Here is a 72,089-nt window from a genome sequence, read left to right on the forward strand (position 1 = left end):
ATGTTTAGAAATAACGTGATATGGTAAAAGTGAAAGTAATGTTAAAAAATTTGTTATTCGTGTGACTGTAAAGATTAAATCATGGTGAATATGTGTTAAAGGTTGAATGATGTAGTTAGGCTCTCTGACGCTACACTTTAGAGTTAGCCACTTTCAGAATAGTACCTCAGGGTCTAGAGTTGAAATTAGGGTGTGTTAAGAGGTCTCGTATGTTGAATTTTAACACGTTAGTGTTTTGATTGTAGGAGGAAGTGTTGAACACATAGACAGAAACACATTCGTGTTTGGTGTTTTTACAACACATGTCAGAGAGCACGGGGAGAGATAATTAAAATAGTCATGAATGAAATAAGAATGTTAAGAAAAGTATATTCTATATGTTATTTGCAATGTCATTCTGTAACATTTCATTAAACTAGTTTTCCTTCCAGATCTCTGGAAGGAACCAGAATTGAATAAAGCTCCTGTTTTGATGCAGTACAGATGAAAAAGAAAAAAGATTGTTGTATATTCCGGGAGCTGCTATTGTAACAAATTTCTTTCTTTTAAAATTTTCTAGTTTCTAGCTAAGTTATGATTGTAAAAGTTTGGCCTCGCGTTAGTTTCTAGAGCTAAAAGTTTTCAACAAGGTCGTTTTAGACCTCAGTTTCAAACTAATTAACTCTGGCGGGAAGTATGTAAGGATCTTAAGTTTTACTAACGTTTATTTTATTTTAAATCTTTACTATCACTTCTTATTTTCTACTTCCGGCCAGAATTATAAGCGTGAAGGAGTTTATGCAAAGTGTCTGGCGAACGCCAAGTATTTAAGTGTGGCCTTTTTGCCAAGCAGAAGAGAGGAAGCCGTGAGTTCGAAGCAGGCCGCTTACCTTAGAAGTTACGCAGTTGCTACTTTGCCTTCCAGGCCAGAGGTTTTAATCCTCTTGATAAATTAAACGTATTGTAGTGTTCACAGTCTCTGTGCTACATACGCTTTCTGTTATTATAAGGCCAATCTTATTCTAAAGTTAAATTAGAGTTTAGTTTTATTTTGATATCTTTTAAGTTAGACCCCGAGTGGAGGGTCATTGTATTCCGAAGTACGGAAGTCATTGTATATAAAGAAAAAAATAAAGGGTTTTGTATACCCTTCGTCTGTATCCTGTCTACTTACTACAATTAGTGAACATAGCTTTAGTAAGCTCTCTGTTCTAGTCAGGTCATTGTATGTTTCCGAAGAAGATTAGAAGAAACATTGAACCTGATAATATATATATATATATATATGCGTATAATATTTTTGTAATGGCTTTAAGAAAGTATATATTCGTGTATCCTAAAATATCTAGAAGAAATTAATGAAAATATTAAAGTACATAAATCGAGATGAAAAATTTAAATTTTTGGCCAAACCTTTTTGCCCAAATTTTGGTATTAAAATTTTAAAAAAAAAATATATCTTTCTCATGGCAGTTTTGGGAAATTTGGGATTTCTTATCCGAAACTTGGAGAGAACATTACTAGATTTCTATGGCATAAGATTCAAACTTATGGCATAAGATTCAAATCCTCAACCAATTCCTTTAAAACATCATTCCATTCGGTGGGTGTTAGCAATTTCGCTCGAAATTTCATTTCATTCAAGTTCGAAATTTGGTTTTTCAGTCAAAATAATATTAGGATAAAAATATTTACTTGATTCTAAAGTTCCTTTATGTTAATTAACCAATTATTTTGCATATTTACTGTCACTTCTCGCTTGCATTTTCCCGCGAGAATGCAAATTTAATTCGCGTGTATTTAAGGTGAGTATTTTATACATTGTAAGCGTATTCTGTCTCTCAAACCCACATTACTAGGTTGCTAGGTAAGACAGTATTTGTCATCTTCGCCCTTGGATTATAATTGTCCATACTGAATATGATAAGTAGGCCGAATTCGCGTTAAAGTGATCTTTGTAGTTTTTGTTTATTAGCTTATTTAAATTAAATTTCACATTTGACTTACTCTTAAGTTACCTCGCTAAAAGTGGTTGGCTGATTTGTAAGCACCGGGTGAGCCTTTTGTTTTTCTTAGTTTTAAATAAAATGGTCTTTTACACCATTCTCAAGTTTCAGTTATTATCTTGGACTCAGTGATAAATCGTTGCTAGTCTGTCTAAAGTTTATTTACAGTTTATGATTACCAAGAAGGTTTCTAAACTTAATAGTGGCGCCCGAACAAAAGAAAGTAATATACCTGAAGAAAATTCATCGCTTAATCTGGCCCTCTCGATATCGCAGGCTCCATCGACACCAGAAATTTCATGGAGGGATTTGGAAACATTGTGGACACTATGCGAGCGTCTATGAAACCTGCAGGGATTTTTGATCTCAGAAATTTCGTAACGCCATTTCTGTAGCAACTGGACTCGGATTTCCTGCTTTATCCGACTGAGGAAATGCAAAATTCCACCATAGCAACCTTCACACTTCAAGACAGGTACTGACCTGGTACGAAAGTATCACTAAATTTTTATCAAGAGTACCAAACAGTGGAGAATTATTAAAAATTCGAAGTATTTAAAACAGCGCTCATAAATGAGATGAAGTTTTCTCGTGATGAAGTACTATACGGCAAAACTGGAAGCAGAACTATTTGGTTGATACCAGATTAAGATCGAAGAATTGGCACATTTATATTACGAACAATACAGTGGGTAAATTAATTGTATGGAAAAAAAGACCGATGCGGATGTCATCAAGATTATACTGCCTAGGCTGCTGACACAAATCCAGGAATTTTTTAATTGAAAAAAACCGAGCTCGCTGGAGAATTTGTTTGAGTTTGCGATGAAGTTTGAAAGGAAGAGAGTCCAGGAAGTATGAGTAAAACAGGATATGGCCAGAGGTCGCTATAGCACAATAAAATCTATGGTTTGACGGTAATAAACGTTTTAAAAGTAGAAAGTTTCAACTGCGATTGGCGATTGCCAAGAGAAAACAGGGGAGAAAGACAATAGGAATTTAAACTAATAAGCGGTTCTAAAAGTCAAATGGTACAGTTACCCGGTGGCAAGAAAATCTCTCTAAAATTCAATTGAATACGGTAATTACAAAATTTTGACTCTGCCTGTAATACAAATATTGCTAAATAATGTGCCAGAGAAAGCACTATTGGATACAGGGCTCAAAGCAGTTTTTTTTTTGGGGGGGGGGGCAAGAAGTGTTTCCGAAATCATTTTCATATAGAATATTTGGGGTTGAAGGAGTTATTGCTCCTCAAGGCAAATAGTGTACATGCGTGGGAAGAGTCACATTACACGTCCAAATAAAAAATGAGCAGCAGAAAGTAGCTTTCTTCGTTATGAAAAATCTGCGAGCTCCAATAATTTTCGGTATAAATTTTTTAAGCCAGCGGAGGCTAAAATTAATTTTCAAAAAGCCACAGTACAGCTAGATATGAAGCGGCTGAGGAGAAAATACGTACCTTACCCCGGCCATTGAGCTAAATCAACTAAGGCTTGAAAATTAAAAAAGGTAGAACAGCTGTTAAGTTATTTTCTAAATTATTTCATTATATTACAGTTCTAAGTCAAATTGTAAACCACAGTCCAGACACAGTAAATGTCCCTCCCCTCTAGAGTAAAGTCCTACAGTTTAGGCAATGTTAAAAAGCAAATAATTAAAAAAATATCGTTCAGATGTTAAAGAACAAGATAATAATTCCCATACGTAGCCTTAAGCTACCCCGGTAGTTCTATGACTGAAAATGAATAATCTCTCACCAAGGAAATATAAGTCATGTTGTTTTTACCATATGAGAATTACCGAATATTAAATAGCATTATTAAATACCCCGTTTATCCACTGTCTATAACAGAAAAATTAAACCAACGAATTACACGATGACGCAAGTTCTTATTTAGGGATATTTAAATATGAATAAAACTACAGGATGTATCAAAAACTGCGTTTATCACGAAGTCAGGCGTTTGTGTCTAAGAATGCCGCTTAGCTCACGCAGAGCTCTCGCGACGTTCCAGAGAGCCATGGGTATTATATTAAGACCTGCCTACGGAAAAAAGTATTTTTATTTACGTAGATGATATAGTTGTAACTAACTAGACTACGGACGAACATATTAGAGATTTCTACGAAGTGTTTTAGCTTCTAAACGAAGCAGGATTAAAAATAAATGCAGCAAAATGTAAATTAGTGACGAAGGAACTTCATTACTTAGGTTATAAGATATCTCAGGATGGAATTAAGACAGAGTATTCCAAAATAGTTACAGTAAAATCTTACCCGCCACCAAATACGGCAAAACAGTTATCCTCATTTTTGGGATTGCGTTCTTATTATAGAACTTTTATCAAAGTCTTTTCACAGACAGCCGAACAGCTTTAAAATTAAAAAGAAAGAGAGACAGACAGAAAGAAGTACAGGGGCACCAAAACATCGCCATGGACAAAATGACGGGGCACGCTAACGCAATGCTCGGGCATTTGTTTACATTGCAGCAATCATAATACACAGTTATATATTAATGATACATACTTTGCATTGCAGACAAATTATGCAGCATTACAGGACAGGACAGGAACAAGTACAGAGGGCACTACGTCATCGCCATTGACAAAAATTGTATAGCCCCCATGCACTATCTCTCTAGCATACTGATGTAGCATTCAAAACTGTCGCATGTAATAAAGCTGTTTTAAATTTTTTGAACACTGTGTTCCTTCGGCCGACCAAGTGAATGCAGCATTACAGATTCACTTGGTCGGCCGAAGGAACACAGTGTTAAAAATGCTTACAACAACTTTATTACAAGGGCCAGTTTTGAAATTTCCTGAAGCCGAATCGAACTTAGAGATTGCTTGCGGCAGATGCTTTAGATTATACAGTTGGCACCATGCGGATGCAAAGCGGAAAGCCGGTAGCTTATTTCAGTAGGACTCTTAGTCCAAATCAGAGTAATCATACAGCTACAGAAGAAGAAACGCGATCAGTTCTTCTAGCAGTTCAGAAATTTCGAGTGTATTTTGGGAAAACGCCAGTTACAGTTTACGCGGATCATGCTGTCGTGGATCGTTTGCATTCCAGAAAAATTTATCGCCAAGCCTTATTATACGCTCCCTTGAGCTGCAAGAATATAATTAAATTATTAAGCATACTCCAGGAAAAGAGGATATTGTGGCCGATGCTCTGTCGAGAATAAAATTTGACGAAGAGTGGAATGAGCTTAAGTGTGCAATGCTAACTTAAGAAATTTTGGATTTAATGAAATTTTTTAATCAAAATTTTGGATTCTTGTTCGACAGTTATTTCTGATTTGCAAACAGGCTCAGAATTTGAGATTATATATGCTTATTCAAAAGATCCTTATCGTTTCGAGCATTAAGGCATAACAGCTATCAGAAAGAGAAATTACTGATAATTTCTTGTTTTATGAAAAGGCAACAAACTAAAATAACAAATTAACAGGGTTATCTCAGCCAGCTTAAGGTTAAGGAACTGCATGATTCAACAACTTCAGACTATCTTGACATATGAAAAACGGTACAGCTAGCTCACGAAGATGTTTATTTTCCGCAGCTACAACAGTTTGCACTGAGTAAATTAAGTCATGCTTTATTTGCCAATTAAAATAATGTTAGTTCTAGCGCGGTTGGGTATCTAAACAGCATAAAAGCCACTTTCCCAAATGAATTCATAGGAATTGATTTATTAGGTCCATATCCACGTAATGAAGTTAACAAGCATAGTTACTTATTTGTTATCGCGGATCATTTTCCTAAGTGGGTAGAAATAGTTCCAATCAAAAGAGCCTCCGCTAAAATTGTGTTAGACGTTTTCCTAAATAAGCTCTTTTTAAAATATGGAGCTCCATTAAGAGGCAATTTCGAATAATGGCGAACAATATATTAGTCAAATCTTTGAGAATTTTTGCGTAGAGCTTAGCATATGACATTTAAAAATGTTTCCTTCTCAGCCGCAGTCAAATATAGCAAAACGGGTAAATGCAAATATAGTTAAGATTAAGACACAATAACATGTCGAATAAATACTAATTCAGAAGTCAAACAACAAAAATCAGCGTTATATTTACAAAATTTTCACAGGACTAGTTTCGATGGTTTTACCGAACCACCATCCTCAGCTGCAAAACCGCAAATGAACAAGATAGGAAATAATGATTAGATAACATAAGAAAGCCTGGACAAGAATAAGAAAGTGGCGCCATCTGTTGGTGAAACCAGAACTAAAACTTAATTTCTTTCTTTTCTTTAATTCAATAGAGTTTGTAAAAAAGGTTAAAAACATTTCTCCTAGTAATTTACTCATGGTTTCTTTTAAATGTAAAATCATTATTCACCAATGTCCCAGTGGAGGGTGCATTAAGATGTCTAGAAACCAGACTTCGCGAATTTCATTTCTCTTTCTCATTTCTCTTGAAATTGATGAGCTAATTTCTGTCACTCTGTTTGAAACAAACACATTTTGTTTTCCAAAATAAATATTACAAGCAAACTGAGGGATTAGCCATGGGAAGCCCCCTCAGTCCCATCCTGGCTGATTCTACATGCATTATTATGAATCAAAATTGAAACTTTAAACTTCCCGGCATGGTTCCGCTACGTAGACGATACTTTTACCCTGTTTGAAGGTAATAAAGATGATTTAAATAACGTTCTTTCAACAATGAATTCTATTGATCCTGCTATTCAATTCACTTTTGAACTTGAGACTTGCAATTCTCTTCCGTTTCTCGACATTCTGGTTACACGTAACACATCCAACTTCAGTACTACGGTTTACCGTAAACCTTCATCGATTTGCCTTCTACCACACTTTAAATCATGTCATCCGAATAAACTAAAGTTAGCTTCATTTTATTCCTATGTTTTCCGTGCTCTTCAAGTTTGCTCCTCCAAACTAGCCCTTGATGAAGAACTAAATTATTTAAAAGCAATAGCTATTGACAGGGGCTTTTCACCAAACTTTATTAATCAAGCAGTTAAAAAATTCTCATCTCAACACACTAAAAGGCACACTCTTGTTGTAGGAGATTATAAAAATTCTGTTGTCATTCCCTTCTTTCCATCAATTAGCTATAAAGTTGCACATATTTTGCAGAAATTTAACTTTCGGGTTGTTTATTCTCCCATCAATAAAATTCCGAGTTCTATACTTAAGGACCCCATTCCGGATATGAATTCCTGGGGTATTTATAGGATTCCTTGCCAGTGTGGTTTAATTTACATTGGCCAAACTAAGAGAGCCTTAAAATTTCGCGTCAAGGAACATGAGGCATATGTTAGAAAAAAGGAAACACAGAAGTCTTCTGTTGCTCAACATTGTTGGTCCGAAAATCACACTTTCAATTTTTCTGCTGCCAAAATTATTCAAAAAACATCTTCCATTGGAGAACTGGATTTTCTAGAGGCATTTCACATTCATGAAAATCTTTCTGTTCTAGTTAACGGTACTAATTCCAATCCAATTTGCCTTCGGCCTTTAAAGAAATTATGTTTTAGTTCTGGTTTCACCAACAGATGGCGCCACTTGCTTATTCTTGTCCAGGCTTTCTTATCTTATCTAATCATTATTTCCTATCTTGTTCATTTGCGGTTTTGCAGCTGAGGATGGTGGTTCGGTAAAACCATCGAAACTAGTCGTGTGAAAATTTTGTAAATATAACGCTGATTTTTGTTGTTTGACTTCTGAATTAATAGTTAAGATTATTCAAAGCTACATAAAATTTGTCATAAGCACTAGAATAGCTGTATCAATGAACTGGCACTTGCTTTGAGGATGACTGAACATAACACTACCTAGAAAACGTCGGTTAAATTATTTCTTGACAGAAAGTTAAATACGCCTCTTGATAATTATTTTTCGTTCAAAAGAGAGCTCCTTGATTAAAAATGGCGAATATTTAGAAGTTAGTCGCCGAAGATATCCGTGATTCCGTTACGGAAAAGGAAAAGAAAATAGGCTATGATAAAAATCGGCGAGAGTGTAATTTTAAAGTGCGAGATAAATTTCTGAAAATTAAAACGTTCTGTTTCATGTGCACACGAAGATAAAGTGGAAAATTTTGGCGTACATCTTTCTTCATCGAGAGAAAAATGAATCCGTATTAGACCTTAAAACAATTACTGTGGAGAATATGATGGCTAGTATTAACCAGATAAAGATATTTTTTGAGGTCGCTGATATGCTTCTTTTAAAAGATATTTTTCAGGAATCAGATCCTAAGCGAAATGCAGTGCCCGAGTCTATAGAATTTCCAGTGACATTGAAAATACAAGATACGGAAATTGAATTGGTAGAAAGAATTGGTAGAAATGACGCAGCGAAGGGAAAAAAACCAAGGACGGTCGCATCAAAAGAAAACGAGGTAAAGAAGGACAGGATAAAGAAATAACAAAGCTTCAAGAAAGAAAGGGAAAGTTCAGCAACGCAACAGATCCAGCGAGCGACTGACAGGGAGTCGGTGACAGCTGAGGGTTCAGCAAACAATATCTCAGTTGTCTGAAAGAATGCTAGCGAAATACCTAGAACGCAACATCTATGCCAAAAACAGTCAAAGGAGGAGGAATCACCATAAAAAGAAAAGATTGTAAGGGCCAGAGGAGAGGTCCGGCTAACCAGCAGATGAGAGTCCAGGAGAAACCAGGAATGGCGACGTCTAGAGACGAGGAGACGGCCCGAAATTCAGATAGATGGCCTTCTAGCCAGGTGAAATTCGAGCGATTCCAGGAACTAACACAGGAACGCAAATTTTCAGCTCAAACAGTAGACGGATAAAAGTTTAACAGGCTAATATCGCTCCTTCTTGGAAAGAGTCTTTGTGTTTGAGTTTTGCCTCAAGCAAGGACATATCAGTTTTGTTACGTAGAGCGAAGCTTTTAATTTAATTACGTATGTATCGCAGTGATTTTTAAGTTTAGTCTAAGAGTAAGAATTATGATTTTAATCCAATAGCCTGATTTTTAAATAAGTTTATGTATTTGTTGAGTAATTGTAAGCGACTTCTTTACTTGCGATGTAGAGTTCAGACTGAATAATTTTTTTCCCAGTGTAAATGAATTTTAAATATTTTATGAAGTATGTTTAATAATTAGTTTTGTAAACGTAAAAGTTTCTGGTCAATTACGTGTTAAAGACAAAAGTAAGAGTTGAATGTATGAAATGTTAAGTGTAAGCTAGCAAGTTAAGCCAAAATAAATTAAAGTAAAAGCTATATAAAATAAAAGTATGCAAGCATAATTAAAAGTTAGGCTCTCCAGCGAACACTGAAGTTTAATAAATTATTTTGCTTAACACTTTGAAATAGTTTTGAATAACAGGTACATGTAATTATTAGCATATACATGTAATTATTAACATATACATGTAATAATGTTACCATGTAACATTATTACATGTACATGTTAATAATTTAGAAGCAGTAGACATCAAAAACATCTGAAATTCAAAACTATTCCAAAGTGCTAAGTAAAATAGTTTATTAAACTTTAGTGTTGGCTGTTACACATGTTATTGACAAGTGTAACATTAACATACTTGTACAATGGCACACGTTCGCAAATTTCAGTACATTTCCCTGGAAAGCAGAAGAGGTGGACAATTAATTGTATAATATCTTGAAAGTGTATGAATGATTCTGATAAAGTGAATTGAAAAGGAAAATTACATAAAATGTGTTAGATGTTTTGATAAAGTATTTTTCCTTCCAGATGACCGGAAGGACAGCAGGTGCTGGTAAAAATTAAAATGTACTAGAAAGGAACTTTCTTGTGGAGACACATCTCTAATATAACTAATTTGAAAGCTGTTGATTGGAAAAGGTTGGTTCATTGTTAGGTACTGATTTTGTTAGAATTTATATGATCTTACTAAAGTCATCAAAACCTTCGTTAGGATTACTTAAATCCCAGTGCGGAAAGGTTCCTTTCTGTTAATTAACCATATATTTTATGTTTTGGATCTTTACTGTCACTTCTCCTATTGGTTTCCCCGTCAGAACGCAAATTTAGTTCGCTTGTATTTACGGTGAGTTTTAGATTGTAAGACATACCATGTTCTTCCTCTCATGGCCATGTTACTAGGTTGTTAGATAAGATAAGCTTTGTAATCTCTGGCCTTGCATTATAATTCGCAATACTGGATCCATATCATTTAGATAAGTAAGCTAACTTCGCGTTAAACTGGTCTGTGCAGCCTTTGCTTACTAGCTTAATCTTACATTTGACTTACTGTTACTTTACGCTATAAGTGGTTAGATGATTTGTAAGCAAAACGTGTGCCTTCTGTTCTTAGGTTTAAATAAAAGCAAATTTTACATCCTCCTCAAGTTTCAATTATTATTTTACACTTAGCGGTAATTCGCTAACAATTTATCTATAGTTTAATTACAGTTTATGATTGCCAAGAAGGTTTCTAAACTTTATTTGATAATAAGATGAATTAAATCAAATAAAGAAAAAAGGAAATATTATGACTTAACAACTACTAATTATGTTTAAAAAACGTTATTTAGGAAACTATAATAAGAAATTTTTGCTCTTATAATTCGCATCTGTGAATTTAAAGATTAGCAGTTTTAAATTAAATCAAACATTCAACAGAAATGAAAACATTAATTAAAATTTAACATTAGTTGTGAAAAGCCTTGTCCCGTTAGGTGTAAAATTAAATTAGAATAATCCAGTACGTTTCGAAAAAAAAATTTTTATCACTCATAAAATAAAAATCCGAAACTGGCAATTTATTAAAAAGAAATTTAAAAAAGGAAAAAAGAAAATCTGATACGTTTGTAGATTCAGATTTTATCTTCGCACCAGAGGATTTGTGAAGGTTTTTATGCTCTTGCTGAGCATCACTGGTTACCAGTCTGCTGTTGGACTCACTCCTGCTAACTTCTTTTTTTCGTCTTTTTTACTTTATTATTAAAAATCGCTTTCTCCGCACTAACGCCACATGACTTTCAAGAACAAAATTACAAAATATTTAAAGAGCATTTCGGTAGTATTCCGTATTCAGTGTTAGCCATACTTTATTTTCATATAGCCATACGTACTTTTTCCCGAATATGCCTCGATTGTGCTTCTATTTAACCACGAAGGCATGCTGAAAGGAGGGAGGAAATACTTTTATACTTCCCCTTTTAAAGGAGGCTTAGGGTGAGACGACTTACTTGCCAAATCTTGGTAGTGGCGACATCCGCCACCTTTTTAGTGCGAGTGCCAATAGAGAGTCTTTATAGAATTTTTTGAAGTCATAAATTGAAGAAATTTGCAGTGCGCTAATCGAGATTCGAAATCCGAAGCTCCCAAACACGTGTCGAGTGTGCTTCTAGTTACACTACGAAGGCATTTAGAAAGGAAGCCTTACATACTCTTTTTTAAAGGGCAGCTAGAGTCGCCAAATCTTGGTGGTGACGAATTATCATCCACCACCTTTTTAGTTCGGGTGATGTCATAGTAGAATGTTTTAGAATTTTTTAAAAGTCAGGAAATTGAATAAGATCCGAGAAATCCGAGATTCTAACTTCAGACTTTCCGGATACGCGCCGAGCGTGCTTCCAGTTACACTATAAAGACATGTGGAAAGGAAGAAGAAGATATCTTATAAACTGAAAGCTTAATATCTTACATTTTATCGAATGGTGACGGTCTGGCATACTGGAGATAACATTTTTAACAATGCTGCCACTACTCGCTTTCAAATCACTGAGCTTGTTAAACAGAAATGTGTTAAATTTGAACAAAATCTAAACAAATCATTGTAAACAAATTTGAAACTGTAAATTCGGGCTTTGAGGTCCCCATACTTGTGATTGGTACATGTATTAAAAGTCAGGTAGGTCTAGGTGCCGTCGTTTTCTCACAATACAAAGATTTTTCATTATTTAATTTTATTTTAAATAATACATCGCGAAAGTTTGAACAATAATTCGGACACAAAAGTGATACGAGCCAAAGTTTTTTGGTGCTGAAAATACGTTGTTTAAATTAAAGGTTCTTAAGTTAAACATAGCTATAGTCTTACATGGAAAGTCATCAAATATTATACTTTATATTATTATTCTTAGTTCTGACTAAGCATTGTTCAATTACGAATTTTTTAAGTGTTATAATTTACGTAATGTTATATATGCAGTATTACGAATTGCTCTTAAAATAGTCTGTAACTATGCTTATTTTCTCCGAAAAATAAAATAATTTAGCAATTATTCGGGCATTTTTGTGAAAATTTTAAATTTAATAATTTATACACCATTTGCTCTACTCTAATCAGATGATAATAATTAATAGAAAAATTTTCCCTTGAATTAGTCTGATTCTAATAACTGCTAGTTTTTTATTGGGAAACTGGAGACCTTTACTTATTCTTCGGCTTATTCCTTTATCTCCACAACTTAAAGAATAAAGTATTTCTGGTACAACTCAGCGTACAGCAAATGAAAGTTATTCAGAATTTTTAGAAATAAATACTTATAAATACATACTTTAAGACACTGAAGAGAATCTACATAAAGAAACAGATTTTCCACTTTGTATGAAACAGTAGCTTTCAAACTGTATTCCGTGGAGCCCTGGAGTGCTTTACTCCCCTAAGGATTTGGCAAGTCATTCATCAGAATTTTAAATACAATGTGTACCGTAAAATTAACGTAAAAAATAATTAAACAAGTCATATTTATTATTTCCTAAAATGAGCAAAATTATGAAACAGTGATTTTTTTTTCCAACAAAATCTGCAAGCATCATTCACAAATATTCAATTCATTTAAAATATTTATTTTTCTATTTTTCTAAGGATGTAGGATTCCATGAAAAACATAATGAAAAAACATCAACTAAAACAGTGAACAATCTCGAGGCTACCACTTGTAGTTGATTACCACCTCTAAACGTAATCAGTATTTTTGATAATGTAGCTGAATATCGGTAATTAACATTATCTCTATAAGGCGACCATTTCCACAAATGATCAAATTTATTTATATGGAACATGTACTTCAAAACTAAATCGGTTGTCCAGTATATACAACAGGAAGTGGTTTTTAGATTTCTTCCAAAACTAGCTCCATAACTTAGATCACCAAAAATGACATCTGGTTTCATCAAAGCTCGCATAACATCTACGAGATAACCAGGATTTTCTATCGTTCTTTCCAACATTTATCAAACTGGCGACTCGGCGAGGGCCAGTATTGTTGAATCTTCATTCATTATTCACGCTGAGCGCTAATATACGGAACCTTTGTTTTTCAAACCTCAATTCCTGCTCCTTGTAGACAGACGTACTGCCCTGTCGTCTACAGAAATAAATACGACCTCAGAAGATAGTTGAAAATAAACATTTTTATTAGAACTTCAACGTAACAAACTGCAATTTGTACTACAATATAAGCCACGGGTTTTGACAAACTATGATTACAAATAAAGTACGCAATTCACAAGGCAAGCTTTAACTCAGGGCTTCTAATTGCGCAAACAAACACAGTTAGCCAAAGCCTATATCTGATTTATGTAATACTAAGAGGTGGGAGAAACTAGTTACGAGAATATCAGCAGTGAACTGTCAGTAGCTGTTTCTTACTTCAAGAATTCTGTTTTTATATATGCTAACTAATACGCATTTTGGTAGGAGCCGACGAATGTAGAAGGGGAGTGTAAAAATAAAACTAATGTGATAATCTATATAGTATATAAAAGAAGAAAATCTGTGTGTTTGGTTGTCCTCTAATAACGCAGTCACACCAAACTTTCGACAATTCTTTTCTGGGTCCGGAAAAGATCGACGTCCACTTTTTTCGAAAAAAGTGTCTAAAATTAGAGATATTAATTAAAAACTCTGAGGAACGATAATTTTCGCCCTCATTTTTCCGAGTGGCAACAGTTTCGCATGTATGGACGTATGGAGATAAAAATCTGCTTTATTTCGAAAGTTGTTGCCACTGCTCGCTTTCAAATCTTAGAGTTTGGTAATAAAAAAATTTTAAGTTTTCCGACGAAATAAAAATAGCATTGCCAAACATTAAATACATTACTTCCGATTCCAAAAATTCGTGGGAAGCCATTTTGTCTATTCCCATCTTCGCATGATTTTAATCAGCTGAAATATTAATTAAAAACTCTGAAAGCCCTAATTTTCGCACTCATTTTTCCGAGTGGCAACAGTCTTGCACGTTGGAGAATGATCAATCATGATCAATTTTTTGCCACATTTAATCGACTAAAATTGAACATAGGTGAAATATTGGATGGAACTTGAGCTTTTACGACTATTTGATTAGAAAGACGAAAATCATTAAAAACTGCGTGTCATTGTTGCTGATATAATGAGAGAAAATTAGCTTATTTTTCCATCGAAATTTTTTACGTGGTTCCGTATCGCATCAGATTGAAAAATGTATGACTATGAATCCTATTTTTTGCATCGTTATTAGAGAAGGATTACAGCGGTTTCATTCTCTCTGCTGTTAAATACATTACTCTCAATCTAACTTAACTGGCATCGGGTACTTCAGTTAGTTGATTAATAAACATAAAAACCTTGCTCATTTAGGATTGTAGGTAGTCGCCATAGGAAGGGACTACTGTGATATGGACTACTGTGTGAAACAAATCTGTTTTTATGTGTAAAAATTTAACAAAAAATTATTTTCATTATCTTTCCCCTTTCCCCATAATGTATCTGAAGTACTGGTATAGTCTCTGAAAAGACCACCCACGGCTCTAAATAAATTTGAGCTTCTGTGAAAGTTGCTGTCTTAGGCGAGTGGTGATACTCAAAAGCGATGTTTATTTATATTTGAGAAATACCAGTCTTTTGTAGGGTTATTGTCTTAGAGAAATGACTATCACGAGAACTTTGCGATATTTCTAATGCTTTTTTTAACATTTACTTTTCTGATGCTGTTGCACAAGAAAAATTATAGCTTTATGAGTTTCCCGAATTGCAATAAAGCAAACTTTGATATTCTTTTTAAGGTACATATGAAACTTGAAAATTAAATTAAAAGAAATGAAAATTGTATAAAATAAGGTTATATTATGTTTATAAATTTCTTTTTCACTTTTCTACTAGTTGTTTTCTTTTCTAATAATTCGCTGCAAAGCTGATGCTGAATGTTGCATTTTTGTCTGAATTTTTCAATTTAGTATTTTCTTTTCCTTTCTCATTAGTTCTGAGATAAAAACAACAAGTCCAGCAGCACAGCCCATTAACCATAGCAAAAATACTCCTAGAACGTGTTCGAAGTCAAGTTTTTCAACATGGTTTCCTTTCTGATATAGGCACTGCGTGTAGCCAGCATACTGTAATTCCATCCGTTTCAAAAGCAAACCACTTTCGAATGACCAGCGAATACTAAAAGAAAAATTACAGAATACGCATTAAAGCTACATTTGCTTTACTAAACAAACAAAATTCAACAAAATGTTCAAATATATCATTTCAAATATTTAATCTGCTATTATGGCACAAATATGTAAATCTAATATGTAAACACAGCATGTCTCTCTGTTAAAAGTAGTGAAAAAAATCTATTAATATTATAAGTAACATGTGAGCATTCGCACTTTGAGGGAACGAGTTTCTATTTAAATTTTCTCGTTAGCATTTTGAGTTAAACATTTGGCATTTTCATTATAATCATCTACTGTCGTTTTTTATAATTGGGATGCAGAATAAGAAATTTATTTTGTAAATGGTTCCTAAAATTGTTAATGATTCGAAGATTCCGTAAATGCAGTTTCCAAGGGAAAATATTTGTTTGAACAAATTGTAAAGCAGTATAAATGCAGAGCATTTCAAAAAAAGATATTTTTAGTATATTAAATTTAAAAAGGAAAAAGCGTCTAGCTGAAAAGGAAAAATTGATAATATAGCCACAAAACCCTATCTTGAGACACGTTCGAACGCGGATATCTGTCAAGAAAGTGAACTCTGATTGATTCTGAAAGAATATTCAGCGACTATGTCTTCTGGCACTGTAAGTAAAATCATTCATAAAGATTTGAAGTTAAAAAGTGTGTTCAAACCTAAAATTCATCTGCTTTTGGAAAATATTTCGGAAAGAAAAACAATGTAGAAAATTATAACAAAACCACATAACTGCTGATAAATGGAAATTTGTGTGAACACTGGAAGAGGCGTGTATATATTTAAGTGGCTGAAATTTAAAAATAAATATCAATTTTCTGTTGCTCAACTGACGCAAACAACGGTACGGTCAATATACAGAAGCTCACAGCGGGATTCATGATAATTCCAGGATTTTGTCACAATTAAAATTCTAAAAAGTCTCCAATAAGACTAAATTAATTCAGTGTACTATCAGCAAATATTTTTAAACACTTTTTGAAGAAGATATTGCAGCTCAATTTTACTGAGGACAGGACCTCAATAAAATTCAGCTTCATACTGACAACCTTTAGTCACTCGTCTAAATTCTTTAGCAAATAAAGAATCAGAAACAGGAATAAAATGCATCCATTTAATGAAATAGTACCTAAAAATAAGCTGACTCTTCTCCTATGAACTTTTGTGCTTCGGTTTGTTAAATTAAGCCTTAAGAAAACGTCATCGAAGAACACAAAACGGACTTTGGAAAACCACCAAAGAGGAACGGGATAAAATTGACATGACGATCTAAAGGAAAGTTTACTTTCGTGTAAAAAAAGGTTCGACCTATATACAAAAATCAAAGTTATTAGACAGAAGCAAATCGCAGCATGAAATGTGCCCTTTAGGCATAAATAAAATGCAAGCATGAAATCCTTTAGGCATGCATCCTTTGGGCATGAAATATGCCATTTAGGCATCAAATGCGTAGAAATTACTTTTCAAAATCCTTCCCATAAAACGCGAATTATCTTCGGTAAATATTTGGCCACGCGTAAAAGGCTTAAGCGCTGTTATTACACTTCCACTAAAAACAAACTTGATTACACCTTATGTAGAACGCTGAATGAAAATATTTATTTAGCTGCTATTCTTGAATACTGCAGCCCATATTATCTATTTCGTTTTACTTTCTGGTGGCTGTAAAAATTAAAAGAGGGGCCAGACAGCCTAAAACGCTATTTCGTAAATACCTGTATACGAGAGAAAAAAAACTCTAACCGAGTATGCCGACAAAGGAAAAAAAAGGTTACATTCCTTTCATTTGGAGTCCTTGGGAGTGCCATCTAGTGAGCGACAGAAACTATTTTAGCTGCATTTCTAACAATATATTTTTAATAGAATTTCCTTACGGGAGAACAAAGACCAAGCTGAGGGGATCATGATGAAGGCATTCTCAAAGAATTATTAGATTTATGCTTACATAAGTGACGTTAACTTTTCTTTCAACTAAAAGGTGTTAGAGAATGAGCTGTGATTCAAGAAAATGAGAGTACACCATGTGTTTTTCAGAAATTATTTAAAATATCCTTGTAAAATTTGTAACTAAATGTATTTATCTAGCATAATTGATATTTTATGAAGCACTTAGACATATATTTGAAGAACTAGTGTTGGTAGGTAATCAATGTAATTTCCATTCAAGAGCCATAAGCTACATTTCTCGATTATTATGAGGTACCGAAATGGCAGGAATAAAATATACAGTGTTACAACAAGAAAATATGTATGCATATAAACGATACAATTTAAAAAACATATACTTACATCTTATTCATTTTTCGAAAAAGTGGTTTAGGAAAAGCGTTGCTGAAAGCCATTACTTTCCACATAGTGAAGGCGGGATCCCGGGCAAAACGAAAATTACAGTGAAGACCCTTTTTGAATCTCTTTGCCATGTATGTTCGAATACTCATGCCTTCAAGTAAAACAGCGTAGGAACCTGTTGCCACCAATCCCAAACCTGTTTCACCTACTTCACTCATAGTCAGTAGCGTATGTTCTGCATCCAAACTGGCTTTGTGAAAAACGGTCTGGTATGCTGGAATTAGGGACCTCTGAAAGGAAATCGAGGAAGCACAATAAAATTCAGATTATTTTTAATATGGGTACAAAAGTAAAAGTATTGATCGCGCTTAGAATTCATACCAGGAGAATTAATAAAATAGTTTCCGTCTAAATGAAATGAAGATCTTGTAGAGAATTAGAATTGTAGAGAATCTCTTAAGTGTGCTATTGTGTGATCAGGATTAACACAGCTAAAGCAGAAGCGTCATTGATTTTTTATATTCTCCGCTGAACACATAATATTCGTACATTTCACCCGCAATATATGTAATGGACGATAACTATTCTTCATCTGGATTTGCCTCATTGATTTCTGTCCACTCCCCCCTCACCCTTTCCGCTTTTCCGTGAGGATGAAAGGAATCAGAAGCATTCATTTCATGTGTTCTTGTGGTGTGGTGGTTAGCAAATTCAACTAACAACAAGTAAAAATATAACAAGAACATACCGAAGAATAAATGTTAAAGTTCCTAATTATTAGCAATTGGAATCGGCGTAAAGTACATAATTTTGCAAAAACGTGGTTTTGAACTTAAGATAGAATCTTTTTCTTCAATTGCAGCAGTGAAAGGTCGCTGTTTTCTCTCTTGCACCAGAAGAAGGAAATTCTATTTAGCCTTCGAAATTAAAATATACGCATATTACGCCAATTCTTGTAGCTAATTCTTAATATCTGTAACATTCTAACAGCATTTAGGTTCGTGGTTAGTTTCTTGATAAAGACATAATTGGTTTTACTTGTTTCCCTTCCCCCTTCCAAATTTATCAGCCTGTAACCTTAAACGAAATTTAAATAATTTTAATTGAAGCCACCGAGAAGAAACAAAAATGGCGATACATTTTTAACCTTATTAACTCAAATTTAAACGAAAGCACAACTTAATATTTACAGATTTTCAGTATACTTGATAGTAGTAAAACGATTACAGCAAACCCCCGTTAACACGAATCTCAAGGGACCGAAAAATCAGGAGTTCATGTTGAAAGAATTCATGTTAACACCAGAGCTCAGATTTTATTTCTGGAATATTTTATACATATTAATCATCTACTGTGTATGGTTACATAGGTACTATAGTATATTATGTATGTTTTAATAGAAAACACTACAGTACTACATTAATTTCCGTACTGCAAATTGAAAAATATACTCACCATTTTCGAATGAAAAATTCCTATAATTGCGCTGTCATAGATGGGAGTGAAAATGCCTAGTAACTTCACGGCCAACTATACTCATGGCTTTCGTAAAACTAGAGGTCAACTCAGATGTTGCAGCAAAACATTCTATATAACCTTCTATTCATAAATGTAAAGTTGCGCAATACATAAAGAGCAAGAGTTAAGAATAACTAGCTACTTTCTTATGAGATTACTAATATGAATGAAAGTATGATAAAATGATGAAAATGAATATGTAACTGGTGATAGATGAAACTAACATAAGCAGCCGTAACTACATGCTGCGTAAATTTAATGAAATTCTTCACCGGAGAGTATGTTCAAAACGATTCTACTTGTGAACTTTATACATTGTAATAACCTCTCAAACAAACCATTTTAAGGGGCTTTTTTAATATTATGTTGGGTTTCTTGGCAAAATTATTTATTCTCAATTTTTCCATTCTTAAATCCCTGAGCTCACAGATTCTTACTTACAGTGTTTTTGATGTTATTCTCAAATTATTTGACCCTATGGACACTTCTTTAGATTATTAGTGCAGTTCTTTATAACATTGTATTCTCAGTAATTATTATAATTATTTCATTATGTTTATCTGTTATTTGTGTTACATTAAAACACATGTTCTCAATTTAATTTGTGAATTTCAAATTGTATTGAAATTATATTTTAATTTCTTTATGCTCTCTCATTATTTTTAATATACACACTGGATGCGGGGCGTACGGTGGGATTGCACGATGTACTAAGGCTAACTCTAGATACTTTGGAAAGCTTCAATTGCTCATCTCCTCAACCTTTCTTTGTAAACTCAAAGCTTGAAAGAAGGATTAAGGGTTATTTAGCACAGGAAGTCGTTACCAGTTGACCCACGGTACATCGCGTGTGTCCCCAATAATTTTACCTGCATCAATTGCAAATAGTATGGGTAAAACTGCAAATACTTACAGAAGATCATTTTATCGTCTGTCGCACCTGAAATTCTTTGCTATCTCTATTTGTTGATCTCTTTGGTGTCCATATGAAGGCTTCTTTCACTCGATTCAGAATTTCTCACGAGGTGTAATACCGGTTAGAATGCCCCCTTCTTTGATCACAAATGTAACTTACGTTATCAAATCTTTTATGCTCTTTTTAAATGGATTAGGTGGATTAGGATATGTAGGTGGATTAGCGTCTGTATATAAATCAGTTTTGAAGTTTGGTTTGAATGAAAGCTGCATCTTGTTTGTTTTTGAGAACTGTAACACATACCAGCTTCGTTGAGTCTATCATTATTTAAAAAAATATGCGATCAATTACAATTTAAGTATCTTTTAGCACTTAATTGAAATAGGCTCAGAAGTCAGAGCTAATGCGCTTGAGTAATACGCCTGATATCTTAACTGTCAAGATTATGAAAAGAAAAAGCCAATTATTTGCAAAGATGCATCAGATAACATTGTTTGCAGTTCAAACTAACTATGTAAACTGATAGCAATTCTTTTCTACAATGTTCTATGCTTCTTTACATCAAGGCTTAATGAAAATCGCCCCAAAAACAGGTCATTCTTATAATTAAAATCAAATGGATCATCTCTCTCGTTCTTTTGTATTGCTTCATGCGTTCAACAAATTTTGCTTCTAAAAACAGTTCAACGAGCAGTTAAGCAATAAAACACTATAAAAATAATTCTAAGAAAATAAGAAACTGATTGAACTCAAAAGGTTTAGCTTAAGTTTGCTTACTCAAAAGATTTAGCTCAAGTTTACTTACTCAAAAGGTTTAGCTTAAGTTCACTTAAACCGTATTTAAAAGTTAATGACTTTATACTGATCAAGAGAAATTCTAAATACACGTGAGAAAATAAATTAAGCTCTTGCGGATTTTCGGTGTGTCACAACGATGTGGTAACTTTTGCACCCATGAAACATGTGGAAGAAATGCCTGCATTTTGTAGACTTTCCTTCGCAATGTTTTCCCATAATAGCAAGATTACTTTTATTAGAAAAAAAAAAGCAATGACATTTTTATTTAATGTTGCAGATTAAAATATAATAAAATATAAATTTTTGAAGAAGCGTCATTTTCTTTTGCGAAAAATTCTTTGTTGCATGGGATCATTTTGTTATCCATATTTAGAAATTAATTTCAGCATTTGCGAAGTTTGTATAATCAGACTTGATGAAATGATAAGCAGCGAACAATTTCATTCTAACCGATCACTCGAGGGACTTACTTTAAATCTGCCATAAGTGGAAGAATGCGCTTCGAGAATGGGTTGTAGGGAGGACGCTGCTAGATCTTCAACTGAATTGATTTGTCGAGCTTTCCTAACAACTAGCGAAGTTAGCAAAATGCCTCCGAAAACAGAAGATATCACCATTGATGAAAACATCCATATTATCCAAATAACAGCCTTCTGAGCAGTAACCGATTTCAGAGCATAGTCTGTGAGGAAAACAAAAACATATTAAAAACCATTTACAAGCAGTAGCAGGCTAGGACTATATATCGCTTACAGAAAATCCACACTCAGCTCTTATTTTCGCAAATGTGGCCGTAGATAAATATTTCCAATAACAAAAATGTTTTAAATAACACATAAGTTCCATGTTCTGGCAGTTTCTAGTTTAAAGAAATCAGTTTTATAAAATTTAAGAAATATAACTTTTTAGCGCAAAGAAGCTTAGTCCAAAAATGCTATTAGCCTTGAAACGGAATTTTACGTTGGTTCACTATAAACGGCGCAGCACTTATTGAATTGTTACCACCAAATATTATCACATTGAAAGAAGTTAAGTAATGAAGAATCGGTATGCATATATGTACGATTCTCGTGAAGTTTTATTACTTTAAAATCAGTCTCGTAATCGTGCAAAGATTCATCAAAGTCCAGATATTTTTCGTGTTAATCAATAGAAATATTAAGAGTTCGCTCCATACCGAGACGTAAGCTCGGCTGTGTTTTTTAGAAAACGGAGACTGTATTATTCTGTTAAGAAAAAACGAAGTACCTAGAGCAATCAATTTTCGAATAACGTAATCCTCCACCCAAACATGGGCACCTGGAAGCCCGAATTTTGAATTTCGAATTGGTTTTTTGTCTGCTTCATATTTTGTAAAACTTTAAAGATTTAATAAAATTAATAATTTCAGAGCAAGTAATAGCAACACTGTGCGAAAAAAAAAATCATCTCTACGCGAGACTGCCTATCGGAAATTCTAAAGATATACTGTTTTTAAATCTTTTTATCCTAAAGGGACACAATCTGAAATCTTTCAGATTTTTTATAAATTCCTCTAGTCCCTATACTTAGGAAAGATTTATATTCGTTATAAAAATTAAAAAAATAAACGTTTGATTCCAGTGCGACAAAAACTCTCTCTCATGGATATTTTTAATGTTAAAACAGACGATCATATTTGGGGGTTTACACAAATTAAAAAGAAAAATGTTTGCATTTTTATGTTCCCAAAAATAAAATATCCGTTTATAAAAAGGCTTCTGTCGTTAAGAAATTAAGTGACAACCACTACGAGGCATCCTTATTTTTAAAAATATTGATCAATACAATATAATTTTCTTTCAAAACGCAGATTTTCTTAACAGAATCATACAGTCTCCGTGTTCTAGGAAACACTGTCAAACTTACGTCTTGGCATGAAGCGAACTCTTAATATTTGTTTTGATTAAAATGAAAAATACCTGGACTTTGATGAATCTTTAAATGATTACGAGACTGATTTTAAAGTAATAAAACTTTACGAGAATATTAATAAGCAACTTTGAAAAGTTGTAAGCTACTTGTATCAAAATGCTTTCGGTATACCATATGAAAAAAAAATGCAATTAAAGGTACTAGTAAGTCCCAAAAGAATATCATTAATTGGCTTTTAAGGGGTAGAAATAAATCTTGAATTATTCTAACTAACTGATCCTTTAGTGCAAATCAAAAATGATGTCAAAACTCGCAAATTTTGAAATTAAATATCTCGTTTTCATTTTGGCCATGCGGAAGTCAAAATTTTTTTTTTTTTTTTTTTTTTTTTTTTTTTTTTGAGCAAAATTTTTTGAACATCAGTTCATATAAAAATTACATTTCATAACATAAAACTGAATTCTATAAATTTAAAAATGGCACCACATGAATATTTGCATCATTTATACATTTTTGTAATTCAAAGTACATGTCTACGGCAAACGGTTGCAAAAGTAAAGGCCGTGTAAGGACTTTTGTGAAAATGGGGTATATTTATGATTTGATTTTCAAGCTTAATTTCATATTAAATTCAAATTTTCATTTATGTCTTTTAGATCACTTATTATTTGCATTTCAAAACTTAGTTAGTCGGGTACTTCAGTTAGTTGATTAATAAACATAAAAACCTTGCTCATTTAGGATTATAATTGGTCGCCTAAGGAAGGGACTAATGTGATATGGTGTGTATACGGTGTATTGAGAATACAGCAAAGCACACTAGGGCTATCTGCCTAAGGGCAGGGATGCCTTCGTGGAGGACGTTCTAAGGGAAACTGGCTCGTATACACGTTACACATGAAGAAAACCACGAAAACGCCCATGCAGCCAGCCCATTTGCGGAATTCAAACCTCGTACCGAACTACCAGTGTTCAGCGACTTTACCGCTCGGCCGCTGGTGAGCCGTTTTATACAGTCATAGCAGGAAATAAATGAGAGTTTAATCCATACATCAAATCAGTGACTGATATTTGATATTGTTTTTTACATCACATCTATGAACTAAATTATCAGATTTGACTAAGTGAAATTTTGATTTAATAGATAGAAACTTATTCTATTAAATTACAATGTGAAAGTACAAAAGCAAAATTAACTACATGCAAAATGTTTTACTTTATATAAATATGCTAATAATAATAATATTTAATGAGGAATTTAAAAAATCATTCTAAGTATTAAAATAAATATCTGAATGTTCTTTTGCCACAAGTAATACAAATATTACCGTCTTATTCCAGTGAAGTACTTCGTTTTTTTATGAACATATTTTTTTATATTTGGATCTGTGGTGGAAAGACCTACAAGCAAAACATGATCAAGTCTTTTCATTGATGATCTCTTTAAATTTTTGACAATTAGAAAAGGAATTTTTCTTCTATTCCAACAATAGTAAAAGAATATTTACAGCTTTTTCTCCGATGAATGGAAACACCGACTTTGTCATTACCCAGAATTTATAACGCAACATCCTCAAGAGTTCAATCAACTCAACCTCAAGATTAGATCAATTTTTAAATCTATATTTATGAATGTAGTTGTTATAAATGTTAGAACGTATCTGCAATTGTAGATTTTGTAATGAAAGTGTACTTAAGACGTGAAATTGATATTGCTTATGATTTTTTTTAACGAATATATTTGTATATTGCCGCTATATTTGTTGTAAAGATATATTTGTATATTGCCGCTATATTTTTTGTAAAGACAGCTGTATAATGCCGATATATAACTGCTATCTTATTTCAAACTGCATGTGTGTAGTAAAGGGATGAACTTCAAATTGAAAATATTAGAAACATTTAAAAATGTAAAGTATTCACATGTATTATAAAACAAATAATTCTGCATTAGTTGCGTAAGATGCAGCAACCACGTCCACCTTTCATTCAGAGCATAATGTGCATATGCAACACAAAATAAAATATCAGAGAAACCAATTTTCGTCCCATATTTCCAAAGTTGAAATGTTGTTTCCCAATTTATTAGTCAGTGCAAGTTAATGTATTCTCAATGGGTCCTAATATATTTGATCAGCAAAATAGGTCATTATTTTACAGCAAGTAATTGTCTTTAATATATAGTATTTAGTTGAATTCTTAGAATTACCCTCAAGAGGTACTTTGAAATTTTTCTTTCAATTTATGAACTCTAACCAAACCTCTATCTCACCAGCAAACGAACTTAGGATGACACAAGAAAGAACGATGTTCTAATCGAATTTTATCACATAAAGCTGGAAAATTATGTGATTGAAATCGTCTACTTCTGACCACATTTGCAATTTTATTATGTCATTAAATGTAGACTTCAACTCCAGAGGTAATTTGACACGAGAACGTTTAAATGAGTAAAGTAGTATACACGATCTTTACATATTCTTAGAATGATTTCGGGGCCATTTAATTAATGCTTCAAATGCAAAAAGTATTTTTTTAAATATTCGATCTGAAGGCCTTTTTATGGACTATAAGTCTACATAATGATTTCCATTACAGTTCTTAAGTCACACGCCTCGGGAAAAGCTGGCGAACATTATGTTTTTTAGTTTTTTATATGTTGTAAATCTTGGTTTATTTATTTATTTTTGCTACAGTTGTATTTAAAGACTTTGCAACTGATTTCTGTGTCGGCGGATTTTCTCTTGTTATAAAAGATTTTTTAGAAACGTTAGAAACAGTACGTATCTTTTTAGGGTATTCGTTTGAAATCTTCTTTCCGTGTTGAAGTTATGACTGACGGTTTTTTCTTTTCCGATTAAGTTGTTTACTTTGCACTTAGAAATTTTAATGCCATACAATTCACAACATTTTTGGGTTATGGAATAGGTAAATTTCTCTTTAGAAAGCGCAAAAACATGTCCTTTAATCGGCAGTTTGTTTACATGCAACATTTCAAAGAAGAATAAATTTAAAAGTAGCAGATGATATTTCTTATTTCAGACCATAAGCTGTTGTCGGGAATTTTGATTCCAAAAAATTTGTTTCATTTCAATCTCTATCAAAACCGATCTAAAAATGCTTAGATACCTCTGCATATCATTTGAATAAAATGAGTTTTAACAACGTATTCTGCGCGCCAAGCCTCTGGCCCTTCTTTTCATTGTAACCGCCCTATCAATACATACGTTTGTGAATGACTTGCACAAATGTGATATAAGCTGTCATAAAAAGGCATGTGACCTCTCATCTGATCTTATGGTACCAAAAACAGCATAACCAACCAAAGCTAGAAAACAGCAACCGTAGAATATGGTGATGTAATCGATGTGGTGTTAATAAGACTAGTTAAATATTTATTGAATTTTCTTATAATAAATAATACTTATTTATGTCTGTGGAGTTAACCGTTAGTTAATTTTTAGAACATAACTATATTTTGTCCCAATATATCGCTATAGATGTACCACCGAACGCGACTAGCATTTCTAAAACAAAGTACAGTAAAATCTCTCTTAATCTGCACTCAATTAACCGACAGTATCAATATAACGGCACTTTTGAAAATCTAAATTTAAATCTGAAATTTATGCTTATGGAATAAAGAAACATATAATGGGCTCGATGTAAATCTAGGAAACATTTATGTTAAATTCCAACCTTTCAGCGTAACATGGCCTATCCAATCAAATGACCAAAGAAAATTTAGAACATAAAGATGAACTATCGATTCTTTTTATGCGCCGATGAATAAACTTTGAAGGTTGAGTCTTTGATATCCTCAAGTAATTTGCATTGAAAGAAAATAAACGTACTTTACTTTGTCTCTTTCTAGGAAAAATATAAAGTGCATTACTTTACGTTCCTGTTGGCGCAAATTGTGCCCAATGATCATGTTTGTAGAAGACGACGAAGATTCTCTTTATTTGAAAGCATATCTGGCGCTCATGTCCGACATCTTGGATTAAGGTAAGTATTAGTTAAGTGGAGGTGCAGGATTAGGCTGATGTAGAAAATTCTGTTTCCGTCACATTTTCTCAAAGATAAATAATAATAATAATAACCTCAAGAATAAAAAAAGATGACTGTCAACAAAGTAATCGGTCATGTACTGGAAAAGGAGAGAAATGAGAAAAAGGATGAAGATGAAGACGACATTTAGAGCAAGAATTTACATGGAAAGAAGCTGAAGAATGAACTGCAAACTTAAAATATGTGCCGAGAAATGCTCATCGATGCTAGTAACTACAACAACAGTCTTGCAAGCAAGCGCACATTCGAAGTTATTTGCCATCTCACTAAGGAATTCGTAACTTTCATGTGATAAAAATATGAATATTTTAAAATATTCTTTAATTTGCTTTTGTGAAACGTAAAATCACGTCTGTATGAATTTTGAAAAAATGAACACTATTTTCTCCAATATTTATTTAATTGTGGAGGATAGATCCAAAACACAGACTTCGCGTACTGCAGTTATAGATGTCATTACAAAGCATGAACAAATAATTTCTAGAAATATTAATTCAGCTATCCTGAAAAGTCTCTTATACAGAATCGAAGAAATCCCGTTGCTGGCCTGTTGAAAGAGATTCTGCTGTAATTAAGAACATTGGTGATGAATATCGTCCCTCTAAGGTGACCATCTTCATAGAAGACAAGAATCGTTTGGAACCGTGGCTGATCTTCTTAGAGAAGATTCACTGCGCTTAATTCATATTTGTATCGAGAGTCGCATAACGATCTACTACATTTACGAAGTTGTTGTATGTTAGAACGTATCTGTAATTGTAGATTTTGTACTGAAACTGTACATAGGACTTAAAACTGATGTGCTGTGATATATTGTAACAAATACATTTGTATATTGCCGTTATATAAAAGCTATTGTATTTTATACTGCTAGTAAAGTGGTGAACTTCAAATTAAAATTACACAAGTCCTCACTCTTTTAGCCCACCAACGGCCGAGCGGTAAAGACGCTGAACACTGGTAGTTCTGTCCAAGGTTCGAATCCCGCGAACGGGATGGCTGCATGGACGTTTTCGTGGTTTTCCCCATGTGTAACGTGTATACGAGCCAAGTTCCCTTAAAAAGTCCTCCACGAAGGCACCCCTCTCTTTAGGCAGATAGCCCTCGTGTGCTTTGCCATAATTGAATAATCCCAATCCCTCACTCTTTCATTTATAGTATCTTTTATTCATTACTACAAAACTGCAAATATTCATAGAAATTTATCTATTGAATATATTTCAAATTAAATGCTTTTTAATTTTTCTCAGTCAAACATTTTTATCATTAGTGTATTGTTGTTCTTAAATCACTCAATTTGTTAATCAATAACAGATTGATCACTTTTGAAAGAAAAATTAAAGATTTTAGTTTTGCAAGGCAATTAATTCTTCACATTATGCGAATACAATATACATCCTTCGAGACATAAAAAGACGCTAATTTTTAAAGAAAAGGTTTACTTACTATAACGTGTCTATGTTATAAGTGTTAAATGCAGATATTAAATGTTCAACCATTCTCTGTTAAAATTGTATGAATATATCTTATCCAGTCATAAAATTGATTTGAGATATAATCCAGCCTAAGATAGCTTATTTAACTAACGTAAATGGAAAAGACGATAAATGTTAAATACTGAATATGAAAACAAAATACGTGTTTCCTCTTCTATTCATAAAATGTCTTTATATGTCTTTCTGTGTATTTTAACATATTTCGCACTCATAGTGTTCGCACAGGGGTCAACAATTTCCATCGATGCTTAGACTAGCTTTTATAAGCAATCAAGTTCAAATTTTGTGCACACGCTGTTTGTGAATGACACTGCAATGTGGTAAAGCGAGTTTTTTCGTAATTCAATTTAGAAGTTTTCAATTAAACGATTTTTCTCACATGATTTTGAAAGACGTTTTGCACATGTTTTCCGCATGCATTTTACACATAATTTTAAATGATTTTATGCACACATTTTTACTTAGGAACAAACTAAAATTCCCACAAATTTACTGCTTGCATCATCAGATAGAGCAAAAAAGAATTTTTCAGATTAAATTTGTATAAAATTGTTTCTTAAATTCTGATATTTTGGCGAATTGTCGTCTATTCGACGCCCATGATTTTAAAATTTCATCATCTAAACATGTATCTGCTATAAAGTTTTAAAATTTTCACAGAAAAGGAAACAAACTCTTCGCAATGTCAGTTCGTTTCATTGTTGTCTTTTCTTCCGCACACATTTGTCTAATACTGATTTTATTTATTTATTTAATCTCCTAACTCTTTGCTAAAACAATAACTTTTAAAGGCATTAAGCTTATTATACGAGTAAAAACCTAAAAGCTTTCTACCATTTCAAAAATGTTATTCCCTTCTTTTTTAGAAGATATATTTTAAAAAGGATTAAAAATATTAATTAATTAATTTAATTATTTACTCTCTAAATTTTTCACGATTACAATAGAGTATGGTGAAGATATTTTTTAATTATATTTAGAATGTTTTTTTTTAATTTAAAGCTGAAACGATTTTTTGGACATGTCGTCCTTTACAAAAAAATTAAAAAATCTCAGAATTTTCTTGTTATCTCATCTGATAAAGTCAAAAAATTCATTAAATGAAGTTTATGTGAAGTTTTAAAGTTCCTATGAAAATTTAACGGTTTTTTTTAGCAAAATCACTGGATTATTTTCACCCGTTTGACGTAATAGATGGTTGGAAGTAAAAGAGTGATTAATTATTCATTTTTATTCATTGATATGACACTAAAAACATGAAAAATAAATAAATTAATAAAAAATTATAAAATAAGCTATTGTTTAAACTTACAAAATAATTCATAATCTGAAATTTAAAAACATAGTTTATCATAGAGTTTAATGGGAACAAAGAATTAAATAATTCTCTTTACAAAACTCCTCCGCAACCGCAAATAATGGATACGTTGGCGCCTAAATAACGAAATTGAACGATCCAATTGCATTCTCAAAAATATAAGCCAAACAACTTTAGAAATTTATCATGGGCGTCTCCGCGCTTTTATTACTCATGATATAAAATTGTAGATGGATTTTGCAAAGAAAATTATTTAATCTCTAGTTCCCGTTAAACTATATCACAAATAGTTTTTTCTCCTGTTAGCTCATTAATTATTTTATAAGTTTTTAATTTTTTAATAAAAGGTTGTTATATATATATATATATATATGTGTGTGTGTGTGTGTGTGTGTATACATATGTATAAGTATATAAATACTGTATATATATATATATATGTGTGTGTGTAATAATTAAAATTCCATTGTCAAAAATACACTTAAAATTCTAACTGTATGTTCTTTTCATTTTTAATGGCGACGGTCTCTTATTTGAAAGTACGTGGAATTAAATCCACAGCCCGTAGTCAAGTTGTTTTTCCCGCCTTTTTCTACACGTATAGTTATAGAATGTTCTGGAGATATTTAAAGCGAAGTGGAATGGCTGACGAGGCTCACGTCATTTCTTGGAAGCTCCGTCTTTCCAGAGGCTATAAAAGGACTCGCAAAGGAATATCGGGGTCTTTTCTTTAATGTAACGATGCTGTAAACTTCATAGAAAAAATTATTAGCAATTCTTTTTTATTTACTCCGGAAATGTGATTTTGTAACTGCTATTTCTCTTAACCAATAATAAATGGATCCTGTTTTTTAAACTTATCGTCTGATAATTTAAGCTATGACTACATCTATATTTCTTCGCCAATCTATTTATTCCGGACAAAAGCTGGTACATCATATATATATATATATATATCCTTGTATACTTTTTATATATTTTATTTAAACTGCTCACACACTAACTAAGTTTCAAGTTTTGTTGATAGCTCAAACATAAAAGTATAATATTTTCTTTAGTTCGCTGTCTGATTATCTCCTCAAGATGATTCATCGTACGTTAACATGAATTTATTATGAAAGTCAATTTTAGCATTAAACATACATTTGCAACTAAGTTCAAATGTAAAACATTCTTTATTTACTCCTTAAAACAGAAATTTTGTAGACTCTAACCTTGGCGTAGAATAATCCTAATAATCACCCAAACATTGCTGAAGAATTTATTATTACTTTGTTGAAAAAGATACTTGTTTTGAATTTCTCCAATAACAGATAGAATAAAGCTGTTAACGAGAAGTGAAAGCAAGAGAGCAAGCCAGACCTAAAACAATAATAAGAAAAAGATTAACAATTTACAATGTATGTTTCATTAATAAACGTAGGAAGAAAAGCGTCATGTACATTAGCTTGAAAGACAGTAAAAACACCAGTAAAAAGCTATTTTATTTTCGTAGCTCAGCAAACGCATTGCTTGTGACTCATACGAAATAGGACTTTCTTGTTCAAGCGGCCACCGCAAGTGCTTTGGTGTAATTTGGCGATATTTAAAATTAATTTTCCAAAAACTAGGATATATTATTGCAATATCCAAAAATTGAAAAATGCATTATATGAAAAAAAATATTTATTTTTGTTTCTGGACGCTGTAATTTGGCAGCAGTTGCTATTTATAGAATCAAATATTAGTACTTTCTTTCCGCTCATATTCAACTGCACCATCTAATTCGATACTAGTTCAGTTAATTAACGATTCGAAAGTTAATTCGATACTACTAATTATCCAGTCGATCGTTAAATTTTTGCCAAGCTATGGTTTACGTTAATTATGTATATGTGTCAGTTATGGATTTAGCGTCAGTAATGAATACGCGTGATGCATCACGCTTATCCATAACACTCGTAACATCTGCGCTTTCGTTTGATATAATTCCTAATGATTTATGATAAGTATCAACGTTTTAGGAATAACGATATCAATTAAATGCAAATCCTGTATTTTTTTCATGCATTTTGAAAAACAAAAATTGAGTTGAGAGCTACAGAATCACATTTGTGACTGTACTTCGGTTCATATGCTGCTCGTCGAGGAAATTAACAGCTGTTCAGTGAGGAAAGAACAGCTGAATATGGCCGACAAAATAGTAATAGAAACATTCACCTGCGGGAAGGTTACAAGAAGTAGAAAGTACCAGAAGAAGTAGAAATCAGAAAAGTCTTTTCACAAAGAGCAAAAACGAAGCTATATCACTTGTTGGCCAGCAACAATGGCTATTTGATGGACTGTGTAGAGAGTCTGACGAATGCTTTATGGTAAGATCCGCAGACAGAACACTAAGAATTCCACAGGAATGATTGGCGCAACTTTGGAGGGATATCTGCCGGTTTGTATAGTTTGATGGTAAACAGCTTTCACTCTCGATGCGATATAAGTGCTATTAAGATTTTTAGGCCAACAGTATCTGAAGAGTAAAGCAGTAAGAAACGGAATCCTGAAATTATGCAACAAATTATCGGCACGAAGACACTGCCCCTTACAGTTTACCAGTTACATCTTGAAATACTTTTCTTCCGAAGGAATTGGTGGCAGTTTTTGCACTTTCACTCAATACGCAAAATTTCATGGGCTTCAAGAAAAGCTATTCCTTTTTTTCACGTGATGATACGTTAAATGCCGTTAGCATTTACGAAGAAAAAGAATTACCGAAGAATACAAAAGAATGAACGATTTCAAGAAGAATCTACTTCAAATTTTCACATGACGGCAAGTTAAAAATGGCCAACATTTTAGAGGAAAAAAAAGAGTAGCGAAGGAAAGGTAACAGAAGATGAAATTGAAAATCAAATATGTTTGCGAGTTATAATCAAATATGTTGCATTTTATACTGTCACCAAAAATTTATTATTCCTTTTTGAACTCATTACAAGTTTCAAAATGGTAAGCATTTTAGAGGAAAGAAAATGTGTAATCGTTGATCTTTGATATCACATGGACAACATCGTAAACAAAACAGAGTGAAATTAAACGGGTTGCACTTTTAAATTTACACCAGTTACGTTTGCCAGTGAGACGCGACAGAAGAGGAAGAATGATTTTGTTTGTTTACTTTAGCTACGCATAAGTCATGTGATCTCTGAAATCATCGGAATATGTTTCATTCTAGCGAGTGATCTTCCGAATTTGACGATTGATAGAGATAGGCACTCTAACAGGGAGGTAGTCAAGAAATTCATTATCTTTCACTGGCTACATAAATTTGACCTAAAATGAAAATTTGAGTTGTATTCAGATTTTTTGCATTAGATACAAAGATGTCTATATTTATTGCTTTAGGACAACAAATACAAGTATGTTCACATACAGTGCATGTGTGCGTAATATTATTCACCGCAACACAATACTGCCTGGAGATACATACACTGGCTTAATGTTACACTACACCAGCAGCGGCTCTGATGGCCTAATAACACGAAAAGCGATTCCTACCTCCAGAAGGGACAGCCTATGCTGTCCTGGCAGGTAGTGTCTTCGGCCATCCGACTGGATAGCGTGATGGCCAATAACAAAAGTCATTGCTGCCTTCCTCTTCTTCGTCTCTCACCCGAGATGAAAGATCGCGAGGTGATCTGGTTCCGCGTCGGGGCTTAAAAGACAGCTTTATTTTAAAGCCCGCTTTCTTTCTGAGATAGTCCTGGTAGAATGGTGCTTTGGAACATCAGGGTACCTGGGCCGAAGGCCCTACCCCTTGTAGAACGATTAAAAGGTTCAAATAAATAGCCAGGTATCCTTTTAATAGGATGTAATAATAATAATAATAATTATTATTATATATATGTATATATATATATATATATTTAATCAGAAGTTATTAGCTTGTTTTAATTGGTATTCTTCAAAATATACATATTTTTTTTCCTTTAAATTTCTTATGTGTACCTGTAAAGATCAGAAAGCTATCGAGCTGGTGACGGTAAGCTGAAAGGCAATTGGTTAAATGCAAGCAAGTGCAAAAGTATTACAAGTGCCCTTGATCAGAGGAGCAAGACAGAGAGGATGCTGGTAAAGGTAATCAATTTTCATATGGAATTAAATATGCAATACAGAAGTAAAATTAATATCAAAAATAGTGCAATACGCAATATATAACATTATACAGAACAAAAGGAATGCATTACAATGCTATGCTTACAAAAAGGATGGAGAATTACATAATCCATTCATTGAGAATGGCCAGTGGTCTGGTTTTGTTATTTAAGTCATACTGGTCATACGTAGCTATTTTGATGGCTGGGTTGTTGATCATACGCTGCTTATTGTGAAATCTCTTCGCAATTCTATAGTAAAATGATTTGAGGGGGCGAACACCCAGTTCCTCATGTATTCTGTTATTGCGTATGTACCAGGGTGCATTAGTAATTTGCCTTAGAATTTTGTGCAATTTGCAGTTTGCCTCTGTATCGATTACATGCCGCGTTCCGAGATTCAGGCCTCCGGTTTGTAACAAGCGAGTTTGTTTATCCCTCTTACAGGGGACTTTTGACTGTCTTTCAAGCCTTCCGCCTAATACAGATGATAGAAGGGTGTTTGTTTGTGTAGTGGCTTTTGTTAGCCGGAACACCTAAGCAAATTTGTTCACAATATACAGTCATCTAAACTTCAGGTTTATTTCAGGAAAAAATAAATGCTTACTTACTTTATTGTATCTTAACAAAACTTTTGATAGAAAATAATTAGCAATACATTAAGCAAAGAATTAGGGAAAACAGAAAATGTTACAAAATATTTTTTCCCTCTCGATTATGAACTTAGAAAAATGATTCAAAGGAGGAAACCGTCTAAGGCAGTGGTTCCCGAACTTTTCCGAGTTGCGACCTCTTTTTCAATTAAAATTTTTCCTTGGTGCTTTACCTTAAGTAAAGGTATAACTAATCGTAAATAAGAGATAAAAAAAAATAACGTTCATGTACCATATAATTAGCTGTGATAAGGGATCTTTAAACATGCTTTTTGTACCTTGAGAAAGATCAAGTCCATTTGATATCAAAAAATTGCTCATATTAAAACTCAATCTTTGCTTGCATCTTCGTTAATTTTTTTTTCTCTACAGTTTGAGAGTTTTAATAAAAGTTGATCTTTTTTCCTGTTTACTTCAGAAGGTATATGTCTTTTTTTCCTATAGAGTGAAATGAAAAGAATTCAGCTTTTAAATAATGTTCCATAATTATGCCAATTTTATTCAAACATCGGCATCACCAAAATTTTCTACATTTTGTATTCTTCCACCTTAAGGAAAGTAAAAATTTCTTGCCGTAATTCAAAGGTACATTATAAAACATTACCGCGAAAGAGCCATGGTCCACTGCTGTACTGCAACAAAGACGGGTATCCGACTCCCATATCCTCACACAGTTTTTAAATAAAATATGCTTTTAGTGGACGAGATTTTATATACTTTTCTATTTCAGAAGTCAAACAACAAAAATCAGCGTTAATTTTTAAAATTTTCATAGGACTAGTTTCGATAGTTTTACCGAACCACCATCCTCAGCTGCAAAACCGCAAATGAACAAGATAGGAAAATTCTATCTGTTCATTTGCGGTTTTGCAGCTGAGGATGGTGGTTCGGTAAAACCATCGAAACTAGTCCTGTGAAAATGAAAATTAACGCTGATTTTTGTTGTTTGACTTCTGAATTAGTACTTATTCGGCGTGTTATATTGTGTCTTAATACTTTTCTATATTCATCACACATTCTAACACCAGATTCATTGCAGAACTCAGACGCTTTGATACAAACGCTTCTCTGTAAATAATGCAACCGGTTCACAGTGAATTTAAATCATTTGCTTTGAATAAGTACATACAGTCCTCCATAGCAGCCAGACATGGGGCAAGCACCATCAGTACAGACACTAGCGCACGTAGGCTAATTCAAATTATTTTCAGTTTTAAATTTTTCAAGAATCTCAAACAGGTCTTTAGCCTTTGCTCCCGCAGTGATATTTTTGCAAAACAGAAGGTCTTCTCTAATATGTTTACCATCTATAAACCGTGCATAGCATTTCAAATGAACATCTTTATTATTATCCGTAGCCTCATCTATCTGCAATCGAAATTCCATTCCTTTATTTTTTTCAGTTAATTTATCGTTGATAGCCTCCGCCGTATGTTGTATTCCCCAACTAATTGTATTATTGGACAAAGGAACTTTTAGAAGCAGCTTCCCTGCAGAGTCATCAATCATGACGTTCGCCATATCTACAACAGCCGGTATAATAAGGTTTTCTACCTAGGTACCTAGGCTTCTCGCGTTTTCCGATTCTGAAAGCCACCTTGTAAGATGCTGGTAAAGCGTTGCTTTGTAGAGGTGCAGACTTAAAAAAATTATTTTTTATTGTTTCAACTTTATTTGTAGCCATTGTTATTTAACCTGCATTTGCGCTAAACCTTCTGTGCATTTCTTTGTAATTGTTTAAACTTTATTTGTATTATGTTAATTGTACGATGTTTGCGATTTCTTAATCTTTTCACAATGATAATAATTTACTTTTTTTTACTTAATAACATTAATTTCGATTCAGTTATTTTCAACATTTTAAGAATTCTCACATTTTAGTTTTCATTTTGCTGCTGTGTTACTCAATCGATGGCATTAACCTCATTTTCTCTTTGCTTGATTTTACTTGAATACTGCTATTATTCTTCCCTCCTTTGGAAAACATTTTAGTTTCGGAAAAAGAGTCATCTATGAAATGGATAGAGTTTTATTTAAAATTTACGCCAATCTAATTTCATCCGAGGTTTTCTATTTTCTTCACTGGCGTCTCCATTCGTCTAATTAAACTATGTCTTTTAATGTCCAACTAATGGTACCATTCCAGTAACACGTCAGAAAAGGTATGTTTTCTACTAAAAACATATTTTAATGTAAATATTAATCAGTTTACTACTTTAAAAGAAATGACCTATTTTTTCAGGTATAAGTAACAATACCTATCTTAAATAGATATCAAACTAATAGTATTAAGCAATTTTTACATTATGTTAAAACATATGAGATATTATCTTTTAAATGTAGCTATAAAAAGTTAGTCAAAATATTACTTTACTAACGTTTTTTGGACACAGTAGAATTGGGATACTTTATGTGCTTATATTTTTACAGAATTAGATTTATTATTTTTCTTTTTTAAAAAAACAGGGAACAGTGTTTATCGCATCTTCGATCCTAAATATCTCTTTTTAACTCTAGTTCTAACAGGTGAGTGTTATATTTCTTGATTAGTCTTGCAACAACAGTCTATCATGTATGAATGGCACCTGATAATTAAAACAACCAGAGACTATATCATTAATATTTGATGACAAAAAGCAATGACCTCGAAAGTGAGATTAGGGTCACCATTCTTATATAAACATTGCAAAGGATGAGTTTTGTAGAAGAAACATTTGTTTTGAAGAAGGAATGTTTGTAGAAGAAAACATTTTGCTAATTTTCAAAATTTCATGCAATTCTAAGTACAGTGAATTTATTAATAATAGAACATAGATACTGATGACATTTAATTCGAGAAATAGGCCTCCATGTTCAATATTTGTAACCAGTTTGTGCAGCAAAATTTATTTTTGATTTTCAGATTATTAGACTTTTCCTTTAGAGCTAAAGCAAATTTACATAAGGCCGAGACAGACATCAGTGAAGCATCTATGTCTCAAGTATTACTTACGTCCCAAGTAAATATTTTCACAACACTGAATAATGACATTTCCCAGTTTTCCGGTGGCACCAGTATATCTACTTCATCCGTAAACAAGGGAACCGACATAGGAACATCAGAATTTCTTTCATAGGTCAGAGTAAAAGGACCCATAGCGAAGTCGACTTCCTGCAAAAATATGTACGATTCGTTTAATTTTTCGAACGAAATTAGGTAAATATATCAATAAAAATGATTTTCTGACTATGAAAGCAAAAATGTTTCGATTGTTGATTTATCTTACGTAATTTTTTTTTAATTAAGTGAAAGACAATTGTTAAAATGATGCCATATTAATGACGCTCGCTGTAACGGGGCAGCCTCAGGCGAAAAGCACAAAAATACTTTTTTAACGATTAAATAGTATATATATATATACTATCGGTTCTGAAGGGAATATTGACCTAATTGCAGCTGTATTTTTGAGAAGGTTTTAGCTTATATTATAGAGTCTCACTCTTTTTGGAAGCATAAAATGTAGAACCTACGTAGAAGACGAAGTAGCGAATACTCGCTATGTCTTTGAAAAATAGATACTGCAGAAGAAGATTTTAAATAACCATTTTATTTTAACTAAATTTAACAAGATGCACACGCATTCGGTGCTCACAATTCACCACCAATTGTGGCTGAACTAAATTTAACAGAAAATAAATATGTAACGAATCACAATAAATTTGAATGGCTAACGACTGACTCCTTAGTTATCTAAAACGCTATATTGTCTGCACACAGCAAAGCCGAGCCTAGAATATCAGTATAAACCGAAAGGTGTCTAACACCAACTAGAGAGCTAATTTCAAACACGCAGCATAAACTCGGAACTAACTCCGCTACTCCTCTCACGAAGTGTTGAAACGCAGCTTAAATACTGCTTCTGAACACACGTTTAGATTTTGCATACTACGTCACTAAAATTTACATTCCGGCAGGAAACTGAAATCAGGAGGAACAGAAAAGTCGACTAAAAATAATTGGTTAGAATAAAAGAATCTTTTTATAATACTCATGAATCACGTAATTTCTTTTTTGTTTAAAAATGTTGACGACGTTTTCAGATAGCTGCCATTAAAATTACAGTAGCAATGTTCACGCAGACCACTACGTATTGTTTTGTTTGGATTACCCGTACCTAATATTTAGTTTCCTGTTTCTCTAATGGTTTACCAAATGCGAAATGTTTATGAATAGGAGTCTAGTTTTTGAATCAGAGTCTATTGTAATTAATTTATTTCCCCTTTTACTTGTTTAATTGTTTGATTTAATTTAATGATTTACTAACGAGCTAATAACAAATTACAAAGCTTTATTAAATTTTAACTTTAATAAACTACATACAAAGCATTTTAATGGAAAATTAATTTTAAATACTTTATATTTTGTTTATAGTATTCAGTTTTTCCAGTACATTAAATTTATGCTGAACTCAGATAGTATTTTTATTATCTCAAAATATTCATACCAAATTATATTTTCAGCATCCTAGGGAAGAAGAGGTATAGGCTGATGCAAGGCAGACATCTGTGTAACCAAGTGGGCATATTAGGTATCGCCTGGCCTTGCTAACTGCTAAGCTTCCCGTCTGTATAGAACACCCCGGTGTGCTGTCCGAGGGTCTTCTAACTCTCTGCTACTATCATCAACCTCTCGAGAAAAACATCAGTTCGCCTTGTGTTTTTAGTGCCCCGTTATCGCACAAACATTGAACACAAAAGCCCGTATCACACGGCGTTTGTTTCACACGAACAAATGTTTCGGACAATTTTTCTGCCTGGTTTACTATTGAAAGAAAGACGTGCGACTTTTTCCTTCCTTTCGTAAAAAGTTGCAAGTTGTTCGTTTTCAACCAATCAGCTATCAGTGTCAAATGCTGTTAGCTTGTTTGTAATTGGAGAACCAGTTTTCCCTGTGTTAAGCCCAAAGCGATCTGTGGTGATTGGCTGTTGTGACAAAGCAGAAAAATTGTTCCAAACAGTTGTTCTTTCGAAACAAACCGACGTATGATAGCAGCCTTACGAACACTTACTTCCATGTCTTCTCTGGGTTCCGAACCGGGCCCTTTGGTGCGTCACTAACCACTATAACGGCCGTAGAGAAGAACAGTGAATTACTGAAAAGAAATATAAAGGCCAACACGCACCAAGCAGCTTTCTACGAAAAGATACATATTGTCTATTTGTTTTTGTTAAATTAAAAAAGTTGTTCTTATATTTTATAAAAGTGCTTATGATTATAAACAAGTCTTGTAAATAAAAACTTTGTAATGTACACTGAAAAAAAAGGGGGGGTACAGTTCTATATCTCTCATTCAACTGGGCCAATTGACGAAATTCAAATTGCTTTTTTCATGTCTCGAAAGCGTGACTTAAGACATATATTAGATTTATATACAGCACTGTTCTAATATAGGTACTTTGACACGAAATCGGACTTTTTCCGAAATCACATGAATTCTTTTTACATATTTTAATTGACTCAAATTATGCCTAAATATTAAATTTTGTAACATTTAATGCGAAATTTATGGAGAAATTCAAGACCTTTTTTTGGCGGATTTTTGTCCAGTTTATGCCAAGAATAATTACCCTAGTAATTTTCTGAATCTATAGCAACCTATTTTCCTTTCCTTTTTTATATTTTAAACGAGCGGAAAGAAGGTCACGTTCTTTACTTTCAAATAATTTTAACATAGTGCGTGAACCACATTTGGCGTTATTATCGCTTGTAACGAATATGCCAAATTTCAAAGCACGCCAATATGTAAATTCACGTATACCTTAGGAAATTGTGAATAAAAAACTCTAATTTTTTACAGGTGTGCCTAGAAATACATCTTTTTTAAGATGATGTTAAAAATTTTATAGGTTATAATACAAATTTCTTTATGAAAAATTTACAAAAAATATTTAAAAATACAAATTTTTAAAATAATTCTTAAAAAATAAGCGAATTATATTTGGATTAAGACTGAATTTCGAATTCTGGAAGAAGGAATCAAGTAAGTTAAAAAAAAAAGAGAGATTAATAAATATATATCAAATTCAATTAACAACGAAGTGTTAAAATTTTGAGAGCTAATTTTTTAAAAACAACTCGAGCGATTTTTACAAAACTTGGCACTTTGGCATAATTTGATTCATAGAATCGAAATATGTAAAAAAGTTGGCATGTCATTTAAGAAAAAGTCCGATTTTTATGTCAAAATACCTATATTAGAACAATGCTGTATATAAATCTAATACATATCCTAAGTCGTGCTTTCGAGACATGAAAAAAAGCAATTTGAATTTCGTCAATCGGCTCAGTCCAACGGGAGATATAGAACTGCCCTTTTATTTTTGCGCAGTGTACATCATTTTGTTTCGTTCTTCAGTTTTTGAAATAATTAAGCAAGGAGATATATTTCTTTCCTTTAGAAACTTTTAGTAAACTGATGACGATATTTGGCGGGTAGGAAATTTTACATAAAATTGTTTGCGCGTGTTTTTCTTGCAGCGATCCAATATTAATGTTATAAATATAAGTTTTGAAGTTTTTAAATATTCCTCAAATCACCAATGGATATCTACTGAAACTTTTGTTTCTTCTCAGATTGGGTATATACAAGCGAGCATTCATCAGTTTCATCAAGTTTTAACATATTGTCAGCAACCTGTGTCAACACATACTTTAAAATAAGTTTTAACCAAAACCGTTTAGTTCTATCGGCATATATCTACTGAAACTTTTGTCTTCTCAGATTGGGTATATACAAGCGAGCATTCATCAGTTTCATCAAGTTTTAACATATTGTCAGCAACCTGTGTCAACACATACTTTAAAATAAGTTTTAACCAAAACCGTTTAGTTCTATCGGCATTTCTGTCGTTCTTTATCTTATTACATCAACATTTCAGTATTACCTTAGATAATTTCCAAGTACAATATAGACTAGCTAGGATGCTTGAAAATACAGCTACTTCTAAGGTATGCCAGTTACAATGCATAGCCAGTTACAAGATTGCATATGCCAGTTACAAGCCATGGTCATTGTAACTGGCATATGCACTCTTTCTAGAAAATGTTAAATGACAGAGCAAAATTAAGTTATACCCTAGATAAGTAATTATTTATTGTTCTACTGCAAACATTTTACTATTTTCGAAAAACAAAAGAACTTATAATATGAAAAATTAGATTGTGCAATCAGAGCAGCACTGATTTCGAATTAAGATCTGAAGAACTCCAACATCAAATATTTCCCCTTCCCTTTTTTTCCTCTAAAAATTTATTACGTAAGCAATAAAACTGCTTCCATTAGAAAATGCTTTCTTGGTATTAAGAAATGAATTGCATAATCATTCTTCTTTGAAATGTTGAAGACTATCTTCAAAAATAACTGTTATATAAAAGTTAAATATTTATTTCATAATTACAACAAAATAAAAACACAAAACTCACATTTCTGTACAACATCCCCATCATTCCTGTCCAGCCGTCTGGACCACGCGTACCCCAGGCATGGTCAGGTGGCCTCTTAAAGGAGTATCTAAATAAAAAAATTAAGTAATTATTCATAAAACGGAAAGAACTTGATGGAATGTTGCCTAATACTAAACATACCTATGCATGAGCGTACATGATAAGTTCTATACTAATATCGGACGGCTACATAAACTCCCACAATAATGTTTATGGCGATTCTCCGAGGACGACAATGTGATTTTTCATGCTTCCTCCTCTGAAGTTCTACATATTTCCTCCCTGGAATATATATGATTCTGATAAAATGCAAGACTGAACTTCACGGTATCAGTTTAGCACATCTGGGAGTTGCACTCCCATGAGGTAGCAAGGAGATTATATTATGAATGACGGATAAAATCTTGCACCATTGTGTGGTCCTAATTCTTAATTCCTTAATAATTAATGACTATTTCGCATTTCTTATACAGCAGTGGAAAGAATTGCATTACCAATGGAAAACAATTAAAAATACATTTTATTTTGTTGCTGCAAGTGGCTATTATTCCGATATGTAATCAGTTGAACAGTCTCATGTAAGATCTTGAGAACTTTCAAGATTGTCTAATCTTCGCCTTTATTGCGAAGACTTTGGGTAATTTGGTCACAGAACGTTTTTGATGATCACTCGTTTCATACAGAACCTGAGAGAGGCTAAATATGAAGAACTCATATCCCTCTTCCTTTATCTCCAGCTTCACCTCATGATTTTCATATTTACAGATTTATCTTACAGTAATCTTACCCCTAATGGTTACCATCAGTAATTGAGTTACTAAGACTCTTCAATATCTACCACCAGTAGTCGATTTGTTAAGATCGCTGTATTTTGAGATTTTATAAGAGGATTGGCTGCATGGTTACGTTTCTTGGCTTTTGCAAGTCTAATGGGAATAACAGCCAGTCTTTCTTAGAAAGTCCTCCACAAGGTATGGCTTTCCCTCCCCAAATAGCCTTCGTGTGTTCTACAATATTCAAAAACTTAGCACATCCCTCGAAGATCCTGAATGCTCATATTAATTCAATAAGTTATCCTTTGTTTAATGGTCCTTTCGAATATTAACTTTGTGGTCACAGTTAAGCTTCAGCACTTACAAATCTAAACTGTTTAAATAAACGTTCTTTTACGAACTACTTTAAATTTATTAATAAAAGGTTCTTACATCATTCATACTGAAGTCACTTTGAAACTCAATTATCTGCAGTGGAGCCCATAATTCCGTAACTTTGAAAAAATGATCAACATAATTACAAGCCTTTGCTTTGACCAGTTGTTTTTAATTTCTGTTTAAACAGTATTGGAAAAATGCCATTACATCATTTTCCGTCAATGGTGTCTATATAATCTAAAAATACTAAACTAAAGACGTTACAGTCGCTAAACTATTTTAAAGTAAAAAATTTCTTTTCTGGTGCTTTGCATAACGTACGAAACCGTTTGCCCTGCAAGCCAAATTCCGTTTGAAGTATATAATTTGAATGGTATCCCATCAGAAAACTATTAGTCACGCCATAGTTAAAAAAGTGTTGAACTTTTGCTTTAAAGTTACAGTTAAAAATAAACCAATTATAATATTTTGAACAGGATCATGCAAACTAATTCCATAATTCCTCTTTTGCTAAGTAATGAGAATAATCCCCTACCCCTTTCAATGGCCGGCCAACGCTGGTTAAGTATTCATCAGGAATGGCCGAATTCATTCGTCATTATCTGTACATCATATAGAAAACTGGCTGTGGATGCACCATTTAGGAGGATAGTAATTATAAAACTTAGAATAGTTCTATGAAACTAAAAACTTAAAAATTCATGTTAAATGTACTAATTTTGTTCTGATATTTATAAGACAATGCGAAATCTACTCCTGCATGCAAAGCTAATATTTGTTGCTATGCTTATATAATATTAAACGTCTCCATCACTATACATATATTCAATTAAAACTCCATCACTATTCATATATACATATAAATTTCAAGTCAGAAACTTAAAATGATATCCTATTTGTTGCTTCCATAATCTAACAGATTAGCCTGTAAAATTAAAATAATATGTAGAATTCACAGGGCTGGATTAAAACTTCTTAGAAGCACCTAAAACATTTTGGTGCCCCCCCCCCTATTTGTTTACACCAGCTTTTTTCCTCTCTTTTCTCTCTCCGTTCTGGTTTAGCTGCGCCATACATTCCACGGTAAAACCGACAATGCCTCTTTTCTTGAATACCTACGAAACTCGTTGTGATGCTTCCATTCTAAACTCATGTTTATATAACGTACTAATTAACCCAGCCCTGAATATTCATATATAATTAATACCTTAAAGTGCATTTTCGAGGAAGGTTTACAAAAGACGTATTGAATATTTACGTGAAATTCATGCGATGAGCAAACAGATTCAGCATGTCAATCAGAGGACCTGTAGCTTTAATTCCTTTCGATGTATCGTTCAAGGCAATGCATGGAATATACTGGAAAAAATAATGATGTTTTCAAATATAACTATTTGTCTAATAATATAAGCCATTAAATAGATCCAAACATATATAAAATTATTTTATTTTATCTGCTACCCTAACTTAAAATATTACTTTCATTGCGTCATTTTTGACCAAAATCATTTGAAACCGCGGGTGATCCACTTTTGGAGCTTTATTATAAGAAACTCTAAATAAATCCTAAATTTGAAGGTAAATTTTTGCTCGGTGAAAACTAACATCATCTACAATACGTTAACGTTACAGGAAAAGTTTTCACCTTTTCACATATAGAAAATTACGAATCACATAATAAATTAAATTGATAGTCAAAATTTTGAAAAGAGCGTAATATAAGAACATTCACTAGGTTTTGGACTAATTGCGACTGTCTGAATAATCGTAAAAAAGACAGATTATCTTTCTCTACAGTATAGGTATGCATTTTCTTTTGTTCTTTATCGCAATTTTTTAAAGATATACACTTTAAAATAATGGGTTTGTTGAAACTGTCAAACAATGGTTTCAGTAATAAAACTAAATGAAAGAATATGAAAGCTATGATTATGTATTATCATGAATTATCTATGATTTCGCGTAATTACTATCATTATATATGAATTATCGCTATGTATGTAACAGTTGGTTTATCTTGTGCTATTAGAATTCTTTTGCATTAAATGCAAAAAAAGTCTTGCATTACCGATTTCAAATCTTCCCACAACGGCAGAGATCAGAACAGCGAAACTTTTCTACTTTACTGTTAAAATTGAAAGTACGTAATATTTCGAATACGAAGGAGGAGTAACATTTCACAAATAAATCTCAGGATATTATTATATTTCTATTCTCAGGATATTATTTCTACGCTTAGTCCATCGAACAGGTGTCAAACAATTAACGGTTAACATTTGAGTAAGTTCGCGAGGGCATCCAAAGAAAATATTCTTTTCGTTCTTACCATATTCTTAAAACCCTCCGCGTACTGTTCGATTTTGATACATTCTGGTCCTGAAATAAGGGGCGTTTTTTTTTTTTTTTTTTTCTATTTATTTATTTCTATTTTATATATCTTCATATATTACTATTCACGTTTTCATAACAAAATTAGTATAATGTAGAAATTTTTATAGCTTTTTAATTTTTAAAAAACATACAATACAGGTCACGTGATTTTAGCGTGTATGGAATAAAATATAAAAATACACAGGATCTTTTTGATTTTGATAAATATACATACTAACTAATTTGTTTGACAATCTCGTTGTTTTTCAAAATGCTAGCATGAAATCGACTTTATTTCGTTTCAGCGACTTTCTTGCTCAACTTCCTCATTCTATGCCCTGGTAGTGTAACCAGTAACAAGTCAAACAAATGGAAGATCCGTGATTCAACTCACGGTGAGAGCATAGTTGGTTCCCCGTATTCCTGCTCCAAAGAAACGTAATACGTTTCTTTGGAATGTTGAAATTTTTTGTATGTATTGGTATAACATCTAGTTTGCACCTTTTTTTTTTATTGTAAGCGGCATTACGGAAAGTATGTAGATAGATAGATAGATAGATAGATAGATGGCTTAAGTCTTTATCTTGCCTCTATTCTCCCAATCGTTGTTAGCAGACATATACTTCCAAATACAGAAGTGATTTAAATTATGATAATATTTATGTTTTGGCAAATTAAAATCTTCAAAAAATAATATTGTGCAAATTACTTTTAATGCGGTCTCCTGCTTGGAAAGTTTTTGTATTCGTTATGAAAAAATTCAAATGCAAGAAGGTTGACTGCTGTGCGACAAATTTGACGAGGATATTTAATTTCAAAATTTGCAGCTTTTGATATATTTTTCAACTTGCCTTGAAGGATCTGTTAATTAAGTTAGAATAATTCGAGAATTATGCTTAAACATAGTGCAGTAAAAATGCTCATAATTTAATACGGGTACAAGGAAGTCGGACTTTGTATGAAGATTCAACGATTCTGAATTAAAATAATACTCCTAATAAAGATTATTAGCAATACTAAGGCTTACAGCAAGTTTATGAATATTAATCTGATTCTTGTTTCCTTAGGACCTTCAATATTTAACCAGTGTTTATTCAGTTAATATTTGTATTTAATTTTGTTTTACAACAATACATGGTGCATTATTAAATTATCCACACAATAGTATGTACATTAATTATTAATTTTATCTTCATTGCATTTAAAACTGCTTTAAATTAGAGTTTTCCTTCCTATCAAGGATTTTCTCAATACAAAAATGTGAGAAAATTTCATAATGAAATTAGAAGACGAAAGTAAAATTTAGAATATCTGATTAAACATTAATATATTTGACATCAGAAACACGCTGAAAATATTTGAATAACCTAACTAATTCATTATAAAGCGAATTTAAAGAAGTTGCCGAGTTCTTTTTTTAAATGGCGCAGCGAAAGCCTCTCGGAAACCGTCCGGGTAATCGAAACGAGGAATTCGCAGTTTTTCGTATTTCAAGATTAGCAGCTATGTATACTACAGAAAATGTGAATTTCAGAGCCAGAATATGATTAAAGTTAAATGTTCTGTATCTTCTCTTTCTTTTTTATGCTTTCTTCCAATCTTTTAATTTGTGTATCAAGATGTGATATGACCGTAAAACCATTCTTCTGATAACAATTAGAGAAAAATAAATATTTGAGACGTGTAAACCAATTTCTTTAGAGAAAAGGAATGTGTGAAAGGAAAGTAAGAAGTACCTTCTGATTCTAAACAAATGCTTAAGACTATTCTGTGCAGAAAGTGATTGTATTCAGTATGTATAAGACAATGAAAATATACGACTGGAAAATTCCGAAAATTTAATACACTAAACATACCTTGCTTTAAAAATATCTGAAACCCAAATTACCAAATATACAAAATGTATCTGTAAAATACCTGTAAAAGTACTAAACTTATCTATAAAGAAGATATTAAATTATTGATCATATAAACTTCCTGCAACACTCACACTGATAAGTTAAGAATTTGCTTGGAAACTTATCAATCAAAACATTTTTTAATTCCCACAGTATCTCTCTTCAAAGTATCATTATTTAGATCTTGAGATATGCAAAAATATAAATAGACCTGTGCGATTTAAATTTTGATTAAAAAGTTAACCTTCGTTAAAATGTTTTTAAAATATATTTATTCTATACAAAATTCTTACAATAAAAATAATCTTCTACTGGACAAGGAGACAATGTCACGATGGAAGTAAATAATTAAAAATGTCTCAGTAATTAATTTTAAAATGGAGATTCATATACAGTTAAAAAGAAAAAATAAACTTTATTGTGATCTTAATATAATTGAGAATAATTCTTTCAAATATATATTCTCACAAGTAGGGTGTATAGATGTAACATTCATATTTGATTCGAAGATTAATCTACATTAATATTTTGATACGATTATATAAGCAGTGCTAATATTTTATTATTTTAAATTGGAGACATACATAAAATTTATCTTTAAAATATATAATACAAGCCTGGCGACAAATGCCAGGCAGAATAAAAGTGTAAAATTCAACAAATATAGAATTTTCATAGCTACATCGAATCGTACATCGTATCGTATAGAATTTTCATAGGGCATTTTTCTTAAAGCGAGAACTTGCATGTTAATAATATTTCATAGAAAGAGGAATAAATATTGAAAGAACAGCAAATAATCGAACAGCAGGAGAAATTTTTATCACCATTTCTTTAATCTTTTTAAAGATTTCATCAAATACAGAAACAAAATCATCAAGTGGTTCAATAAGTTCTTAGTTAGAGGTTCTGACATTTCAAGAACATATAAGAAGATATTACGTGTCACATTGAAACTAATATTGTTTAGGATTTCAACTCCAATATTTTGTGAATTATGATATTTTAAAAATACTATAAATCTACCATATAACACGTTAAGATTATGTTTTAGAAGAGTTGCAACATTACGTTACTTTTTGGTGTACAAGTACTATACTATAACATTAATATGCATAATGTAATCTGATAATTCAGCAGTAATAAAATATATTAAATTCTTAAAATAGTAAATATAATAAAATATATCTATTTTATTAATGATTGAGTCACTGATAATGTATTTTTCAAATTTAGAAAAAAGTCACTTTGCTTGATTAAAGACTGAAACAAATAATTTTTATTACCCATAAAACATAAATTATCAAAAACGCTCTAGATAAATAACAATTTTACCCTTATACGCTGCATATTCTTACCTCTTCGATGGCAACGCGAAAGTGCATGATCCAGTCTCATATCCTTTCTTCCCAAACCAAATATTACGTTTTTCTTTTCATCTGTTTAGACAGGAACTCTATCAACACTTATAAAAACTTTTCGCTTTGAAATTTTATCGCGAAATCTAAAGCCTTTTCTCAAGTACCAAGTCTATTTGCACGCTAATAACGAATCGAATTTCCTGGACTGCTGAAAATTTGTTTCAATCGATAATTCTTCAAGAATACACTGCGCTATTTTATGCTTATAGAATAAAAAAAGGGTGGGAGGAAGCATTCGTGAAAACAGACTACTAAACACGACAGTTTTTGAAATGAAAAGTAAATATATATTTATATTCTCGTCTAGTGTTTCCCATTCATCGTTTAGTTTTGGTGTTATTTACTTGATAAATAGTGTAATTTATTCTACTCTTATCGATTAACTTTAATCAACATTAAGGCTGTCAAATTACGTTTGTATTTCCTTTTCTTTCAGATTTACTTTTGCTTCTACACAATAAAGAAACTGAAGTAGGGCGTTTAATAGCTTTAAAAACGCTTAAATTATTGGACTAATTCTTTTGCATGTCAACTATGATACAAATATATATAAGTTTGAGAATCCAGTTTATTCGAATTGTTTATTTTCCTTCTTAGAACTGGGAATTAGTTTATTTATGTATTTTTAATTATTCTTAGACTTAACTAATATATAAAGGCTATTAATGCTGTACATCGATTTACTCTGTCCTATCAAAATAATATAAAATTTATTCGTTTAAAAAGAAGAAAGAGATAAAAAAATATTAAGAAAAGAAAAGAAAAGTCAAGAAATCTTACGAAGGTCAGAAGCAATCTGAATGCTCGCACAAATAAAATTTACATATTTCAGTTAAAATTGGAGTGGAGTAATCTCCGTTGAAATAAATTAACAGTAAATGTAGCAGTAAAATTCGTTCACTGCTATTACAATAAACGGTAGGTATTAATACTAATTACCCGGATCATCCACATGTAAAGCTGTATTGTAGCATTAATACTGAGGTTTATAATTCTAATGTACTTAGAAAAATCTATGATTTAAAACGTAGTATAGTAAGACTCCCCCGACAGAACAGCTTTGTCCACTTGGAGAAAAGTCTATGAACGAAGCTTCGGAAAATAAAAACTGTATGTGGACTTTAAAGAGCACGATGCTTAATCCAGCCTGTTTTTATTCTTTTTATGTAATTGATCTAATTTAATTATGAAGGGTATTTGCATTTAACGAAATCACCTTGGCGCAATTTGGCGGCATTTTACAAATGAAAAGGTAAAAATTACTTATCGGATGCAAGTGGCGATCTTCGCGAATTTTTTTTAAAAACATTCCCAAACCGTTGGTGTTTATCGTAAGTCGGCAAACTTTATCAAGATATCAAAAGAAAAAAGCATTCTAAAAATTTTAAAATACAAATCTAAATTATTAAATAAGGATTATGTGGTACCTTAAAAAACACATTTTTTTTGCAAAATCTCTAGATTTTTAGCGCTGTTCTGCTGCCCATGAACACAGCAATCTGTTTTCGTCTGAGAAACATCAAGGAATTGCAAAACCTCGGGATTGCACATCGGCTGTCTGCCAAACGCATCTCATCATTGTTCGCTTTAGCACTTTTCCAACAAAATTCCTGCAAAACATTTACCTAAGTTTCTTCTACTGCTGGCAAATTTGAAAAGCGATGCTTTAAAATTGAGTTGAAGGCAAAATATATCACGATTCGTCTACAAAAACCGTTAAGCCGTAGAACACAACTAAAAGAACGCAAACGAAATTGGCAATGCTGCTTCACTGAAGGAATGATACAAGCATATTTGCCTGAAGAATGGTTATGCACATGATTTTAAGAGTTTGACATATTCTGAAAATTTGGCGAATTCTGTGAGGGTGATTGCGATAACAGGAAAGTACTCGTAAGACCTTCCGGTAATGTTCCCATTTTCATATCAAGAGAGACTACTTCATTTTTAAACATTTTAAAGAAAATATTTTGATTATTTATTGTTTCAAGCCTCGTTAGTAAGCGATCAAGTGAAATAAATGTTCAGCTACTTCTTAAATAATTAATCCATCTCTTCAGTATTACCAAGATCTCCAGATAGCTTTAATTTGCAATGAAATAATGTAATAATTTTTTTCTGCTAATTAGCTTTGCCATTTTTAATTGCTAATTTTAAATGTAAGATTTTATGTTATATATCTATATATTTATGTTCTATATTATAATACATCAGGGACGAATTTTTAAATTTGTAGGGCTGTCAAAGTTACGTAGCCTAAAATTTGTCAGGTGCTGTTTCACTTTCTGACTGTCGGATGTATGATTCCTTTGTTCATGCTCTGTATTTTGTGACATTTTGTCTCTTCTTTTTTTCCTCTTTCATTTTATTTTTGGCCTCTAAATTTCAATCAATTCATTGTTAATTAATGAGAAATTAAATTAGAAACTAAAAATAAGCCTATCATTTTGTTTTCTTCTTATCACACCTTATTTTACATACCTTTATCCCGAAATAATAGAACAGGGACTCTTGTTTGCATCTAAATGGATAATTATTTATTTGTAATTGCAAATGCTTGACATTCATTCTTCCTGTGATTCTTAAATTAACAAATAACCTTGACTGTTTTCTTCAAATAATACTACTAGAGAAAAATATTATGATAAGCACTTGTGAAAGCACGTAGAGGAGCACATGGCGAAATGGGCACACTGAGCTGTTGTATGCACCTGCTCTGTCTTAGCTACGCTAATGGGAAAAAATATTTTTCATAAGTTTTGATATAATGTAAGCAACCGATCGTTTTTTTAAAATGATTTTACCAATTTATGTTTTCCATGTATCAAGTTTTAAAATCCGGCCTTAATGCTTTTGTAATCGCTTTTATATATATATATATATAAATCAACAAAAATGTCCGAAATCATGCATTGGAGCAAGTTGTAACAAAATCTCAGAACAACTATCTATTTTTTCCCAAAATAGAAAATTCAATATTTCACCTTTAAAGATTTGATCTATCCTTAAGGCCTCACCTCGGAAACAGTTTAACACAGACCGACGCAAAAGGAAATTCGCAGTTCTAACACAGCCTAAACAGAAGGATAGGAAAAAGAATATGAAAAGATAATTAATAAGGAGTGAAAAAAAGAAAAGAAAGATAATTGTAAGGGAAAGGTTAAAGAAAATAAAGAAATGGAATGTGGGAAAAGAAGTTTTTTGAATTCAGATATTGATTCTGAAACAAAATAAAAATGGTTTTGTTTAACTTGTGTAGATATGAAAAAGAAACGGTGCAATGTTTAATATGCAAATAATGGGTACATGTTAAATATGTGAGAGGAAACAATCTTCCTTTTTTGTGTGTGAACTGCAGTTTCGATGAAAACTGACTTTTATGTTGATTGGGTATCTAGTTTTATCTTTGTGTTACTCTAAATCACTTGATATCATTCATTGTCAGCATGCCAAATAATAACTATCACTACTTTTTTAAAAAAAAATATATTTTCATTTTAAATATTTATTTTCTGCATATGATGAATGAATATTTATGCAATAAAAACAGCAGTTATAATTAAAGAATCGTGAATACATTTAAAAATATAAACATTTTTCCAAAAATTGTTACAGCTAGCCAAGCTCCCCTCCTATATAATTTTAGCGAAGCGTATAATTTCTTTTATTATTCTCATTATTATTAGTAGTAAGAGTAAGTAGCAGTAGCAGTAGTACTAGAAGTAGTTATATTAGTAGTAACAGCAGTAGAAGTATCTTCCAACTCTATTATTAATAGCTGTTTTTATAACGATAACGAACTAAGTTTCAAAATTCTGTAATAGTTTTTCAGTTGCGGTTTTACATTCCTTTTGCTACAAGATATCGCAAACACTTATTTCTGTGTAAGAAATTTCATTGAACAATTGAATCGATTATCTATACATAGCGCGAGTTCTGTTTGGTCAAATTTTATAGAAATCAATGAAATTGCGCAACTACTTCAGAAAGCGGATTTCATAAGATTTCTTGTGATCAGTTCTTGAAACTCCGATAATGTTTTGCTGATGCTATGCCACGTACTTTTTTTAGTTCAAAAACTAATTTGAATTAATTTTTTCCTGATCTCAGTAATAATAACTTCAGTTAAAATCATATTTTATGGTTTTTAATTACTTAAACTATTTTTTAATTGAAAAAATTACGGAGGACTGATTTGTTCTCCATTATTGAGAGTTACGAGCAGTGTACGATGACGAGACTTGACGACTTTCCAACGTACTACATAAATCATATTATTTGAGAGAAAGAGAATGTTAGTAGAGATATTGTGTTGAGGAAGACTTCTTTTGGGGAGAGGAGGAATTTTTATGATAGATGATATGGGAATATTCTTACTGATAGCGAAACATTTATGAACCAATGTCAAAAGCATGGCTGTATGGAAAATTCTCATTACAACAGGTACAAGTACAAGTGCGCGGAACATCAGAATTTCAGTATTCATCGTATAGATAAAGTCCCAATGGACCAACAGTGAAACTCCTGCACACTTTTGATGAATGTATTGTTACGAAATGTAAAGGCGCGGTGAGATGGCTTCCCCGCAAAGCAGTTTTAGGGTTGCCATAAAATGACAAGGGAATGCAAAATTTCCACATTTGGCGAGAAATTGCCCATTTGGCGTCATTTGGCGATAAAATTGGCGATATGCCATGGATTGATGGAGAACCTTCTGGAACGAATTCTTACCGGTTTAGACCAGAATGTTCTCGAACACAACCCGAAAGCTATATAAATCCTGCTGGTCCGCAGTCAGTTAGTGTCTCTCATCGAGAGTGTGTGTGTCTCGTCTATCAAATCAATCCCTGCGGAGTCGATCGAGTTGACAGCCGGGCAGCGAGTGCCGAGTGAGTCGTCGAGTCCACTGAAGGAGTCTGTTAGTGTATCGCAGTTAGTGCATCGTCGAGAGAGCATGTTGAGCTCCGAGAAAGACTGAACCGAAGAGTCAGGAGCTGTGCTCGTGTGTCGTCGAGTGCATCGAGAGTTGTAGCGTGGAAAGCCTCGACAGTACGTGGAGTTCCGAGAACGACCAAGTAGAGTCGGCTGCTTTGCAGGAAGCTCTCTTCACCGTGATAGCCTGATACCCTGAAGGCTGTGTCGCTGATCGTGTCAGCAGTTCATCGACGACTGTAAACGGGCTTTGGAGCTGTTCTGACAATACTGGCCAATAAAGTGTGTTTCGATACTTCATCAAGTAGTGTCGTCGTTATTCACTCAAAATCTACGAACCCCGTACGAACGTGAAGGAAGAAAATAACGCAACAACTGGTGTTAGAAGAATTAGAGAAAACCGTAACAGTATGCCTGGATAATGCGCATTATCCATGTATGCCTGGATTGTTGTATGCCAATAAAACCATTAGAACATCATAAAAGAATCATCAGAAACTTCAAGAACCACTACTTCATTGTCATATGTTGAATGGAACTAATTTTAACGAGCTGGAAATGGCGGGAAATAAAATTTGTCTCGGATCCATATAATCACTGAGATTTAAAATATTTTCCGCACAGACTTGCTATAAATCAAATATTCAGGTATTGCAGCTAGTGTAGCAGTGGGTAAAATGAGAGATTTGAGTAATTTGTAACATGGCGTGATTGTGTGGGCATAAAACTTGAGTTCACATACTACTGAAAGGCTAATGTTTTAGGTGCTTTTAGCTCAACAATATATCCAATATTTAGGAAATGGCAGTTGAGAAAAAATTTTCTGCAGGCACAATTTCGGTCGAAAGGTTTGGTGAAAGACAGCTGGAGAAACATTCTCAGCAAACGAAAGAGAAATACACGGCAAATTGAGGGTTAATTCAGACCTTTTTCCAAAGCTTTTCTGAACTCACAACTTGACGGTCTTTGAAACATATTGGCCTTAATAGCAGGCGATCGTCAAAGATACCGCTCTATAATTGAGAAACAGAAAATCGCTCTTGCTGTAAATTTAGACACCTGACGACTGGAATAAAGCTGCTTGGTTTGACGAATCTCGATCCCCTGTCTCATAATGTAAGTAGCAGGAGCAGATTTCGCAAACAGGACAAACTCCTGTATCCTTTTAGCCTAATGGCAATCCTTTAAACTGCTGGAAACGTAATTATGATCTAGAGAATATTTAATTATACCCAGGTTTCCAAAAATTAAAGAAAAAGAACAAAAATAGCGATAATTCGTTCGAAAATAAGCCAAACCGTATAAAATTTGAATATGTTGTCAAATAAGAGTTGCTGTGTAAAACTGCAGCATGCAAATTAGTGGCGCTGCGCTCAAAATATGTCATCTGCTAGGAGCAAAAAATAGCATGTTTCAGAGCAAGCTTGCAAATTTCGCTGTGATACTGACTTCAGAAATCTGGGCCTGCAATTCGTAACAATGATCTGCAGGCATCGTTTGTCCCGAAGAATTTGTCATGTACAGCTATTGGGAGACTAGAGGCAAAACAAAGTCAGACAGAAATGACCATATGGATAAATTCGAGTACTTTTGTGGTTCGTAGACTTTGGCAACAATTTCTAACCACAGATTCGGCCTCCTGGAGGTACAGACAAGTGGAAGATTGGTATCAACGTAAATCTTGCGTAGACGGCTTCACGAAGGAGGTCTGTACACGAGAGGACCAAACATTTGCGTGCCGCTCGCATCATGTCATGGAAGGAAATGTTTGAGGTGGGCACGTCAACATGTCCACTCTACAGCTGACCAATAAGAGCTGTTCTCTTTACGAATGAATCGAGGTTTACTCTTCAAAGTGATAGTAGGCGTCCTTTTATTTGGAGAGAACCTGGAACCCGTTATCCTCCCTCAAACATGCGTGAAAGCGGTGAATATGGAGGAGGCAATGGACCGACACACCTCCACGTCTTTCCACGTGGAACCATGAATGCTCAGACCTATAGAGATGACATCATTGATGTTTATATGCTCTCTTGTGCTGGAGCAATATGCCATGATTTCATGCTTAGGATATTAATTCTAAACCGCACAAGGCTCGCATCTTGGATGATTATTTTCAGCAAATAGTTCAGCGCATGCAGTGGCCAGCTCCAGAACCGGACCTGACTGTTATCGAACATGTTTTGGATGCTTTAAGAAGACATATAGCTGCTCTCAATCCTCCTTTTCAGACTATTGCCATGCTTGCAACTGCTTTTCAAGAGCAATGACTCTCCCTTCGTACAGAACTGGTAGACTGCATAATTGACAACATCGCACGTCGCTGTAATGTTGTATTGCTTTTAGGGTAGATCATACTCCAAATTGAAAGCAATTTTCCTATAACAAACTGACACATCCAATTTGTTCACCTTATATATATGCTAATTTCTATAACACCATAATTGTCTGGTAATTTCTTTTCATGTTATTTTATACCTTAATATGTGTTGTATACTCTATGTCAAGGGTTTTCAACCGGTGGTACAGGTTCCACTGGTGGTACGCAAGAGAAAAATAAGTGGTACACAAAGAAGCAAAGTATTTTTAACTATTAAATTTAAAAACTGAAACCCCAACATCCTAATTGAGGTTTTTCTTTAACAATCGTAAATTTATGCGATCTGAGCTTTGCTCAAGAGTGGTGGTGGCAGTTGTACTTTATAGTGGTGGTACTACAGGTTTTCAATTTTTGATTTAAATGGGACGAGTTAGTCAAAAGGTTGAGAACCGCTGCTCTATGTCATTTTCTTTAAATCCGACAAGTAACTTTTTGTGTAATCGTTATTTTTGTCATTTTTCTTAATTAATGTTAACCAGCATAAAAGAGCGGGCATCTTATTATATCTAGATTCAGCATTACAGCATACCTCATTATCATTACTGATTAAATACATTTGTGTATGGCTGCGATGTTTATTTGTTGGTTGTTTCTTCAACGCTTGAAAACCTGATTATATAATCTGAAGAATTAGAGCTGTAATTATAGGCTAATACTCATCAGAAACAATGCTAGTAACATTTTGAGTCCATTCCCAGAGGAGTAACGACTGTAACAAAGGTAAGATAGACCAACGCTTTACTAGTCGGTAGCTCAAGAATTTTATCCACTTAATGTAGTATATTCTTGAATGTTAACTAAAGTTGTGGATTTCATCATTTTATTCCAGTTTTCGTAGAAAGTTCAACATTAATAAATAATGCTTACTTTTCTACAACTCAAAGATGAAAATATATAGATCTCCTATTTTGTGATTTAACAGACGGCTGTATTGAAGCTCAAACATACAGAACCAAAATAAAATCTATTAGCTTTTTTTAAGGCAAACATTAATTAGAAGACAAAATAAGGCAAGAATTGCTTTGCGATTTTAGAATACCTATAATTGCAGAATTTTAAGTCGAATTCATTTCAAAGACAAGTCTCTAACTTTAAAGCAAGTACAACAAAATAGAGCTAAGCATCTAAACGTTTTCATCTAGAAATACCACTTATTGCTCATTAATCACAGTCTTTTTTAACGAATAGCATCATTTACTTTCATATTAATCTGCGATTTCACAAGTTAAAATGCAGTCATCATAAATAACATCTATTAGAAGCTACTGGTTTCATTCGAAAGTTTGGTGATAGTCAACTGAAAATAACCCCTAGCTTTGCCAAGGTGTCTGTCTAATCCGAACGTTTATTTATAAAATACTAATTACTCTTGCTTTCCAGTTGACAGCAGCGTCAGTCGAAACTCCGGAATCGTTACTGGTGGTAAGGTACGAGCTGCCAAGCGTCTGCTTAGAAAATTCCATACATGCTCGATGGGATTGAGATCCGGAGATCGTGCCAGCCAATCCATACGTTCAATATCCTCACTCTCTAAGAGCTGTTCGGCAGCTACTGTGCGATGACATGGTGCATTGTCGTCCAGAAAAAGGAACTGCGGACCCATAGCGCCTCTAAAAAGACGCACATATGGAAGAAGAATCTCGTTACAATAACGGGTCCCGTTGATTGAACCTGCGTCGAAGATGTGAACATCTGTACGACTACCAAACATGATGCCTCCCCAAACGAGAACACCGCCACCTCCATACCTGTCCCTTTCAATGATGTTCGAGGGCTGACTGCGGCTTCCCCGCTCTCTCCAGATGAGTATGAGATGAGAATCGCTACTCAGACTGAATCTGCTCTCATCTGTAAAGAGTACTCGTCCCCATTCATTATCTCTCCAATTCCGGTGTTCCCGGCACCACAGAGAACGCTTTCTCCGATGGGCAGGCGTTAGAGGTACACACCGTACAGGTCGTCGTGCAAACAGACCACCACCGTGCAGTCTTCTGGCCACGGTAAAACGCGATATCGGTTGTCCAGTCGCCTGTGTCATGTGTCTAGCGATTTCTCCCGCTGTCTGTCGCCTGTTTCTTCTAGCCTGTAAGGCAATATACCGGTCATCTGCGGTGTGGTTCCTCGTGGAGGACCACTACTAAACCCCCGGATAGCTGTTCCTGTAGTTTGAAATTGTCTCCAAAGTCGTGAAACGATGCTGTGAGCAATTCCGAACTCTCCAGTCACACTGCGGCCTTCCTCCAACTTTCCAATGATTCGACCTCGGGTAAAAGCATCCAGATGTCGTCTAACAGATTGATTATTCGCCATTTCTCGCTGAGGCAGCAACTCGGTGTGATTTTAACTGCTATACGGCGTGCAATCTCTTTGCCAGAAATACTGATCTTACACCGACAACATGCTTTATACTACTCAGACACTCCCCCATTACATCTACCTGCATATCTGCGCATGTGCTACCGTACATCACCTTACTTAATCTCCTGATTGGTCTTTCTGTCCGCTCTGCCTCTTCGTTCAGCTGATATGCTAATTTTTCGACTTCGTCCTTCATTTTTGCACACCAGTGTACATTCTTCAAAAATCTTTTGCGATTGTTATTTTTTAAAAAATATCTATCAGATATAGGATCGAGTTATTTAATTTTCTGTCCAACTTCATTCCTAAAACATTTACTTCTTTACAGGTTTTCAGCTTTTTCTGATCGATATGAATTATTGGTTTTCTGGTCGATATCAGTAAAAGTTTACAAAACAATGGCAATAAAAGGTATTTTACATGAATACTCTCCAGCAATTGATTTCGCCCATCAAGCAAAAAAATGTTTGCAAAATGTGCTGTTCGACGGCTTTCTGTAGTAATTCATATCACCTGTATCCATTGTTTATTGCAGTTGTATCAAAATATTCAAACTGTTCGTGGATTGTTATTTTAATAGTAACAATACTGCTATATATATGCTATTATTATTTATACAATGGATAAGTTCGATATCTAATGTGTCTTACAGTAGATGGATTCCCTGTTCTAACTTTAAACGCATGCGGCGTAAAGAAACAACAAGAAAAATATACTCTGTTGTGAACTGGCTGTCTAAATTTAGGTAACCAAATTTAGGTGATGTTTAAATTTAGGTGATGTTCTCGAAATAAAGGCAATGAAGTTTCATGAAAACTGAAATGAGCCTGCAGATGTAAAGCTCGAACATATCTCAAGGTTTTCATTAAACGTTCGGTGAATCTGTCTTTCTTTATGTCCTTATCAGATATATCAACTAGAGATGGACAAAACTGCTCCTTTAAGGGATCAGATCGAAACCGTTCGCTCGCTGAAGTGAATCAGTTCTTTTTAACGATTCACCGCTCATTAACAATGACATTGATGAATGCGCTCGGAACAGGCGTGGATCAAGAGTGGTGTGCAAAGATGGGGGAAAAGCAGAAAGAATTGAACAAGGAGTGGGATTCCTGGAATCAACTAAACCAAATCGCTCACTCTCTGGACTGATTTCTATCGATTATACTTTTGAGATTCCCCCCCCCAAAAAAAAATGTCTACATAGAACAACAATAACATTTTGGAATTTAAAAAAATGGTAAATTCTGGAATACAAAAATGGTAACATCAAAAAATAATGAAAACTTATCTCACTTTTGTTAGAGAATGCATTATTTTATTACTATAATTGATATTTTGCTGCTACTACAAAGCAGAGTGTGAATATATTTTTTAGACTGATCCTCACACTGTCAGATGGGAAAAAATCCTTCATCCATTTGCAAACATGGGGTCAGTTTCGCTGAGATGCATCGGGTTACTTAAAGTTTATATATACACATAACACACATATACACATAAAAATTGGCCAGAGACGTTTCCGGCAAATAATAAAGAAAGGAATGCTAGTGATTATATTAAACGGAAATCAATTTTTTTGGCACGCTTCCCAACAACAGCTCTCGGTGAACTGTTAAAGAACTGTCATTCCGTTTTTGTCGGTGTACTGATCATTCATTCAGTAAAGGAAATCGGTTCCGGAGCTGATCGTCCATCTCTAATATCAAAGCAAAGCAAAATAAGAATCATTTACGAGAAACAAGCTGCCCTCAGCACTAGTTTGAACGAGAAGTTTCTAACCTCAATTTTTAACAACAGCTGTATTCAGCGATCTGTTTCGCAGAAGTAGTCAAGCTACTTTACGACGTTGGGAGTAAAGCTGCTCTGAAAGCTTTGTCCTGCCAGGAAGAAGTAGGAGAGAAACCAACCAGAGAAATCTCCTGTACTTCTGAGAAGTCTTCCTTTGTATTTTTAGGAGAAAAGTCTCGGAAGTGTTTCCTATTGTGTTTGGCGTCGATAGGACTGAGGAGGGTTTTACGAAACAATGCCACAGTGTGTGAAAGCCTTGAATAAGGGGCAACAACGTGTGGCTAAAGAATCTGTAGAGATTCTTTGGCCACACGTTGATTCTTTGGTGTGGCATCCTTGGAAGACATACCTTTTCCAGTTTATCATGGATTCAGGTGATGACTGTACTAACTACTAATGCGTTGCAGGCGAAGGCTTAACGTCAGGCGATCGATTAGCCTGCAAGATAAGAGGATTGTTCAAGACTTGTTGAAGGACATATAAGCTTGAGAAAAATTTTATTACGACAAAAATGCAATTAAGCATTAGAAATACAAAGAATAAGCGTTCTTGCGATGTGTCATTACGCTGGGTGAAACATGGGACAGGACGTACAAGCCAAAACTGAAATGAAAATCACAATCTGTTACATCATTATATATCACGGCGAAAATGAAACATTCATCAGCTACCTAAGGCTAAATCCAATGTAGAGAAAGTTTTTTCATTTGTTAATTGATCTAATACAGCATCAATTCTAGGAATGGGCTCGGAATCAGTTTTTGTAATTTGATTAAGCTTTTTGTAATCTATATACAATCTAGTTTTTGCCTGTTCATCACACTTATAAGATAAAGTTACAGGAGCAGCATAAGGATTGTAAGAAGGTTTAATTATACCAGCAGTTAACAACTCATCTATTTGCTTCTTAATTTCACTATTATCTTTAGGAGATACGCGATATGGTCTATAGGATATTGGTAATTCAGAAGTTAATACAACTCTGGGTGGTTCAATCGTTATACAACTAACATCATATTTACTTTTAGCAAATATATGATTATAACTATTCAACAATTTTTGTAATTTGCTGTCAGAATTTTCGTTCTTTTAAAAATAATTACGAGATTGTTTAGCATTGATATATTTTTTACATACAAAATTATTTTTAAAATCTTATCTAATTTAACATTTTTACTCACCTGTTTTCTAAACTGATAAACTTGATAATTATAAAAATTCAACTGTAATTTGAACAGTGAAACACAGGATGAGGATAATAATAAATAATTTAAATTTAAATTTACTATATAAATTATTACATCATTAGTGAGTTTACCTATTTTACATGTCATTTTAATAATGTTTTCTACATGAATCTGATTAGATAGAGAAAATAATTTGCTATTAGATTTATTTTCGATTTCTTCAAATTTTTTTCAATACTCTTAAAAATATTGTAAGGAAGAACATTTACCTGGAAACCAGTATCGATAATCGCTGGTACATTTTGCTGTCCAGTTCGGACATTAAGTTTAAAATAAAACCTTTTTTTCTGTTCATGTTTCGGCACTGTGTTATAATAGCTTAACGAAGGTACTTATTTGATAACTAAGCGACCTGTACGGATATCGATAAAGCCGGGGCCTATACTGATTTGGTTGAAATGGCCTAGCAGAATATCTAGGTAAAGCTTGCCTCGGAGCAACAAATCTGTAATCACTTCTTGCACTTTCTACTCCGTCTAGCGGCACTGAAATTGAGAAAAGGTTTTTGGCTATCTCAATCCATTCTTTTGGTTTATTTATTTTCTGAATAGTTAGTAGTAAGCGCTGGGCTTCTGGAAGACCCTGATTGAGAGCTTCGACCATTGTAACATCATTCAGTTTCAAACTAGATCCATATCTTTATTTATTACGAAAATAGTGGTCAATATTATTACATTTTTCGTATGTGACAGATACAAAGTCATTAAATATCACTACCTCTGCACTGGAAGTGTATGTACTGAGTTTTCTTTTACTGCTTCCCAGTCTTTGTTTAAACACTCGCGAAAAAAGTATGCAAGTCCTTTTCCTCTCAGGCACGCAGAAAATACTAGCGGTTGTCCTTATCTTGAATATTTTTTGTGTTGCATTTTTGTTCAAATAGCAGAATGTAATAATCCGCTGAAATATCACTTTTGGATCCATCAAAAATAGCAAATTAGAATTTTGTTACGTATTGGGTATTGATTCTTGCGTATATTTGTTGACATCGTGGCTTTAGCTCTTGTCTCCATTTTTGAAGCACCGATAATCAGTTTGCACAAAACTCAGATTTGAAGCACCACTCTTGATTATTGAATATAATTTCACATCACTAGACGAAAACGTGACGTCACACTCGATGACACTTTTATTTCGTAGCCGACGAAAAGCAAACTATAGGGAGATTCTGTCTGCAGATGATTATGATGTCTAGACTATATGATGTATTTGACCCGCTTTACCAGAAGGATTTAAATTTATAGCTCCATATCTTTATTGAATTCAAAAAACAGCTCATCATTCTTTATTAAATAAGATTAAATTCACTGCGTTATAGTATTCTAGAAGCGGGAGGCAGATAAGAGCAGCGGCATAGACCCTAACAGCAGAATTAGAAAGCGGTCTCATGACGCAAAATGGCGCGAGTTCTCTATTAATATGACCGGTTACGTAATAGGCTCGAATGTTCTCGAAAGTACTGGTCTAGGGGGAAGATACTGTAATTTCAGAAAGTTAATTAGAGGTTGCTTGTTCACATAAAGCAAAGTCATCGTGTTTTTTATATTTTACATATATATGTAAGATAAAAAATATTTAAATCAAAATTATAATTTAAGCTAACAGTAAAACTTCTCAATCTCTGTTTTAAAAATCGTAATAACTTGTCCGGATTACATCATTTCTGGATCGTTCTATGGCTTCCGAAGCTCTGATGACGTAATAATTATGAACGAAAACTTTTCTCTTCCCGTGCTTCCATATTGTATAACTACGCGCTTCAACTTCTGATTGTGCTCTGCTTGGACGTAAACTCGCTATGCTGCTTCCTATTGCAATAGTATAAAAAATTTAAATGTTCTTGAACAGGTACACTGCCAAAAAAAAAAATGGTACAGTTCTATATCTCCCGTTCTACTGGGCCGATTGACAAAATTCAAATTGCGTTTTTCATGTCTCGAAAGCGCGAATTAGGATATATATTAGATTTATATATAGTACTACTCTAATATAGGTATTTTAACTCAAAATCGGATGTTTTCGAAATAACATACCAATGTTTTTATATATTTCGATTCTACGATTCAAATTATGCCTAAATATTAAATTTTGTAAAATTTGGTGTAAAATTTACGGAGAAATTCAAAAACTTATATTGGCGCAATTTTTTTTTCACAGTTTGCGCCAAGAATAGTTAACTCGGGAACTTCTTAATATATGGCAACCTATTTTCCTTTTCCTATTTATACTGTGCGTGAGGGGGGAAAAAGTCACTTCATTCTTTCTTTAAAATAACGTTCTTTATATTGCGCTTTTATGTTATTATTAATATTTTTCCTCTTTTTCGAATTTAATTTTAATTGTTTAAGTTGCATGGTTTCTTTTAAAAAACTGTTTTAAAAACTTCTATTTACTTATTCAAACTGCGTAGTTTAAATAAAAGGTGCATCGTTTATTATTTTTTTCAAATAGTTTTCTTTATACTATATTTTTTAGTCATAGTTATTCTTTTAGGAAAATTTTTACATTTTTACACTTTTATTTTAATTTTTTGTGATGTATTGTCTCTTCAGATAATTGTTTTGAAATTTTCTATTCATTCATTCGAATTTCGCATTTTTTTCAGAATTTGATTTTATTTATTTGAATTGAGTTTCTTTCGGAAGAATACTTTGTGGCCTAGACTACGATACGTTTGAAAACTGCATATATTAAAAGAGAAAATACAGTAAAGCACAGTTAACACGCCTTTCAATATTCCGTTCAGAAAAGATATATAAATAAGAGAGATGTATAACCGACATTTTAGTTTAGGATGTCATACATTACTTTAAATAATTTTATCGTTATACCCATTGCTTTACACAATTTTATCATCCTATATTTAATTTCTTAAAATGTTATTCCTATTTTAGTCAAACATTTTATTTTTGAAATTGCAAGAATCAAATATCATAAAATTAAGAGAAATTAAATTACAAAAATACTAAAATTTATGCGAATTTTTTTTTCTTCTTAATGGCTTGCTCTTTTTCTTCAGGCATTCTGCAAGTATATTAAAAGGCATCCAACTTTTCGAAACATCTTGGTATTTCTGACATTCATTTTAAATAAAGTTATCGCCTTCTATTTCATAAAGGCCCACAAACGGCTGAGCTAAAGTCGTTGGTAGTTCGCTTCGGGGTTCGAATCCCGGCGAACGGGCTGGTTGCATGGGCGTTTTCGTGATTTTTTTCCTGTGTAACATGTATACGAGCTGCTTTCGCTTAGAAAGGTTTTCATAAAGGCATCCCTCATTTAAGGCAGATAGCCCGGCTTTGCCGTAACTTAATAATCCAAATTAATCCATTTCATCAGTATTGGGTCAAAGCCTTACAGACTAATCCTTTTAAAGGCGTGAGATGAAAGGAGAGACTGGTTTCATCAAGAGTAAAGACGTCTTTAGCTGATATCTATATATGACACTGGATATTCCGGAATCTTTAAATAATTCGACTGAAGAATCATGGGATGCTCCGCTTATGATACGATATGATGTTCTATGAAGTAATTTAAATTTATACAACCATATAGTCAAAAACCAGTCGCTCTTCCATTTTAATCTGCAATGATATCGTTTTCGCCTTTTCCGTTAGCACAAATTCAATTGCTGCCATTTGCTGGTGTACACGTCCAAGTGTTTTCGCTTTGAATACCCAACTTCCTTGAAGTAGATTCACCTTTAAGTTTTTGCTTCCCCCTAATTTCCTTCTTTCCTTCTATATTTGTTTTCGGTGCTGACACAAGAAAATTAAGATTTTTTGGTTCTTACACTTCCATAAATTTTGCATTCTTATAAATTTTTTTAAAATATCAGTTGCATTAAATGAGTTTCAGCTGAAGACAGCTTATAGACATTTCAACTATAAATAGAGTTTAAAGCACAGTCCAAAGGATAAATATTTAAATTAAAATATTTTTATTACATGAGAAAGAAATAAACCACTTCAATAGCGCTTATCCCGTACCACCGAGTAACCCAATTCTTATATCGGGTGCAAAAAATCTTAATCATATTATTTAGAGTTTTTAAGCCTAAAAAATATCTGAAAGGTTTCAGATTTTAAATTACGTCCAAATGAGTGTTTTTTTAACGTTTTGTGTATTACCTTTATTTATTAAATATCACATTCTTTGCACTTAAACCATAAAATTCAGTTCAATAGCAATATCCCAAAATAATTTTAAAATGAGCTTATCTTTAGGATTTCCAATACACAGTTACGCTCGCTGGAGATAAAAAGGTATTTTCTTCCCGTAGAATGTTGCCATTGCTCGCTTTTAAATCTTTCAGTTTGTTACTTAAAAATTCGTTAAAGTTTTACAAAATATGAAATCGATCATAAAACAAATTCCAAATTTCAAATTTGATTTTCCACATGCCCATATTCGTAGGAGGATTACATCATTCAAAATTCGATGGCTCTATGTACCGTTGTTTTATCACAATGCGAGAAATATACATACATTTATGCAGATTTTTCATTATTTAATTTCTTCAAATATAATGCAAGACTCTAAAATTTGGTAGCAAATGTTTGAAAAGTGAAACGGACATTTATAGTGATTCAACGCAAAATCGCAAAACGAAAACAATAGTCCTTCAGGGACAAAGTCCCTTTGGACTAATAATTATTGAAAGTAAATATTGCTATAAGAACTGGAGCTAATTAGGCTTACTAGTTCTAAACGATACATACTGCAACTAGTTCTCAATATGATCTGTAACAATAGTAGGGAGACATATAAATGGCAGTTAAACTGAGTTTCGTTACTTATATTACACATTAAGCAATATATTTATTTATGTTTGCATGCCTAATGTGTGGCTAACACGCACTAATCGATATTATTGATTCTACCAATAGGCTATCTCAATTAAGTTTTGACACTTTATATCCTTCTGTTTATTTATTACTTTCCGAAGAGTAAACTTGATAGGCATCAAAAAGCAGGTATGCAAACACATACGTGTTACGCATGTAGAAATGGTCCTAAAATAAACCATAGCAAAGCGACAAATTTGTTTTCCTTTTTTACGCTGTCCTGTTGCTATGAAAGTATTATTATGAGTTGGAAGAGGCAACTGAACAAAAATGTATTTCCGACTTTCGCGTAATCTCTCACGTGCATTGGTAATGAATTAAGCTTTCAGTTCCTTGCAGACTTACGTTTTTCCTTCTTTGACCTTCCTGGCTTTTAAAACAATGCAAAAGATTTCGTTTCTCGATGTGTACTTTTTAAATAAAACAAAATATGGATCTGGCATTCTTCTGCCTTTCAAGACAGAACTTTTGATAAACATGAATGATAAGATGAGTTTATTATTTTCTCTCGGGCATAATCCGGCTCGCAACATTCTGCTCTATACAAAGTCTATGTTAGCATTCACAGCTGCTACGTATATACAAGTATATACTTGTATTTAAGTTTATAATCATTTGATATTTCTAGCGCAAATATATACTAGAAACTTTTTTACAGCTATTTAGAAATTATTATTTAAATTTTTAAGATTTATAAATATAAGAAAATAATAAATATAAGAAAATTTATAAAGTTTTTGCCTGAAGATCAAGTACCCTGGTGAAATAAATTAAGAGAATTTCTATATTTGATGTACGATCTCCAGAACTATTGACAGATTTTAATAAAATTTGGTGTGAACATACTAGGTTAATATAATACAAACAAAATAAACATTCAACAGTTATAATAGACATACATGTTCGTGTGTAACACTCATGGGAGTCTGAAACAGCGGTTCCAGAAGACACAAAAGAAATGGGTTAATAGCGGTTATGGTCCCCTCTTACAGCCATACAGGCCTCTCAGCGTGATGTCATACTGGAAATAAGGCAGTTTATTAGTGCCTGTGGCAACTGGTCTGACTCATTCCATCATCTAAACATTGGTGGTTACTCAGCTTTACTGTTCCGATGTGAATTTAACCGATTGCTGCAAGATAACACCAAGAAATTCGCCGAGGTGTCTAGCGAACGCAATTTGTCTTAAATCGAAATCGAAATCGAGAAGAATGGTTAGGCGGCATTTAGTAGCCCCTGCTACTTTAACCGTCTATGTTGGAGATATGCCCTAAGGCGTTGGGAAGAATTAAAAATTAAGGTGATTTACACCGCACCGACAAAGGTGAAGCAGGAACATGTGCTAATGCACGTGAGTTGGTCAAGTAGACTTTGGAGAAGGAGGGTTCAAGCATCTGGCCGCCGTACAAGCTGTGATGTATCTTCACTAGTTAAAGAAAGATGATACGTCGAGGCCAGTCACGTGGGTGGTCACCCACCCAAGTAGTGATCCCGAGCTCTGCTGCTGTAAACAGGGCAACCTGTGTGTTGAAAAAGTGAAAAGAAATCGTAAACATAGTGAAATTCCCTCAAATGCTTCTAAGCTGGTGATTACTCTTCACTTTCAGCAAATCTCATCAGTGTCATGGCTGCTTTGAACCCGGCAGTAAACTTCTCAGCCGTGGTTTTTGCAGCGCGGATCTTCTCAACGTGCTCAACCATACTGTTCAGAAATTTTTTGATTTTAGGATCTTGGATCCAGTTTATGATATCCTTGTACTCTGTGGGTGGGTTTTCCAATTTTTTCTTTATCACTGTAGAGAGGTTTCATCTGGGGTTTACTGCTGTCTTCCTTTGTTTCCAATTTGTCTTATACTCTCCACGCGCTTATAAAGCCTGATTTTCTTCTGGCTCCGCCTACACACACGTGTACGCTTACGTATTTGTCTAGTCGAAATTGTAGTTTCAGTATGAAAAATCCACTTTCTGTTCAAAACATAAGATCGAAATTTACGGATGCGCGTTATACGCCTAAAGTAAAAATGATTAATTAAAAATAAGGAATGAGCATTAAAAAAGTTAGGTGTCCATATGAACCTAAAAATGTTGCTTATTTTAAAGAAATGACATACCTTATGAATTTAAAATTTTTCATTATCGGATAACATGAAAGGTTTGTCATCTTCGTCTCCCGTTATATCTTCAGACACATTATCGAATTTTATTTCATCTTCACTATCATTATTACTCTGATTCATAAAAAATAATTATCAACATCCGTTCCATCTTTCAATAGCACCAAACACCCCTGCTGCAGCACGATTTCCATTTTCTTTCACAAAATTAATGGTTTGCAGTGAAACTAGCACTGGGTTAGTTTCTTTTCGAGAAAGCCATAACTACTAAACGGAACACTAGATAAACTGTACCTCAGTTAAAGCAAATGGGATTTTCTATAGCCTACGATTTTCACTTCACGGCTTCAAATGTTTACAGAAAGAAGAAACATCTAACTCCAAATTAAACGAATTCATTCAGATTGGAAGTAAATTCTTACTCCAAATTATATATCTCTTTTCTCGAAACCCTACAATAGCATTCTTTTGGAAAACTGCATTGAATACAATCTATGCTCTTTGCAGGAATATTTACTCCGTCAAGCATCTAACCCGCGCGCATATTGTTCTCCTTATCGCTCGTCAACTCGGTGCACCATTGTTCGAAAGGCTAGGACAAATCTTCGATTAAGTAACCTCAAAAGATAAGAGCATTGAACATGTATCTCTTAAGAATTTTCGTGAAGAATTTGGTTCACGTTATACGGCGAATATATTTAAAAATTAAAAAATGTAGCTGGAAATTATAGATGCGCGTTATATGCTGGAAAATACCGTAATTAAAGTTTTTCATTTTTTAAATCGTAAGAATGCAAAGATGTGTAACTGCCATATAACATTTCAAATAAAGATAAAAAAAAGATCGCGTTTTTCTTTTTGTTCCTCTTCTTAAATAAGTAATGCTTTTTACCGGGAAATTTTACAATATGTAACTACGTATTTTAATTTTCATAAAAAAAATAATTTTCAAATATTATCTCATATTATTTATATCTGATTTTTTTTATTTCCGATATGTCATCTGATTTTCATTTTTAAGCAAAGTATTATGAAAATAAACTTCTTTAAAAATTTTCTCATTATAACAGTGACAATGAAAGAAAGTTTTAAAAATGTACCAACGAAAAGTATTACTATCTTGAGAAAAGATGGAATTATTTCTTAATTTTCTTCTTCCTCCCGCTACTTAAATTTTCATTCAAAAATATGTTTAGTCAATTTTTCAGCTGTGCATAATTTCGACGTCATTAGAGTGAAATTACAGTTTGCACATTTCCCGAAAGTAATGTCTGCTTACAGAAGATCCTCTTTCTCTTCATATTTTCTTCATCACTTTTCACTGTCAGAGGTTTCTTCTTCTTTTACAAATGAAATACTTCTATATCAAAAAACAATTTTTAATTTATTTTCTGATTTTATATGTGCCCCAAACACAGAGATTAACCACAAAGTACATTAATTATTCTTTATTGGTTTTAGTAATATTCTAAAAGAAGATTTGAATAAATCCTTTACAGCAGAGCAGTTACGTCTTTGAAGAGGATAGTCGGCTGCGAATGGGCATTATGTTGAAATATTTTACAAAATGAAATTTTAGAATTTTCTATTCTAACGACTTTGCTCTTTCTTTACCCCCTTCATATCATAACCAGATTTCAACTTTAAAATATTTGAGTTTCTGTAATTTTATTATAACTGAAGACATCATCTTTTCTGTTCCATTAGCATTTGTAATGATCTGATGGTAGTCCCAATTCTTGATGTCATTGCATTGATTGCCTTTAGAGTTTATGTAAGCGTGAGTTAAAAGAAAAGATAGTTTTATCAAAGTTCAATTTCTTTTCAGTTGATATCCATCCAATTCGTTAAATATATTCTTACACTAGTCTATAACAGATTTATTTAGGACCAGCTTATGACGCAAGATGAAATTCAAATATTTAGAAAATTCGTATTATTTATGGTTCATATAATTAAATAAAATATCAATTTATTCCGATGTACTTAGCAATTTCTTAATTTGCTTTTCTAATAAAAGTGTTTTTAGGGTAACAACAGTCATCAAAAGCTTTATTTGATGTAAAATATAGATTAAATTGGAGTAAACTATAATGAAATATGATAAGATTATAACTACTAAGTGCCTTTACAGAAGGTTATTTAGTAAAATGTCAGAACAATTTCTGTTATTAGCATTCGCATCCACAGACTAAAAGAGTAATAGTTTTAATTTGATGTTAATCCTTCTTTCTTTGTTAATCGATGATTTGGTTTTGGTTTTATGTGATTATGGCAAAGCCTCGAGGGTTGTTTGAATAAGAGGAGGGATGCCTTCATGAATGACTTTCTAAGGGAAAATGGCTCATATACACATTACACACGGTGGAAACCACAAAAACACCCATACAGCCTGCCCGGTTGCGGGATTCCAACCTCGAAGCGAACTACCAGGTGTTCAACGATTTTACCGCTCGGCCGCTGGTGGGCGTTAATCGATGAATGTATTTACTAAAGACAGCATCTTTGAGACGAATTTTGCGTCTAGCTACGTTCTCGCTATCCGAAATCTTAATAGAGCTACAGTAGTCCGCGGTTCAGGAATCACTGTAGGGATATTAGACAAGCAGGAAACGAGAACAAAAATATTCACGGTCTCACCTGGGTTCAAACTCCAGATGGGCTATCAGTCATGTCACAAGAGCACTTAGTATAAAAGGTGGAAAATTCTTACAACTTTTTAATTAGGAAAAATAGAAAAATTTTCAAAGGAAAAGTACGTCTTGTACCTGTTTAGCTGCGTATGTTCTGCATGAGAAGTGTTTGGGGAATAATAAAGGAACTATTCAAACAACTATGATTTCTGCTAAACCTTTGTACACAAATCTTAGGAATATTTAAATCATCGAGGATTATTAAAATTTAATTTAATTATAATTTTCAGATATTGTTAAAAATTTTGAATTAGTTTGAAAATGAAATTTATATTGAATATTAATAATAATGAAATAATTTTTGAGTATTTGTGCAAAAGATGATATAAAAAGTGTGTTGCGTCTTAATGTAGATCATATTAAAAATTGTGCTACTGAAAGTTATTATAATGCATATAAAATATTATTGATTTGTGAAGTTGAATTAGTAAAATAAAGCTAAATATGGGTTCTGTAATTAAAAATGTATTATAAATTATAATAAATAATTATCATAATTATGTAAATGTATAATTACATAATATGATGCGGGGAGTATTGGTTCAAAATTAGAGAAAACTTTTTACCTCTATATATTTATCTTTTTTAGCCATGCTTACACAGAAGAAGAAGATTACGTTTAACATGAAAAGAGTATAATATTGTTTACAGATTTTGTTTTTAAATTTTAATATGTTTTAATCCGGTTTTCAAAGGGTCATTTACCGTATTCCTGTTACTACTTGAAGGAGCTGGAAAGCAAAAGAGGCGATGCTGAAAAGCGGTGAACAATAAATGCCGACAGCAAATATTCAATTCTAATAATTTTATACCATGAATGCAGAGCTTTTTGTTAGCTGCTCAAGCACACTTAAATTGCCAGTGAAATAACCCACTAGTCAATTAAAGAGGATATTCCTAAATTTTACATCGAAATGCTTATTTATAAAGAACTGTGGAGCTTTTAATAAGTGTAAATAAGAATGAAAT

General features: G+C 33.0%; 1 protein-coding gene across 1 annotated transcript; it reads right to left on the bottom strand.

Moving 5' to 3' along the window:
- Positions 1 to 12,699: 12,699 nt before the first annotated feature.
- Positions 12,700 to 48,936, bottom strand: LOC118189698 (putative glutamate receptor). The gene is made up of 8 exons (XM_035360355.2): positions 48,702 to 48,936; positions 44,334 to 44,434; positions 41,904 to 41,991; positions 37,434 to 37,592; positions 30,882 to 31,029; positions 21,360 to 21,571; positions 17,658 to 17,947; positions 12,700 to 15,353 (listed from the first exon to the last, which is right to left on the bottom strand). Exons 1-8 carry the CDS (start codon positions 48,726 to 48,728, stop codon positions 15,137 to 15,139), a joined length of 1,242 nt encoding a protein of 413 aa, XP_035216246.1. The 5' UTR covers positions 48,729 to 48,936; the 3' UTR covers positions 12,700 to 15,136.
- Positions 48,937 to 72,089: the final 23,153 nt, after the last annotated feature.

The sequence above is a fragment of the Stegodyphus dumicola genome, chromosome 7 (genome assembly GCF_044657685.1).
Source record: "Stegodyphus dumicola isolate Sdum_Otavi_A_Nest chromosome 7, ASM4465768v1".
Lineage (NCBI taxonomy): Eukaryota > Metazoa > Arthropoda > Arachnida > Araneae > Eresidae > Stegodyphus > Stegodyphus dumicola.

Coding starts and splice junctions, on each gene's coding strand:
- LOC118189698 (XM_035360355.2), bottom strand. CDS start 48,728: ATGCACTTTCGCGTTGCCATCGAAGAG. Junction 37,593..41,903: donor TGGGGATGTTGTACAGAAAT/GTGAGTTTTGTG, acceptor ATATTTTTGCAG/GAAGTCGACTTCGCTATGGG. Junction 21,572..30,881: donor TAGGATTATTCTACGCCAAG/GTTAGAGTCTAC, acceptor TTTTCCTCACAG/ACTATGCTCTGAAATCGGTT.